Below are 55,762 nucleotides of genomic sequence, written 5' to 3'. Positions count from 1 at the left end.
CAACCATACAATGAGAAGCTTAAAACACTGAACTAACAAAGGTGGCACAAGCAACACAAGCATAAATCAGCTCAGGGTATTCCTCAATGAATAATGCAGAGTTTTAGAAATGATTCTCCCCTTTGTAAAGGTACCTCCCTCCTCAATTTCTCTTTACATGCTGCAAAGTCACATGATAAGTGAGAATAAAGCAATTGCCTGTTTTTTGATTAGTCACTGCTCATCAGCAACTGTGGAATTCAGACGGTAGTTAACACTTTCAACTCCACACCCGAGCAACTGCAGAACTGGAAGTGGTCTTCAAAACTCGGCAGGGTAGGGCTATACACAACCGGATTGCTTAGTCCAACTGAAAAAGTATTATAACTGTTACTGATCCATGAGGTACAGGGCTAACAGCTACTGATTCCCCCCCCCCCCCACCCTCACCAGAGCACAACACCCATATCACCAGGCATATAATCAGAATTGATCGTTTCATCTGTGACGGAGTTACACTTCTTTTTAGATGAGACTTTTGTTACCCTTTAAGGGTCAAATATACCACACCACCATCTCAAGCAAGCACAGAGAAGTTTTACTGGGTATTCTACAGCAAAATTTACCTCACAGATTTTCTAGTCATATACAATTTCCATTTTTTGTGGGGCCATGTACATAAAAAGATTGCTGCATTTCCTACACACTAAAAAATACCTTCATCGCTCCAATGCACTTTGGGGCATACAGGGGCTATAAAAGGGCATGAAAGAAATAACAGATACCTACCTCAAGGAAAAGGAAGTAGTTAGCAAATGCCATTTAAAGTTTGGATCCTGTTTTTAAAAAAAGAGTTGCAAAGCGTTGAAGAGACAAACCCTTTGAATTTCTTGACTGGTCCTTTTTACACACCTTAGGTAAACAGTTGCTCTGCAAATATTCCCTTCTAGCCACTCTTGTTTTGATCTAACCGAGCTCAACATTCTGAATACCACTGTTACAGCCGACACCACCGCCAATCCTCAAAGCACACAGTTATGACTTTCAGTATTTATTGTGCGGAACAGACACTTTAATGTGAGGGAGTGCCAAGAAGATATTGTGCTTATATCTTATAATAATTAACAAAAGGGAGTCTACAACTAGAGAACATTAGTTTAAGACTGGGTGGGTTTAGGGAACAATTTAAAGTTGACTGAAAGGGCAAGGAGGATGGTGGCTATATAGAACGAGCTGCCAGAGGAGATGAAAATCACGAAACTTAAAGAGATTTTTGGATAGGTTTAGACAGATATGGGCTAAATGCAATTAGTACCGACGTACCTTGTTCATCGTGAACCTGCTACACAGTTCTGTGAGTCTGCACAATGCTCTTCTTCACTTTGAATTTGGAATCTACAGATGATTAGTGGGCTGACCTGTATAACCGAGAAAGCACCCCAGCTTGAAAAGCAAAAATTTACTGAATTAAAAATAATCAATTCAAGCAGCATCCGTGGAGAGATAAACTGTTAAAGGCTTCAGGTTATTGACCTTTCATCAGAACTGTTTTTACGTATTCTGCGACTCACATAATATTTTAGGGTAAACCTGGCCAAATTAAAATCTGACCCTCCAATGCACATCTACAGAGCACCCCAAAGAATATTACAGCAAATAAAAGACTCTCTGATGCGCTGTCACTGACAGAATGGAAGGAACATGGAGCCAAAATGCACACAGCAAGCTGCCATACGATGATAAAGAGCACATAAAGAGTTCCAACTGGCAAATAATTAGCAGCCAGGGAACTCAGGGGAATTCTGTTGTCCCCGTGTCAACCTTTGCTCAGTGGATGGCACCTGTGTCAGAATGATGTGGGTTCAAATCCCTCTGCAGGTCATAGAAACATAGAAAATAGGTGCAGGAGTAGGCCATTCGGCCCTTCGAGCCTGCACCACCATTCAGTACGCTCATGGCTGATCATCCAACTCAGAACCCTGTACTCGCCTTCTCTCTATACCCCCTGATCCCTTTAGCCACAAGGGCCATATCTAACTCCCTCTTAAATACAGTCAATGAACTGGCCTCAACTGTTTCCTGTGGCAGAGAATTCCACAGATTCACCACTCAGTGTGAAGAAGTTTTTCCTCATCTCGGTCCTAAAAGGCTTCCCCTTTATCCTCAAACTGTGACCCCTCGTTCTGGACTTCCCTAACATCCAGAACAATCTTCCTGCATCTAGCCTGTCCAATCCCTTTAGAATTTTATACGTTTCAATCGGATCCCCCCCCAATCTTCTAAATTCCAGAGAGTATAAGCCTAGTCGATCCAGTCTTTCATCATATGAAAGTCCTGCCATCCCAGGAATCAATCTGGTGAACCTTCTTTGTACTCCCTCTATGGGAAGAGTGTCTTTCCTCAGATTAGGGGACCAAAACTGCACACAATACTCCAGGTGTGGTCTCACCAAGGCCTTGTACAACTGCAGGAACACAGAATGCTAGATCAGACACTTGAGCAGAGTGCTGCACTGTCACAGGTACCACTTTGGATGAGGTGTAAAAGTAAAGTTACCTGCTCTCTCAGGTTGACGTAAAAGATCCCAACACTGAACGATCAGGATAATATCCGTTCTGCAGCCAATGACCATGGGGTAAATTATCTGACAGTTAACGCTGTGTTGCTTGTGAATACTTGCGGTGTCCCCATTTCCTGCAACAGTGACTAAGCTTCAGAAAGTGCTACTTTGGCTCTGGGACTGAAGTTATGTAGATGGTGACTTAAACTGCAACAGGAGTCAGTAACTGCAGTGGCTGGTTCCTTTAATCAGAAAGCACAAAGCGCCTGGAGCAATTTCCAAGCTTCTAAAAATGCTTTGAATGGTTAAGTTTCAGTTTGACGTTAACAAGGAAGGAAGTAAAGTGTGTGTGCATTTCTACTGCATAACGCCAGGATGTCCCAAGATATTGCACCCAGAGAAGTCATACAGGAGTGCTATTTACCAACCAGTTATATAATAGCTAATCTTCACATACAGTGGATTAATTGGGTCATCGGTTAATGGAGGCAGCTGCGTATTTGGGACAACTCTTAAAGAACAAAATCTAATCGAGGAAATTGCCAGATTTCCCTTCATTTATTTGGGACACCAAACTACCTAATTGGGGCAGGAGACTGTTGCTGAACAAGTTCTAACTAGCATCAGTCATGTGCCCCTGTGTGGCCATTAGACTTTACACCGCGCTTAGAGTGAACAGCCTTAAATAGCATCAATTGTGTATGTTTGTGCTCAAAAAGCAGTGATTTTTGTCACTGATAATTAGTGAGAAACAAGACAATTCTGAACTGTTTTGCTCACCGCAGTTTCAAGCATTCAGGCATGGAGATGGAGAAATGGCCGGGAGTGAAAATAAAATGATTTCCCTACTTCAACAAGTTAGGAATTATGAAGAATTTGAAGGTATCGACAAACACCTTGAATGTTACAATGAAAATGAAGATGATGCAATCTTCAATAGCATTGTATGAAGGCACTTCATTATCTGCACTCGGTGTCTGCACTGATTTTGTTCATCGTGTACGCTGGTTGAATTCCTCCATTGATAACTATTAGGAACTGATACACAGTCTTGAGGTCTGAATTTAATTTAAAAGCATAATTTGTTATTCCATTTGTCTTGTCTATACCTTTGTAACTTTTTCCACAAAACTTTGGCTAATTAGTGCAGCCACTTCATTGGGTCAAAATGTTCTGATCCCAATGTGTCCCGATTAATTGGAATCCACTGTATTATGTAATCAATACAAACGGAGCTTTAGAATAATAACTTCTTTAAAATCTTGAGCTATGGAAGATGTCACAACATCACGGGCAAATCTAGGTCATACTATTGTCAGGCCGCAAGACTCACCCAATCATGTAGATAATTTGTAATGTGGCACTGTGTTAAACTTCAAGCAGAAGTGTGGGCTGTCTGGAAATGGTGTAATTATTGAACATTCTTGCAATCTGATGAAAATCTGGGTCAGCTGTGACATTCTTGCCTGAGTCAGAGCCACACTCCAGTGACATTAGACGCATTCCTGGTGAGACACAAGGGAGTGTGACTCAACCCAATACGGCCAATTTTCAGTTGCAATATTAAACTGAAGCCCCTCTGACTTATGGCTGAAACAGACCACATGAAACGGTATCAAAGAAAAGAATGGGACTTCTTTCCAGATGAAGCACTGATTCACTGGTATCCCTCTAGTCTGGTGCTTACTGTGTTGTCATGTCTACCGTGGAGATAAGACGATGGAATAAACTTTTTGTAAGATGCCTTAGTTCACTTCAGGAGAGCTATCCTGATCTTCCAGCTGGCTGCCCTATTAATCATCAGCCACACTCAAGTTCATTTTCTACTGCTATGAAAGTTCAGGGAACAGTAGTTAATCTTCCATCTGGACACATTACAGCCTCAGTATTAATTCAACAATTTCAATGATCAAGACACACTAAGGCCACATTTGGAGTACTGTGTGCAGTTCTCGCTACCCTGCTTTACGACGGATGTTGCTGAACAAGAGAGGGTGCAAAAACGTTACCGGGACGTGGGTTACAAAGTGAGGCTGGACAGGTTAGGACTATTTCCCCCCTGGAGTATAGGAGGCTGAGGGATGAGAGATTGCGGATAAAGTGAATAGCCAAAGTCTTTTTCCCAGATTAGGGGTCCAAAGCTGGAGGGCATAGATTGAAAACGAGCGGGGACAATTGAAAGGGGAGCAGAAGGGCAAATGTTCCCCCCTCCCACAGAATAATGGGTATAAGGAATGAGCTGTCAGGGGAAATGATGCGGGTGGGTAGAATCATGACATTTAAAAGGCATTTGGATATTACATGGATAGAAACACCTAGCGGGATATAGGACAAAGGCAGACAACTGGTATTAGTTCAGTTAGACTACTCAGTCAGCATGGATGAGTTGTGCTGAAGGGGTAATTTCTGTGCTCTAAGGGACTCTACACAGTTAGTCAAAACTGTCCACTATTAACTCACTTTCTATTCTCTCCAACAATACTGTCTGACAGCTGGAAGTTTTCTTTTATTGCAGATTTCCAGCAACAGTTCATTATCTCACTGCCCAGCACTTTGCATTTCCTTTCCCTCTGATTTCTTTTAGATTCTCCTCGCCACAGACTAGCTGGACATAATAAGCCTTTGGCATTCTAGTCAGGGTCTGAACTTGACCTCTGCCACCACAGCCTGTGCTCTCTCTGCACTAGGTCAATTGGTTTGTTATTGTCCAATGTACCAAGGTACAGAGAAAAGTTTTCTGTTTTGCATTCCATCCATACAGATCATTTCAATACAACAGTTCAAAGAGGTCATAGTCCTCTCTTTTGTCCAATTTAAAATATGCCCTTTCGCCATCTTCCCAGCGTTCTGCTGTCGGGCCATTGAGCCAAAGCTTCATTGCACTCTCTCTCCACAGACGCTGAAGGACCGTACGAGTATTTCCAGCATCTACAGTTTTTCATTTTTCCAGACCCCTCAACCAGTATGAACTGAAACAATTCTCTGGTCATTGTGATACTGTTTTTATTTTGGATCATCCTGTGCCCAATCTGGCGGTCGAGTTTTCCACTGTCTACTCTTCCTTAGCTGGTTTATCGGGAACGCTACAGATAGCAAATCTGACTACCTTACCTGGAATAACGAGAGCCCCGGGCGATCCCGGGATCGAATCCGACGTCCGTCCTTCAGTGTTTGATTCTGAGTGCTTGTCTTTTCGAGGCACTCCGACTGCGGGAAAAGTCACAGCTTCCGGTCCCCTCTCACACAGATTACAAACTGGAACTGACAGCGGTCCAAGAAGCAGCTCAATGTGTAGCAGCAAGCCACTGAACGTAACTCAGCACGGAGTGCTCGTCCTGGCCCGAACCGCGAAGTGTACTGGTGACCCAGCCCACTGCCCCTGACCCTACCTCCGACCCTGAGCGGCAACTGCGACTAATGTACAGCCACACCGGGCCGATTTGTCCGGGCGCCACAGGTCGAGGGTGTGGCTGGATTGGGTTCCGTCCAATGGGGAGTCCCAACAAACGACGGCCTTCGGCTGAATTAGTTGCATTTTTTTTCCAGTCATCAGCATGACTTTGCATTTTGGCGCCTGTGTGTGCGGTTGATAGGGACCGGGAAGGCAAACTAGCGATTCGGCAGGAAACGAAGTAGAGATTTGCATTCCTGTAGCGTCCATCAGCACCTTTGGGCTGCCAAAAAAGTTCTAAGCGCACTGTCTTTGGAAGGGTAGTCGGTGCAATTTGCACAACGGAGCATCCCACAAATTGTGAGAAGGTCCGGCTTTAGAGTTATAGAGGGTTACGGCTCGGAAACGGGCCCCTCGAGTCCTCCTGGACACTCCAGCCGGCTATTTACTTTAATGAACAAACTCTATCAAGTATTTTGCATCAGTCATCTTCACTTTGGAAGACACTTGCAGAATGCGAGAAATTTGAGAGAGTCAGGGGGCAGGAGTGTCGTTGCCATTACTAGGGAGCAGGTGCTAGGGATGCTGAAAGGTCTGAAGGTAAGTAAGTCACCTGGACCAGATGGACTGCAACACAGGGTTAGGAAAGAGGTGGCTGAAGATATTGTGGAGGCATTCGTACTAATCAGGAGATTCTGGAATGGTTCCGGTGGACTGGAAAATTGCAAATGTCACTCCACTCTTTAAGAAGGGAGGGAGGCAAAAGAAAGGAAATTATAGGCCAGTTACCCCAACTTAAGTGGTTGGGATGATGTTGGAGTCCATTACTAAGGATGAGGTTTCGGGATGGTTGCAGGTGTGTGATAAAAGTCAGCCAAAGTCATCATGATTACCTTAGGGGGAAATCTTGCCTGACAAGTCTGTTGGAATTCTTTGAGGAAATGACGAGCAGGATAGACAAAGGAGGTTATTATTTGCTTGAATATTTAGAAGGCCTTTGACAAGGTGCTGCACATGAAGCTGCTTGACAAGATAAGAGCTCATGGTTTTACAGGAAGGAAACTAGCATGGGTAGAAGAATGGCTGACTGGCAGGAGACAAAGAGTTGGAATAAAGGGGACCTTCTGTGGTCTGCTGTTGATACCAAGTAGAGTTCCTCAGGGGCCGTTATTGGGACGCTTCTTTTCATGTTATGCCAATAATTTTGATGACGAACTGATGGCTTTGTGGCCAAGTTTGCAGATGCTACAAAGGTAAGTGGCGGGGCAGGAACTCTACAAATGGACTTGGACAGATTGGGAGAATGGGCAGTAAAGTGGCAGGTGGAATATAGAGTAGGGAAGTGTATAGTCATGCACTTTAGTAGAAATGAATAAATTTAGTAGGATATTTCTTAACGGGGGAAAAAAATCCAAAAATCAGAGTAGTACAGTTCGGCATTCAACACCATAATTCCCTCCAGAAGCTCAGAGATCTTGCCCTTCACCCTGACTTCTGTAGATGGATCTTGGACTTCCTGTCAGATCGCTGACAGGTGGTAAGAGTGGGCTCCTTCACCTCTGACCCTCAACACAGGTGCCCCTCAGGGTTGTGTCCTAAGCCCCCTCCCTTCCTCTCTGTATACCCATGACTGTGTCGCCACCTGCAGCTCAATCTACTAATTAAATTTGCTGATGATACTACACTGATTGGCCTAATCTCAAATAATAATGAGACAGCCTACAGAGAAGTCATCACCCTGACACAGTGGTGTCAAGAAAACAATCTCTCCCTCAATGTTGCAAAAACAAAGCTGGTTGTGGACTACAGAAGGATCAGAGATAGGCTAACCATTATTGACATCAATGGATCTGGGGTTGAGAGAGTGAACAGCTTTAAGTTCCTCGACATATACATCACCGAGGATCTCATATGGTCTGTACATACCGGCTGTGTGGTGAAAAAAGCACAACAGCGCCTCTTTCACCTCAGACGGCTGAAGAATCCTCCAAATCCTAAGAACTTTCTACAGGTGCACAATTGAGAGCATCCTGACTGGCTGCATCACTGCCTGGTATGGGAACTGTACCTCCCTTAATCACAGGACTCTGCAGAGAGTGGTGCGGACAGCCCAGCATATCTGTAGATGTGAACTTCCCACTACTCAGGACATTTACAAAGACTGGTGTGTAAAAAGGGCCCAAAGAATCATTGGAGACTCGAGTCACCCCAACCACAAACTGTTCCAGCTGCTACCGTCTGGGAAACAGTACTGCCGCATAAAAGCCAGGACCAGCAGGCTCCAGGACAGTTTCTTCCACCAGGCCATCAGACTGATTAATTCATGCTGATACAATTGTATTTCTATGTTATATTGACTGTCCTGTTGTACATACTATTTATTATAAATTACTATAAATTGCACATTACACACTTAGATGGAGAAGTAACGTAAAGATTTTTACTCCTCATGTATATAAAGGATATAAGTAATAAAGACAATTCAATTCAAAGGGACTTGGGAGTCCTTGTTCAGGATCCCCTAGAGGTTAATTTGCAGGTTGAGTCAGTAGTAAGGAAGGCAAATGCAATATTAACATTCATTTTGCAAGGGGTAGAATATAAGAGCAAGGATGTGATGCTGAGGCTGTATAAGGCAGTGATCAGACCACACTCAGAATACTGTGAGCAGTTTGTGCCCCTTATCTAAGAAAAGATGTGCTAGTGTTGGAAAGGGTCCAGACGAGGTGCACAAGAACGATCCTGGGATTGAAAGGGTTAATGCACAAGGCGTGCTTAATGGCTCTGTGCCTATACTCACTGGAGTTTAGAAGAATTGGGGGACCTCACTGAAACCTATCGAATATTGAAAGGCTTACACAGAGTGGATGTGGAGTGGATGTTTCCTATGGTGGGAGAGTCTAGGACCAGAGGGCACAGCCTCAGAATAGAGGGACAGCCATTTAGAACAGCGATGAGGAGGAATTTCTCAAGGTGGTGAATCTGTGGAATTCATTGTTATGGACAGCTGTGGAGGTCAAGTGGTTGAGTATGTTTAAAAGGAGATTGATAGGTTCTTGGTTAGTCAGAGTGTAAAAGGTTACAGGGAGAAGGCAGGAGAATGGATAGAGAGGCATACTAAATCAGTCACAAAGGAATGCTGGAGCAGACTGCATTCACCGATTGGCCTAATTCTGCTCCTGTGTCTTATAGTCTTGTGGTTCTACTCTCCCTGCTCTCCCGCTCATCAACTCCACCAATATTCTACCATTTATCCACACACTAAGGGCAATTTGTATGTCTTGGGGGGGGGGTGTGAGATTATAACAGAGCATCTACTAGAATCATATGTGGTCACAGGAAGATGTGCAAACTTTAGCGATGTTCAGGAATAAATAAAGGACAAGAACACCGTGGGGAGCTCCCCAATCATGATAATAGTGCACACAGAAGAGGGACGTAATCAGTGTTGTGATTGTATGTGTCCTTTGAAAGCAACAGCTCCAACAGTGCATCCCCACCGTATTACACTGAAGCTTGGTCAGGTCCCTGGAGTCGAGACTCGTACCTTCGCTCTGAAGTGAGATTGCAATGCCCTGAGCCACAGCTAACACTCACTCAACTACTGCAAGATAGCAAGCAGAAAGAGGAGGCAGGAGCAACGGTTCAGAGTGATAGATGCCACTAAGCTACAAAAAACTGTTACTTCACCATTCATATGAGAGCATATGTCTTGTACTGCAGGAGCTCTGTCTCAAAAGACAGCCAACCGATCATCTCTTTATCCATTGGGATCTGTCTGGTATTTTGAAGGTTGGGGAGCTCTCCCAGTATCTGCCACAATATTCCTACCATAAACAACATCATTAAGACTGATTATTTGCCCCTTCTCACATATCAGAATTGGAATTGGTTGCTATTGTCAAATGTAGTGTGAAAAGTTTGTTTTGCAAATTGTTGGTACACAGTTCATTGAGGCAGTGCAAGGTAATAGTATAATGTACAATACTGTGCAAGGTACAATTGGAGAATACGGAATGAAGCTTAACAACTACAGAGAAAGTCTCTGCAAAGGCTAAACAGGCTGGCTTGTTTTCTCTTGAAAGAAGGGGTAGGGTTGATCTTACAGAGATTTTGATAGAGGAAACAGTGAATGAATTCATGGCACAAAGGTCAGAGAATTGTAATGTAATGCAATTACTAAACAATCCAAGCAGGATCTAATCTCGTCAGAGGATGTTGACCATTCCAATATGGAATGGCCAAGGTTGGTGGCGGAGATGAACTTAAGGGAAGGATGGATTAGGAGAAAAGGGTGACAAAGAGTCTTTGAACCGAAAAGTTTACTATTTCTGAAAGGTTAATCTTTTGAAAGAAAAACAGGAGTGAAGTTCTCCAGAGGGCTCTGCTTATTCTACTGTGAAAGATATCGGGCTATTACCCCACTTCCGTTTGTAGAGACATTGCATGTAAAACGATTGCAACATTTCCTTCATCAATAACTACACTTAAAAAAAAACTGCCAGAGGAACTAGACTGGTCCAGCAGTATCTATGGAGGCAAAATGATGGTTAGGACCTTGCATCAAAACAAAGGGTGCAGAAGGAAGATAATCAGAATAGAAATGAGAGGGGAGAGGGTGGAGACAGATCCTGGTAGGTAACAGGTAGAACCAATTAAGGGAGGGATGGTGGGGAATAGAACTGGGTTGGGGTGGGGGTGATGAGTATGTAATGAGGGGGCAAGGGATAGAAAAAGTGAACGAAGGGAGATAGATCCCAAGTGAACTAGTGGGAAGAGGAAAGGAACTCAGAGGAGTGGATTAAATGAAATTGGAAAACTCAATGTTCTTACCAGTAGGCTGTAGGCTACCTAAGCAGAATATAGTTCGCTGCTGTTGTTACTGCGAGGTCGGGAATTTTCCGGAGGGAAGGCCTCAAAATCCCCAGCTTTGCCTGCTGTTGGCAACCGAGATGGAGGTCAAATCGTTTGGACAGAGATGGCGCACAGTACTCGGTGTTGGAGAGCTGATCGGAGGCTTGAAGTTTTCCGATGACTTAGAGTCGGACTGTGGTCGGCATGGCAGGGAGAGTTTTTCTTCCTTCTCCCGTCTGCGTGAGATGTGGGACATTTGAGAGACTTTGAACTTTTTACTGCGCTCATGGACTTCTTCATCAAGTTATGGTATTGTTGCAATGTTGTAACTATATGTTATAATTATGTGGTTTTGTTAAAGTTTTTTCAGTCTTGGTCTGTCCTGTGTTTCTGTGATATCACACCGGAGGAAATATTGTATCATTTCTTAATGCATGCATTACTAAATGACAATAAAAGAGGACTGCGTGTCTTCATAATCTAAATTTGTGTCAACACACACAAAAGATGCTGGTGGACGCAGCAGGCCAGGCAGCATATATAGGAAGAGGTACAGTCGACGTCTCAGCCTGAAACGTCGACTGTACCTCTTCCTAGAGATGCTGCCTGGCCTGTTGCATTCACCAGCACTTTTTTGTGTGTGTTGCTTGAATTTCCAGCATCTGCAGATTTCCTCGTGTTTGCGTATATAAATTGTGTCTTCTGGTTTGCATTTGGCCTCACTGCGGCAGTAGAGAAAGCCGAGGACAGGTAAGTGTGCGAATGGGAAGGAGAATCACAACTAGAAGCTCAAAATGACCATTGCAAACAGATCACATGTGCCTGCAAAACAGTCACCCTAGTTTCCAGATGGCCTTTCCAGTGTGGAGGAAGTGCATTCTGAGCACCAAATGTAGAACAGCAGATTTGAGAAGGTGTAGGTGAATCTCTGTCTCACCAGAAATGGGCGTTTGGGCTAAAACTACTTTTCTTAGTTTTCCTTTTAGCTGAGACAAAATTAAAACAATACTGCAGAACAGGGTCCAACTCAAAGATTTGGTCAGTGCAACATTTGATCAGATTCAGTACAAGGTGTGAATTGTGGTGTGATTGTTCTTATCAAAACAAGATAAAGAACATACACAAAGGCCCATGTTACCTACAGCTTTTTGCACGATTTTTTTTTGACATGATGGAGCATGAAGGTGCTGGTATCTTGCTATTTAACCTTCCCAATATCCACAATATCAATTTAGAACTCTGTTGAGCAGATAGTGAAGTTAGGGGAGTTGCTAATTCAGCAATTTTTGAGTCAATCAATGTAACTCCAAGTAAAGTGTCCCGACCTTTTCAGGTAGGGCAAGGGAGCAGGAAACTGCATCAACATTAATACTTCACCTGCAAATCTTCTGGAGTCATCTATTGTGTATGGCACTCCTGATGGGGCCTCCTCTACCTTGGTGAGACCTGTTTTAAACTGGGGGAACTGCTTTGTCGAGCACGTCTACTCCACCCGCCTAAAGCAGAACTTCCTGGTGCCCAAACATTTTAATTCTGATTCCCGTTCCCAGTCCATCCATGGCTTCCTCTTATGCCATGATGAGGCCACCCTCAGGATGGAGGAGCAACATCTTATATTCTATCTGGGTAGCCTCCAACCTGATGACATGAATATTGATTTCTCCTTCCGGTAAAAAAAATTTCCCTCTGCTTCTGCTCTTCTTCTGATCCCCTCTCTGGCCTCTTACCTCTTCTCACCTGCCTATCACTTCCCCCTGGTGGACCTCCTCCTTCCCTTTCTCTATGGTCTATTTTCCTCTCCTATCAGATTCCTTCCTCTCCAGCCCTTTATCTTTCCCACCCACCTGGCTTCACCTATCACCTTCCAGCCATCCTTCTTCCTCTCTCCCCACCTTTTTATTCTGGCATCTTCCCCTTTCCTTTCCAGTCCTGATGAAGTGTCTTGGCCTGAAACTGCAAATGCTTATTCATTTCCATAGATGCTGCCTGACCTGCTGAGTTCCTCCAGGGTTTTGTGTGTGTTGTTTTGGATTACAGCATCTGCAAAATTTCTTGTGTTTTTGATCAACATTAATAACCTCTTTGAGATCAGGACAACCAAGAGTTCAGATCAAAGTAATGCCAAAATTGTATCCAAAAGGGGCTTCCATCCTCCTGCCCTCTTTCTTTCCAATCAAAGGAAATGGCAGCTACATTCTTTATACTTTATTGTCGCCAAACAATTGATACTAGAACGTACAATCATCACAGCGATATTTGATTCTGCACTTCCCGCTCCCTGGATTACAAATCAATAGTAAATATTAAAAATTTGAATTATAAATCATAAATAGAAAATATAAAAATGGAAAGTAAGGTAGTGCAAAAAGACTGAGAGGCAGGTCCAGATATTTGGAGGGTACGGCCCAGATCCGGGTCAGGATCCGTTCAGCAGTCTTATCACAGTTGGAAAGAAGCTGTTCCCAAACCTGGCCGTACGAGTCTTCAAGCTCCTGAACCTTCTCCCGGAGGGAAGAGGACGAAAAGTGTGTTGGCTGGGTGGGTCGTGTCCTTGCCGAACACAGGACAAGTGTACCAACAGCAAACCTAGGAAAACAGTGAACAAACAAGAAAATCTGAAGACGCTGGAAATACGAGCAACACACACAAAATGCTGGAGGAACTCAGCAGGCCAGGCAGCATCTATGGAAAAAAGTACAGTTGACGTTTCGAAATGTCGACTGTACATTTTTCCATAGATGCTGCCTGGCCTGCTGAGTTCTCCCAGCATTTTTGCGTCTAGGCAAATAGTGGCCCATTGCACTAAATCATCCTGCAAGGAAGAGGGCCACCAGGACACAGACAGCAAGGAAACCAGGTGCTGCGGCCAGTGAGGTGAGGCAACTCCAACATCAGTGGCAAGAAGTGGAAAATGTCCCAGACTGACAGCAGCAGCTGCTCCTCATTCAGTGACAAAGTCACACAAGCAAATCAGTACCATACAAGTTCAAGTTTAATTGTCATTCAACCAAACACGTGTGTATGTACGGCTAAACAAAACCGCATTCCTCCAGAGCCAAGGTACAAAGCACAGTACATACAGCTGCACACAGGACACAGCACATAGAGTACTGTGCAAAAGTCTTAGGTATATATACATGTATATATGTATAACTAGTGGGCACGTGGCCAAGTGGTTAAGGCATTCGACTAGTGACCTGAATGGTTGTGAGTTCGAGCCCCAGCCAAGGCAGCGTGTTGTGTCCTTGAGCGAGGAACTTAGTCACACAGTGATCTGCAACGACACCGGTGCCAAGCTGTATGGGTCCTAATGCCCTTCCCTTGGGCAACATCGGTGTCGTGGAGAGGGGAGACTTGCAGCATGGGCAACTGCCGGTCTTCCATACAACCTTGCCCAGGCCTGCGCCCTGGAGAGTGAAGACTTTCCAGGCGCAGATCCATGGTCTCGCAAGACTGACGGATGCCTTTATTTATGTATCTAAGAAATTTGCAGAGTACAGTAGTAATTTTATGCATTGCCACATTGCACTGTACTGCTACAAAAAAAAGATTTCATGACATACAGTGGCTATAAAAGTACTCAACCCCCCCCCGAAAGTTTTCATGTTTTATTGTTTTACAACATTGAATCACAGTGGATTTATTTTAGCTTTTTTGACACTGATCAACAGAAAAAGATTTTTGTGTCCAAGTGAAAACAGATCTCTACAAAGTGATCTAAATTAACTACAAGTATAAAACACAAAATAATTGATTGCATTAGTATTCACTCCCCTTTCAGGTCAGTATTTAGCAGATGCATTCTTTGGCAGCAATTATGCAAGACCTTAGTTAGACCCCACTTGGAGTACTGTGTTTAGTTCTGGTCACCTTGCTACAGGAAGGATGTGGATACTATAGAGAGAGTGCAGAGGAGATTTACAAGGATGTTGCCTGGATTGGATGGATACCTTATGAGAATAGGTTGAGTGAACTCGGGTTTTTCTCATTGGAGCGACGGAGGATGAGAGGTGACCTGATAAAGGTGTACAGTATAAGATGATTAGGGGCATTGATCGTGTGGATAGCCAGTGGCCTTTTCCCAGGTTGAAATGGCTAACATGAAGGGGCATAGTTTTAAGGTGCTTGGAAGTATGTATAAGGGGGGATCTCAGGGGTAAGTTTTTCACACAGAGAGTGGTGGGTGCATAGAATGCACAGCCAGCAAAGGTGGCAGAGGTGGTTACAATAGGGTCTTTTAAGAGACTCTTAGATAGGTAAATGGAGCTTAGAAAAATAGAGGGCTATGTGGTAGGGAAATTCTAGGCAGCTGCTAGAGTAGGTTACATGGTCGGCACAACATTGTGGGCCGAAGGGCCTGTAATATGCTGTAGATTTCTATATCCTATGTTCTAATTACAGCCTTGAGTCTGTGTAGACAGGTCTCTGACAGCTTTGCACATCTGGACACTGCAATTTTCCCCCAATCTTTTTTAGAAAACTGCTCAAGCTCTGTCAGATTGCATGGGGGTCATGAGTGAATGGCCCTTTTAAAATCCAGCCACAAATTCTCAATTGAATTAAGGTCTGGACTCCGACTTGGCCACTCCAGAAAATTAACTTTGTTGTTTTAAGCTATTCCCGTGTAGCTTTGGCTTTATGCCTAGGGTCATTGTCTTGCTGGATAACAAGTCTCCTCCCAAGTCACAGATCTCTCATGCAGACTGCATCAGGTTTTGCTCCAGGATTTCCCTGTATTTTGCTGCATTCATTTTACCCTCTACCTTCACAACCTTTCCAGGGCCTGCTGCAGTGACGCATCCCCACAGCATGATGCAGCCACCACCATGCTTCATGGTAGGGGTGGTGTGTTTTGATGATGGGCAGTGTTTGGCTTATGCCAAACATAGCATTTAGTCTGATGGCCAAAAAGCTCAATTTTGGTTTCTTCAGACTATTCCAGCTGACTTCAGAGCCTCCCACATACCCTCTGGCAAACTCTAGTTGAGATTTCAACAGTGGCTTTCTCTTTGTCACTCTCCCATGAAGCTGCGACTGGTGAAGCACCCGGGAAACAGTTGTGTGTTTAGTCTCTCCCACCACAGCCCCTGAAGCTTGTAACTCCCCAGAGTTGTCACGGGTCTCTTGGTGGCCTCCCTCACTAGTCCCTTTCTTCCACAGTCACTCAGCTTTTGAGGACAGCCTGCTCTAGGCAGACCTACAGCTATGCCATATTCTTTTCCATTTCTTGATGTTTGACTTAACTGCACTCCAAGGGATGTTCAGTGACTTGGAAATGTTCTTGTATCCATCTCCTAACTTGTGCTTTTCAATAATCTTTTCGCAGAGTTGCTTGGAGTGTTCTTTTGTCTTCATGGAGTAGTTTTTGCCAGGATACTGACTCACCAGCAGTTGGACCTTCCAGATACAGGTGTATTTTTACTACAATCATTTGAAACACCTTGACTGCACCCAGGTGATCTCCACTTAACTAATTATGTGAATTTTGAAACCAATTGGCTGCACCAATGATAAATCAAATATCGCTGTGATGATTGTATGCTCTAGTATCAATTGTTTGGTGACAATAAAGTATGAAGTATTTGGTGTGTTATATTAAAAGGAGCAAATCAATTATTTTGTGTTTTATATTTTTAATTAATTTAGATCAATTTCTAAAAATCTGTTTTCACTTTGACATGAAAAAGTCTTTTTCTGTTGATCAGCGTCAAAAAAAGCCAAAATAAATCCACTGTGATTCAATGTTGTAGAACAATAAAACATGAAAACTTTCAGGGACGGGAAATACATTTTATAGGCACTGTATGTGACATATGTAAACCTGATTCTGATATAGATCTTCATTGTGGACTGAGGGTGGGAAGGAGGCAGGGAGAGGAGAATCATGGTTGGGAAAAGGAGAAGGGAGAGGGGAAGGACCAGGAAGCACCAGAGAGACATTCTGCAATAATCAATAAACCAATTGCTTGGAATCAAATGACCTAGTCTGGTGTCTCAATGCTGGATATGTCTATATGTATACAAGACTTCTGCACAGTACTGTATAGTTATGATAGCACATGCGGACACAAAAATAATAGTCCCTAAGAGGCATGGCCTGAAGATTGATGGTGCATGTCATGATGTCCTGGAGCCATGTTTCTCCAAGAACAAGGATGCAACAGATCCTCATTTCATGCTGGATCCGCTGCAGATAAAAGTAATCCAACTCTCATCTTACATAGGAACAGAAAACAAAAAGGATGCAAAGAAGAGTTAAAGGTTCCGTCAAGGGCCCGTGATGGAAGGAGAGAACCCCAGCACCCCAGTCCAGGGGACTGAGAGTAATGCAGTGTCTGATGCACCTCAGCTCTGGGAAAATAGGAATCCCAGCTCAGAAGACCAGTGGAGAAGATAACCTGTGATTGAGAACCACAAACTGACCACCTCTCAGAAGCACCACCAGCTTCACCACAATGGAACTCATCTCTTAAGAGTTCCAGTTAAGACAGGTTAATGTGTGAGGAGTGGAGAAAGAGAGAGGAGGATTGGGTACGTGGAGTCGGGAAGTAAGGGAACAAGCAATAAGGTGCGAGATAACACAAGGGATTGCATAGAGATAGAAAGGGGATCTGAGGGAAGCTTGAAGGAAGTTAGAGGATGAGGGGGATGTTGAAGGAGATGAGATTCAGAGATGGGGGAAAGGGGTCAAGGTTTGTGGGAGAGCAAGAAAGAGGGTAAAGTCACCTATGCCTGAGATGTGTTGGCATTTTGGGTGTTGGTATGTGGATGTGTATATGTAGTTGGTTGGGGCTGAGGGTGGGGGTTGCATTTGTGTGATGATTAGGGTTAGAAAAGGCCACCTCAGCTCAAGAGAAAAAAAGCAGATCTAAGGGCAGTTGAAGGCCCATGTTCATTAGAAAATTTGTATTCTAAAGAAGAGCTGACGAGTGGAGAGAGCGCAGAAGGTAGAGGAACTTACTGATGATAATGACACTGTGGATTCTTGAGCACTGAGGTAGCGGGATGGGGGGTGGGGAGGGTGGTGGAGACAGAGGCTGAAAGGTGATAAATGGAAACAAGCGGCTGCAGATGTTGGAATCTGATGTGGAAGGGAGTGATGATGGGCAGATGTAACCAGGTGGGGAAGGGAGTGATGATGGGCAGGTGGAACCAGGTGGGAAAGTGGGTGATGACGGGCAGGTGGAACCAGGTGTGGAAGGGAGTGATGATGGGCAGGTGGAACCAGGTGTGAAAGGGGGTGGTGATGGGCAGGTGGAACCAGGTGGGGAAGGGGGTGATGATGGACAGGTGGAACCAGGTGGGAAAGGGGGTGATGATGGGCAGGTGGAACCAGGTGTGGAAAGGAGTGATAATGGGCAGGTGGAACCAGGTGGGGAAGGGGGTGATGATGGGCAGGTGGAACCAGGTGGGGAAGGGGGTGATGATGGGCAGGTGGAACCAGGTGTGGAAGGGAGTGATGATGGGCAGGTGGAACCAGGTGGGGAAGGGGGTGATGATGGGCAGGTGGAACCAGGTGTGGAAGGGAATGATATGGGTGACGAATGGTGGAGTGAGGGGGGATGCAGAGGTGGAGAAACAGGAGAGAAAACGTAGCACAGGGAATGTGATTTTCCTGAAGTGGAATGATGTGTGCTTCAGTCATCCATATGAAGAATAGAGACAGCACTTGCTTGCACACATTCGGAGGCTGAACTCTAACCATTGATCTGTTGGGTGAAGTATAATGAAACATGGGCTTTTCTTATAAATCACCAAAAACTTCACCAACTTGGCCCTCCTGTACAACACCTTCCTTAAGCAATAAAGATCCATTCAAAGTTCAAAGTTAAATTTATTCTCAGAGTACATACATGTCACCACATACAACCCTGAGATTCTTTTTCCGCGAGCATACTTAGCAAATCTATAGAACAGTAACTGCAAACTGTAAACATCAGGATCTATAAACTGTAAACAAACTGTGCAAATGCAGATATAAATAAATAGCAAGCAAGAAATAACAATATAACAGAGTTCTTAAATGAGCGTAGCTTTCCTCTATTCTGCAAGAGCTGGATGGTTGAGGGGGTAGTAACTGTGCTTGAACCTGGTGGTGTGAGTCCTGAGCCACCTGTACCTTCTACCTGATGGCAGCGGCAGGAAAAGAGTATGGTCTGGGTGGTGAGTATCTTTGGTGATAGATGCAACACACACAAAGTTCTGGAGGAACTCAGCAGGCCAGGCAGCATCAATGGAAAAAAAGTACAGTCGATGTTTCGGGCCGAGACCCTTTGGCAGGACTAGTGATAGATGCTGCTTTTCTACGGCAATGTTTCATGTTGAAGTATTAAATGGTTGGGAAGGTTTTATCCATGATGTACTGGGCAGAATCCACTACCTTTTGTAGCATTTTCCACTCAAAGGCATTGGTGTTCTCATACCAGGCTATAATGCAGCCAGTCAGCAAACTTTTCACCACACATCTATAGAAGTTTGCCAAGGTTTTCGAGGTCATGCTAAACCTCCGCAGGCTTCTGAGGACTCATGCTTTCTTCGCAATAATATTTAGTGGCTCCAGGACAAGTCCTCTGAGATAGTGACACCCAAGAATTTGAAGTTACTGACTCTCTCCACCTCTCTTCCTCCGATGATTACTGGCTCATGGACCTCTGGTTTCCCTCTTCTGAAGTCTACAATCAGTTCCTTGGTCTTATTGACCTTGAGTGAGAGGCTGTTGTTATTGCACCACTCAGCCAAGTTTTCAATCTCCCTCCTGTTAGTTGAAAGCCTGGAATATTTAACTCACTTCCCATACCCCGAGAGCAACCATTCATTGAGGACACCCATCATTGATGAATCTCATCATCACTTCCAATGTGTCAGTGCAAACTTTGTCTGAGGAAAAGGGCTTTGAAGATCAAGATATCAAACCTGGAAACAACTCACAGTCATTTTAGTAGCACTGGCCTCTCCTCTCTTGTATGCTTGTGAAATATGAACCACTGATAGTAGGCACCCCAAGCCATGGGAGAGATAACATCAAAACTGTCTCTGCAACATCCTATAAATTCCCTGGTAGGATAAGCTTGGCCAATATCTTGAGCACTGTGGCCTGAACTATACTTAATGGTCCAAGCTGGGCAGACCATGGTGTCTGCATGGCCAAGCACAAACTTCAAAAATACCCTATTCTGAGCTCTGTTATGGGAAGAGATTACAGGATGGAAAAAGCAAAAGATTCTCGGATGCTCTCAGAGTGTGACATCCCTACTGATTTGTTGTATTTCCTGGCATTGCCAACCTCAGAAACATTCATCAGGAACAATCAGGCCAGTCTAAGTAGTGGAAGGGGTGCTCCACCTGCCAAACTATTCAATTGCCCAGCAAACACTTCCTGCCCCATCTGCTGAAGAATCTGCCTGTCCCAATTTGGCCACGACAGAACCCACAGATTAGAGTGAAAGCAAGTCATCCTAACACTGAAAGAATGCATAACTGGGAAAGTACTGACTCACTGTATAATCAGGGTGAAGATTTCTCAGTGTGTATCTGTACTGATTCACTATTTGTTCAGGGGAAGTTTCACCCATTGTATCCCTATAAAATGGGTGGAGCATTTGGCCAAGGTGGAACAGAAACCGAGATTTTGGCAACAGTATACTATCTTCCAGTTACAGGAAAGAACGTGATCATCAGGAGTGAAGTAATCTCCGTGTTGGTGTATGTTGCGCAGGTATGACCCAAACCAATTCCAGCCTTGTTACAGTTTAGTGGAGACTAAAAATGGACATTATCTGTAGAGACATGGTGTAAAAATCTCCAGAAAAAGGAGAAAATTGTACCCCATCTAGCTCACACCCCGATGATGACCCACTGGTCAAGCTGGCGCCTGCATACCATGATCCTTCAGTCGATATCTTCTGGATGGATCATGAAACCATGTATTTCACTTCTTTTATGTCTTTTACATTTGTTTTTTTTTTGTCTTGGATGTGATTCTGGAACTGTTGCAGCCTGTGATTTGCTGTATGGAGATCATTCGGGTGTTCCAGCGTTCTCCCGTCTCCGAGAGGATTCTGGGAGGCAGAGGCAGCATGCCCGAGCCTCATGGCGAGAGGGCCGCGGGACAGCTGTGGAGCACGGGCCAATGTTTGACTCCATTTTGCTGATTAAAGCGACGAGGGAGATTGAAACATTGAGGCGAATATGGAAGTTTGGAGATCGTTTGGGTGCTTGAGCACTCTGCAGTCTCTGGGATACAGGCAGCATATCTGAACCTTGTGGTGGGTAGGCTGCAGGGCACAAGCTAATGTTTGACTCCATTTTGTGACGAGGGAGATTGAAACATCGAGGTGAACATGGAAGGTGAGCACCGGCTGCCTGCCTTTTGATCACTGAGGATCGCTCTGCTGCTGGAGAGGGGAGAGGCCGCCGCTGTGCCCAAAGAATGTCACCCAGGTTTTCTGTGATTTGGATGTGGACTTGCACTGTAGACTTCTTTTTCGGTCCTATAGTTTTTTGTATTCTGTGTTTTTCACCTGATCTTTCTCATTTTTTTGAGCAGGAGGGGAGTGAGGAATTTGGGGGTCAATGTGCCTGCTCTGTTTTGTCCATTTTTTTTGTGCGGGGAGGTGGGATTTGGTGGTCGATAATCATGCTGACTTTCTTTTCTTCTTGGTTTCTTGGCTACCCAGGGAAGAATTTCAGAGTTGTATACTTTGAAAATAAATAAACCTTTGAATCTTTATATGTGCATGCGGCTGTTCCGAACGAATATCGATTATGTGCAACTAGGGGCCGTTCACAATCCGGATTTGATGGAGACAGCCGTGAGAGGCGCAGAGGAACATCTGGAGTAACTTCTGAAATGCCTGCTTCACTGCCGCTGCTACTGTGCAATCAAGAATCTCCAGAGATGAAGGCCCCAAATCCTCGGCTTTGCGTATCGCCTGTTGCCGGGGCTGGGGTTGAAGCGCTCGGCAGAGATGGTGCTCGGTGTCGAATAGGTGGTCAGAAGCTCGGAGTTTTTTGGACGGACTCAGAGTCGGACTGTGGCCGGATGCTGCATCGGCGAGTTGGCAGCACTGGAGGTTTACCGTCTGCGTAAGATGATGGGACTTTGAGAGACTTTGAGACTTTTACTGCGTCATGGTCTGTTCTTATCAAATTACAGTATTGCTTTGCACTGTTGTAACTATATGTTAAAATTATGTGGTTTTTGTTAGTTTTTAAGTTGGTTTGTCATGTGCTTTTCGTGATATTGTTCTGGAAAAAACATTTTATCATTTCTTAATGCATGCATTACTAAATGACAATAAAAGGGGACTGCGTGTCCTCATAACCATAATCATAATGTGGCTGCACAAAGCTGTCTGTAGGCAATGGGTATGCAAACATTAAGTGTTATTATGTGTTAAAGTTCCACCTATCCTACACTGCAAAAGCTGGGTCTGGCCACTTTGAAGATGATGCTCTTTTCAAATGGATCGACTGCCCCTCACGGAGAAGTCTTTGCAAAGGAATACTTTTGACCATAAGTCAATCAGTCAGTGATCTGCACAGAATATCTTCGAGGCCCTGCAGGTAACAGCAATGGGGCATTGTCAAATAGATTGTCAAAGTCATTTGTTAGAATGTTTCACCATCAGATTTCTCTAACTCTCCGGCTTCAGGTAGACTGTTTCCTCTCTGTCCCTTTCTCTCCCCTGAAGATCTATTCCAGTTCTCCCTTTCTTTTCAAAACAACTCCCTCAACCCCTTATCACTCAGTTTCTTTCCCCCTCTCCCACATACTCCATTAGCCCCTCACCCACACATTCCTCCCACTAGGCACTCCAACCCTTCTTCCCACAGTTCCAGTTTGCCCACTATCCCTCCCTTACTTGGTTCCACTCTTTATCTTCCTTTCTTCTCCATAATCTCCACATCACCTTCCAGACTCTGTCACTACCTCCAACCTTTCCCCCGACACCCAACTCTATCTGCCAATCACCTATCGCTAACCATCTCTTACCGCTTGACTTGCCTTGCTTCCCTCTACTCTTTCAGTCCAGATGAAAGGCCTCAATCTGATATGTCCATTTTCCTCCACAGATGCTGAAGACCTACTGAGTTCCTCCAGTCGATTCCGTCTTTCTCCATTCTTCAGCAGCTGAAGTCTCTTGTGTCTCCAAGGACCATGTTCTTGTTTGGCTGACAGTACGACGGTGCCCCCTGTCAGATCTTTCTTGCACACTCAGAATCTCAGTACCACCACAAGCTGCTCTTGTGGTAGCTTCACTGGAGATGACCTTTGCCCAGAAAGGTCTGGAAAGAGGTGTAGTGGTCTTGTGGTACAAGGTTACAGACTAGTTTGCTCTAAAGCTCAGGACTACATGTTGAGGGTCAGACTGAAGCTTAATGCAGCCACCGCAAAGGCTCTATGGGAACAGATGTAGTTTAAGTGCCTATTGTTACTGCACACTGAGGGGCTGGAACCGGTTTAGAAATATATTGAACGTTGTCATGAAACATACCACAGCAGAAAATCAATTATATTCTAATATAACAAGTGTTGTGTACATAAATAGAGTACTCTGCATTGTACAACGAATGATCACATATTATGCATTGCTCATATGTTGAATAAAGTAATTTATCAGAGAATCTGTCAAGAAAGATTGAAAATGCTGGTATTCTTTTCTTGGGAAAAGAGAAGGTTGAGGGATGATCTTAATGAAAGTCCCCTTAGCTTCCCTTAAGGTATAAAATATCCCTTCATTCAAAGTTCAAAGTAAATTTATTTCCAAAGTGTAGTACTGTGCAAAAGTCTTAAGGAGATATATAACAGCTAGGATGCCAAAGAGTTTTGTACAGCACTGTACTTGTCAATGTGGAGTGGACAGCAAATTTGTAAATCTGGCGGGAGCAGAGGATATTAGGAATGGTGAGGGTGGAGTGCCATGGGAGGGGTGTGGGACAGGTGGCAGAGGAGGAGTGCCAGGGGTGGGGCGCAGGTGAAGACACACCTAGCTCTGAGACACCAGGCAAGGTAATTTGATTCCAAACAGTTGATTTATTGATCATTACAGAATGTCTCTCTGGTGCTTCCCACTCCCTCCCTTCTCATTTCCCTTTTCCCAACCATGATTCCCCTCTCCCTGTCCCCTTCCCACTCTCACTCCACAATAGAGACCCATATCAGAATCAGGTTTATCATCACTCACATATGTTATGAAATTTTTTTTTAATGGAGCAGTAAAATGCAATACATAAAATTACTACAGTACTGTGCAAATATCTTCGGCACCCTAGCTATGTATATTTGTCTAAGTACTGTACACACGTCACCATATACTACCCCGAGATTCATTTTCATCGGGCATTCACAGTAACTACAAAGAAATACAATAGAATCATTGAACAACTGCACACAAAAAAGACAATCAATCAGTGTAGAAGACAACAAACTGTGCAAATGCAAAAAAAAAAGTAATAAATATTGAAAATGTGACTTAAGTGTCCTTGCAAGTGAGTCGACAGGTTGTGGAATCAGTTCAGTGTTGGGGTCAGTGAAGTTATCCTCTCTGGTTCCAGGGTCTGATGGTGGAGCGGTAATGAGTGTTCCTGAACCTGAACACACTGATGAGGGAGAGGGAGAGGAGGAGAGTCCATCATCATGCCCGACGCCGGCCCCCTAGGCCTGAGTCGACGTAGTAGTAGTAGTAACTGAGTGAGATGAGAGCATGTTCTGGACGGTGAGGATCCTTATTGATGGATGCTGCTTTCCTGCAACCGTGCTCTTCAGTGGCTTTATCCGTGATGGACTGGGCAGTATCCACTACTTTTTGTGGGCCTTTCCGTTCAAGGGCATTGGTATTTCCGTACCAGGCCACGATGCAACCGGTCAGGTTACTCTCTACAGTACATCTACACACTTTGGATGACATGCCAAATCTTCGCAAACCTCTAAGTGGAGCCGCAGCCGTGCCTTCTTTGTAATGGCACATGTGCTGGACCCAGGGCAGGTCCTCTGAAATGATAACATCGAGGAACTTAAAGTTGCTGACCTGATCCACCTCTGATCCTCTGATGAGGATTGGCTCACAGACCTCCGGTTTTCTCCTCCTGTATCAATGGGCAACTCTTTGGTCCCTTATCAGTTTAATTGTTAATTCAAGAGTTATTTCTTAATCGAATGATTTGATAATGATAAGTTCTTTCCACTTGTGGGATGTGAGCATTGCTGGCCAGGCTGACAATAATTGTCCATGAGCAATCACGTTGCAATTTCTGCATGAGGAGGACTTTCTTTCGCTAGAGGGTGGTGAATCTGTGGAATTCATTGCCACAGATGGCTGTGGAGGCCAAGTCATTGGGTAGATTTAAAGCAGACGTTGTTAGGTTCTTGATTAGTAAGGGCGGTCAAAAGTTACAGAGAGAAGGCAGGGGAGTGGGGTTGAGAGGGATAATAAACCAGCCATGATGGAAAGGTGGAGCAGACCTGATGGGCCGAAAGCCCTAATTCTGCTCCTATGTCATATGGCCTTATAGAATGTTGCTTGTCTGCAAACTTCTGCTCCAGCTACTGAGTCCAGCCACAGCCTGTTGGACTGTGCCGGGTAACACACTGCAGTAAGCAAAGTTGCATTGCACTGTGGTGAGGACCCTGTACTGGGAGTGCGGGATTAACAGGGAAAATAAACCAGCCATGATCAAATGGCAGGCCAAGCTTGATGGGCCAAATGGCCTATTTATACCCTTATTCCTGATGGTCTTGTTCCATGTGATGGACATGCTCCTACAGTGTGATAGTGATAGGAGTTCAAAGCAGCTATAAAAGGAGATCAGAGGCTGACTATCCTGTGGTGTGAGACTCATCTGAGAAGGTATTTCATCCATTTGAAAGTCAAAAGGATGATCATTGCCTAGATGACTGTGGTGCCAAAAACTGTCAGGAGGTTTGATATCATTCTAGACAAAGCAGCCTATTTGACTGGCACCTCATCTGTCAGCCTAACAATTTTATTCACTCCACTACAAGCGTGCAGTGCACACAATTTGAAAATTAACTTTCACTTACTTGTCTAGGCTTCTCTGACAACACTTCCCAAACTTTCCATGACTAAACCAACTAGAAGGTCAAGGGCAGAAAGCTTGTGAGAACACAACCACCTGCGGATTCCCCTCCAAGTCGTATATCATCCTGAGTTAGATAGACTCTTGGTATTTCATCAACACTGTGTCTGAATCCTTGAGTTTCCTACCAAACAGCACTGCAAGAGCAATTTCACTGGGGAACTGCAGTGGTCAAGGTCAGTGGATCACCACCATCTTTTCAAAGGCAATTGGGGATGGACAATAAAATGCTAACTTTGCCAATGATGCCCAGATGCCAAAATTGAATAAAAATAGACACACACACATTGATGATGAAGGGACCAATGATAAACCTTCAAGTTAAATGATGCATGACTTGGAGGAGAGCATATAGAGAGTGCTGCTTCCTTGCTGTCTGCTGCCTATATCTTTAGAGGTGGTAGAGGTTGAGGATTTGGGAGACGTTTTCGAAGAGTCTTAATGAATTGTACGGATGGTATACATTGCACCTATGTTGGTGGAAGGAGTGAATATTTTCAGAAGACAGCAGGACAGTCATGTGGGCTCCACTGTCCTGCATGGTGGCAAGTCCCTTGAGTGTTGCTGGATCCATACTTACATGGGCAGGAGGAGAATATTCTGTCACATTACTTAACCGTGTATTGCTTTGTGAATCACTCTCCGCTCGATATCTATCCTCCAAACTGCTCTTCCACCCACATAATTTATGTACCATGTCCATTTAAATGTATGATCAATAGGATATTGATAATCTAGGATTTAAGTGATGCTAAAGTAACTTGGAGGAGCTTAGATTCTCTCACCTGTTAGCAATAGTCATTGTCCAGCAATTGTCTGGGCAAATATTATATGCCAACATTACCCAAACCAGAACATGTCGGCATTTTCTGAGGAGATGGAATTGCAATGGTATACTGCTGATGCATTTAATGTGGACCTGGATAAGTTCTCGAAGGAATTGCAGGTTAGGTGAAGGGGGTACCACAATAATCCTGGGAGATTAATCCTTATCACAACTAACGGTGGGACCGCAGTCTACTCAGGATGGAACATAGTAGCACTGCAGGACAGAGTAGTTTCTGGAGTTCAGGTGATTATGGGTACTACAACCAGCATAATTGACCAATTATCACAATGGGTGGTGCTTTGGATGTTCAATGGCTAGTGCCCAAGGGTATGAACAAGTTATGTGACAAAAACTGTCAGGAATAAAGTCCAACCTGAGCTGGCAAGCCCTGTAGCTTGGTCAGCAATTCCATCCGATGACACCGACACAAACTGCGGTTTTCTCAATTCCTGAATCAGACTCCCCTGATTATAAACACTCCACCATACACGTCTTCCCTGATCATCTTTCTCAATAATTTCTGGAGCCAACGGATCAGGATCAAGTAACAAGATGCCATTAGTTGGGAAGTTTGGTGTCATCCTGTGGAGTGAAGTGTTTGTCTGTCCATAAGCCGAGGATGCTCATCAAAAACGGGGTTCAGATAGAAAGTACTGTGATACAATGAAGGACCAGAGTACAAGGTTAAATTTTGACAACATTTTATTTCACATGCCCCTCCCTTACAAACCAGAAGGTTGGGAGAAAAAGTCAGGAATGCTAGAGGACTGAAGGAAGGAAATCCCAATTAGAAGAGGGAAAGGTTACATAATCAGACATAAGGTATGGCTTCAAAAATACACAAACCGTAAGGATCCCAGGCTCCACTAACCAGTAGTGGATCTCAGACAGGACTGTGATGTACTGTAGAATCATTTGATTAGCTTCTCCCCTTTGTGATTAGGACAGTGAAGAGTTAGCTTGGGTCTCCACTCCCAATCACTCTTTAGAGGCCCTAACCAAACTGCTTAAAGGGTCTGAAAATCACACAAGGAGCAGAGTGAAATCCCTCGAGTTAAAATGGCAGGCAGCAGCTTCCCCGTGTGGGTTCACCTTAAGGATGGGGCTGAGCGTGAGGTGGCAGTGAGCAATGCTGTCACCTCTGGTCACCCATTCCATCCTTCCCTCTGCTTCTACTGAGAGATTTAAATCAGTAAGAAACTAATCAGCAAACAAAGCTTGCTCTTCGATGCCAGGGATGGAGGAAGCTGGGAGGAACAGGGATGTCGGTACTCACAGCAAAGACTCCTCTTTCAGTCCCTCAGAGACTGCAGCACCCCTCAGTCCCAGCACAGCGTCCTGCCCGCAGAGCACTGCAGCTTTGCTTACTGCAGTGTGTTACCCGGCACAGTCCAACAGGCTGTGGCTGGATGCAGTAGCTGGAGCAGAAGTTTGCAGATAACCCAACAATCCACACATAGCCCATTGAGAAACAGTAAAAACAACTCAAACAACTGAGAGAAGAAATCCTTGCTATCTTTGTCCAAAATGGGAGGCTCGTCATTTGAGACCATACATACCTTTTATTTCTAGATGTTTAATAATGGTAAATTCTTACAAAACAGCTATACCACTGAGCTCCTTTACATACCTATCTGTCTCATTTCACCTCATTCGTGTAAATAATGAACAGAACATGTCCATCCTGCTTTCTCGTCCTAAATAAGATTACCACAAATTAATCTAATTGCCTTCAAGACACATATAGTAAAATTCTGCGACCACACTATTTGGAAATCCTGATGATTGATTCTCTAGCTCACCAGGTGATGTTTCTGGGCCCAGCGTCCCTGCTCCCTTTCTGCTTACCAGAACCCCACTTCTCATTCTCCCTTTCAATTTACCTGGACCTACTCCTTTTCAACTCACAAAGACCCGATTCCAAGGTTACCTATTAACTTCCCATCCTCCACCATGAGCAATCCTCTAAGCAAAAGTTGAGAGCCATTATAGCATAAATCTGTAGAAGAGAATGGTGCCAAGTCCTGGCCTGTGGCTCTTCTAATTTATGCCAAAATCTGTACAAATGCATTTGCTTAATTACTAGGCACACTCCTAACCTCCTAGCCCAGATTAGCCACAATGTCGTTCAATATCCTCTAACCCAGGAAACCTTTCAGTGGTCCTGATAGGAGAGAGAGAAAGAGAGAGAGAGAGAAAGAGAGAGAGAGAGAAAGAGAGAGAGAGAAAGAGAGAGAGAGGAAGAGAGAGAGGAAGAGAGAGAGGAAGAGAGAGAGGAAGAGAGAGAGGAAGAGAGAGAGGAAGAGAGAGGAAGAAAGAAAGAGTGAAAGAGTGAAAAAGTGAGAGAATGTGAAAAAGTGTGTGAGAAGGATTATGTAAGAGAGTGTGTGTGGGAGAGAGGGAGAGGGACTTTATTCAAACCCCTCTCACCTAGACATAATTACTCACAATCTTAAAGACTGACTGAGAGGTTTAGCAATGAGCTCCGAGATCATATCACTACAAATACATAGTCAGGTCAGAATACGATCTAGTAAGATCCAAAGAGATCGGAAGACAACCCAGAATTCTACAAACTCTTTGTTTAGGTATTTGAAGGAAAGAATGAGGAATTTTGGTTCTTGGGCTGTCTAACCTTAATGTGTAGAGTGGAAGGAAATGGGTGTCCAGAGATTTTTAAAGTTAGTTAGATTCCAAAAAACATAATCCTCTCCCTGGCCAGCAGTCCGGGATATAGTTAACATGGGGGAAGAGGGTGTACTCATGTCAATACTGAAACTGCACCTTGAGCAAGCAAGACAGGAATGTCCCATTTAACTAGGAAATTAAGTTCTAGATGAGGGTTTTACTCAGATCCACTTTCACAGGCAAAGGCCCCACATCCTCCTCCTCGTGATCCCGGATTGTTACTGCAATAACAGGGGACAGTCCATACAGAGGGGCCTTCAGTGCACTCTCCTGATCACCATTGATGCTCAGAGGCTGCAGGTAAATGAGAGAAAGAGAGGGGGGGGTAGAAAGGTAGAGGGAGAGGAGAGGGGGAGAGAGGGAGAGAGGGGAGAGGGGAGAGGGGGAGGGGGGAGAGGGGGTGGAGAGAGAGGAGAGAGAGGAGAGAGAGGAGAGAGAGGGGAGAGAGGGGAGAGAGGGGAGAGAGGGAGAGAGGGGGAGAGGGGGAGAGGGGGAGAGGGGGAGAGAGGGGGAGAGATGGGGAGAGATGGGGAGAGATGAGGAGAGATGGGGAGAGATGGGGAGAGATGGGGAGAGAGGGGGAGAGAGGGGGAGAGAGGGGGAGAGAGGGGGAGAGAGGGGGAGAGAGGGGGAGAGAGGGGAGATAGGAGAGAAGGAGAGAAGGAGAGGAGGAGAGAGAGGAGAGGGAGATAGAGAAAGGGAGGAGAGAGAGACAGAGAGAGGGGGAGGGAGACGGAGAGAAGGAGAAGGAGATAGTAAAAGGGAGCAAGAGGGAGCCAGACAGGGAGATAGAGAAAAGCAGGAAGGGGGAGAGGGAGGGAGAGGGAGATAGAGAAAGGCAGGGAGAGAGAGAGAGATGAAGAAACAGAAATAGAATAGTGATGAATAAATGACAAATTTCCATCAAACATTCCCAGTGCAAGTTAGATATAGAACAATACTTTCTCTGTACTGTTCCAGGATAGGGACAGCATTGATTAGATAGAGTAAAGTTCTCTCAAATATTCCCATGACAATTAGAGCATAGATTACACATGGAGGAAAGTTCCCTCTGCACATTCAAATCAAATATTACTGGGAAAATGAAGTGTGAATAATATTGAATACACAGTGAAACTCCCTCCATACAATCCCACCAAACACTCCCAAGACAGAGAGAGCATAGATTACCTATGGAGTAAGCTTCCTCTTATATATTCCAATCAAATACTTTTAGGCTAATACTGCATGGATTAACTATAGAATAAAGCTCACATTGGTCATGAAATACTCCCAGGTAGATGTTGGAGTGATTATCTCCTCACCTTTGAGATAAATTGATCCCTTAGAGCAGAAACATCTTGACGTCCATTTCAGAGACTTTCTGTTGGCACTGTGTTTGATTCATAAAGATGGAAATAAGAGTTGCAGGATTTGGAAAAAGATTTACCCAGAAGAGGAAAAATTAAACCAATTCAGGTAATGGCTTCAGTTCACAAATGTCTTACCCAGAATGGCATGTTCTTTTTCACTCTGCACAAATCTGTACTCCACATTATAAAAAGGACAGTGACACTAGAGAAGATGTTAAAACTCTTGCTACTGGAACTGAGACACCATTACTATTAGCATAGGCTGGGCAATCTGAGGCCCTTGTCTCTAGAAAGATTACTGAGGAATAAGTCAAAAGTGTTTGAGAGCATTTTTGGGCTACTTCAGAGTCATGTTCTATCAATGGAAAAGAGAAATGTCTTCCTTCTTTTTTCCTGAACTGTCGCATCCCCTCTACCAGAGAAAAAAGTTCCTTGAGCAGGGTCAAATTTCTTTGACTAGTTCCTCATCATCCATCGGCACATTCACTCTAAAGTTGAACAACTTCTTCAATTCCACTCATTTCCTCCAGATTAAAGGTGTAGCCATTAGAACTTGCACGGGATCAAACTAAGTTCCTTTTTGTGGGATACCATGAACAGTGTTTGTTTTAGTTCCACTCAAGACAATTCCCTCATCTCCTTTTCTACTACCTCCATGTGTGCATTTGTGCTGCTTCCTCTTCTCATACAGAACTTGAAAAGTTCATCACTTTCCAAAGCAAGGCCACAGAGATCCATAGTTCCTCCCACCTTGCCTTGTTCCCTGAAGGGTTACATTCCACCCTCTCAGTTCTTCCCTCTCTGTCACACTTGCTCTGGTGGTGTGACATTCTGCAGAAATGTCTCCCTTCTTCTGGAACCATGGCTTTCCCTCTACTACATGGCTGAAAAGCCCAACGAACAGAGCCAGACCTGAAAAGTTAACTTTTCCTCTGTCCATAAAAACGGTTGAGTATTTCCAGCATTCTCAAATGTTTCTGCCATCAATGGAAGACATCTTTAATAAATCCAATTGGAAATTCAGGGCAGATGACTTCACTCCAAGATAGGGGTGAACAGGGAACTTATTTCCACAGAGAGTGGGAGAGACTGGAATGGCAGTGATGGCTTTCACTAGGAGCTAAGTAAATATGTGAAGAAGAAAGGAATAGAAGGAGATGACTATGGAGAGTTGAAGAAAGCTGAGAGGAACCTAGTGTGGAGCAGGAACAGTAGCACATTAAGTGGACAGATTCGATTGCCTTTATGATGTAAAACTATGCATTAAGTCACCTGCGACTTCACATGCTGATCTGGGGCAGTCACTAAACTCGCACAACTCAGCCACAGCATGACCACGATCGACAACACCAAGCAGCCAGCCAGGATCCAGCGGGGTAACCCTGAGCGCCTAAGGTAGCAAAGAGAAAGCAGATCAAATAGACCCTTTTCAATGTCATTCTACTCTCCCAACCCACCCACATTTGAGTAGAAAGCAGTTCAGTTATGGCTCAGGAGGCAGCATCAGAGTGCAAGTTCCACCTTAAAAGCCTGGGCACAATAAAAAATTCCAGACTGACTTTTTAAAGTCTGCACTAAAGGAATCTGACATTTCCAGAGGAAGATAAAGTTCAGGTAGATCACTAAAGTAAAGCCTGGTCAGCTCTGTGAAAGCTTCCATAGTCATTGTTCTGAAGAATAGCAGCAGGTGTCTGCCTAATGATCAGTCATTATTCCAAAGAACAGCATCACTAAAATAATGGATTATCTCTCTGTTTTTTTGTTTATGTGGAATGCTTTTGAGAAAAAATCTTAAGTGCTAAAGGGCAAAGTTTACAAAAGAGACTTGGGAATCTTGTCCCCATCTACATGGCAGAACTCAGTATTGTCCGTGCATGGATACCAGACGCCTGCTCCTGGGAAGCCGGTGTGCACCGGCTGTGAAGGAGCGGTTGATTTAAAACCTGATCGAGACCAGCCTGCAACACAAACGTTCAAGGTCGGCCAAGGTGCGACAAGTGAAACGAATTAGTCAAAATATCAGCCAATATAATCAAGGTTTGCTCTAGGAGAGTGGCCTTGTCGAGGGAAGTGCCTTGTGTGAAAAGTGCGAGTCTTTGTCTCGAGAGTCTTCCGCGAGGAGGCTGAGGGAGGAGACTACACCACAGTTGGAGAGGGTGAGAAGTGGAGAAGAAATGACAGGTCAACTGATTCAGTGTGCTGCTTGCATGATGTGGGAGGTCAGGGACGTTGATGGTGCCTCTGGCTGCTACAAATGTGGAAAGTGTGTCCAGGTTCAGCTCCTGAAGGACTGTGTTGAGGCACTGGAGAGGCAACTGGGTGACCTCAGGTTCATCCGGGAAACAGAGATTTTTCTGGACAAGACCTGCAGCGAGATCATTACACCAAAGATACCGGGGGGGGGGGGGCGGTGGGCAACGATGAGGACGGGATGGATGCTTGGAGTACAGGAGACCCAGGGGGATATGCCTCTTGAAAACAGGTTCACCCTCTTGGAAGCTGTCAGGACAGAAAGCAGTACCAGTCTGAGAGGCGGACGGGTCTGCGAATCAAAATTTGGCGCTGAAACAAAGCCGAGGAGACAGAAGTGAGGCAGAGCCATGGTAGCAGGGGAGTCCACAGTGAGAGATACAGATAGGGGTTCCTGCGGTAACAGGTGGGATTCAAGGATGGTGTGTTGCCTCCCTGGTGCCAGGATCCAGGACGTTACAGACTGATTACAGGGCATCCTCAAGGGAGAAGGTGATCAGCCGGAGGTGGTGGTGCATGTCGGCACAAACGACGTTGGGAAGAAGAGCAGAGACATTTTGTAGTGTGACTTCAGAAAACTCGGAAGACGGCTGAAAAGCAGGACCTCCAGGGTGGTTATCTCTGGTTTGCTTCCAGTTTCTTGTGCTGGTGAGGGCAGGAACAGGGAAATAGGGGATCTGAATGTGTGGCTGAGGAGCTGCTGCAGGAAGCAGGGATTTAGATTCTTGGACCACTGGGATCTGTTTTGGGGTAAGGATGAATTGTACAGAAGGGACGGGTTGCACCTTAACAGACGGGGGACCAGCATTCTGGCAGGCAGGTTTGTCACTGCTACCCGGGTGTGTTTAAACTAAGTAGTGGGGGGCAAGGGGATGAACAGGAAATATAAGAATGGAGTTAAAGGGAAAGAGAGGTTAAGAAAGAAAACAGAATTAAAGGAGTAAAAAGCTCAGGAAGGGATCGGAGAGTATGGCCAAGTGCAATAGGAATTGATATGAAAGGTGAGGGGAGTAAAAGTATTACTTTAAAAGGATTAAAAGTATTATATATGAATGCATGGAGTATAAGAAATAAAGTGGATGAGCTTGAGGCTCAGTTGGAAATTGGTAAGTATGATGTTGTGGGAATAACAGAGACATGGCTGCAAGAGGACCAGGGCTGGGAAATGAATATTCAAGGTATACATCCTATCGAAAGGACAGACAGGTTGGCAGAGGGGGTGGGGTGGCTCTGTTGTTGAGGAATGAAATTCAGTCACTTGTGAGGGGAACATAGAATCAGGAGATGTAGAGTCAGTATGGATAGAACTGAGAAATTGTAAGGGCAAAAAGACTCTGATGGGAGTTACCTACAGGCCCCCAAACAGTAGCCTGGATATAGGGTGCAAGTTAAATCAAGAGTTAAAATTGGCATGTCGCAAAGGTAATTCTATGGTTGTTATGGGGGATTTCAACATGCAGGTAGACTGGGAAAATCAGGTTGGTACTGGACCCCAAAAAAGGGAATTTGTGGAATGCCTCAGAGATGGATTCTTAGAGCAGCTTATATTAGAGCCTACCAGGGAGAAGGCAATTCTGGATTTAGTGTTGTGTAATGAGCCAGATTTGATAAGGGAACTCGAGGTAAAGGAGCCATTAGGCGGTAATGACCATAATATGTTAAGTTTTAATCTACAATTTGAGAGGGAGAAGGGAAGATCGGAAGTGTCAGTATTACAGTTGAACAAAGGGGACTATGGACCCATGAGGGAGGAGCTGGCCAAAGTTGACTGGAAAGATACCCTAGCGGGGATGACAGTGGAACAACAATGGCAGGTATTTCTGGGAATAATACAGAAGGTGCAGGATCAGCTTATTCCAAAGAGGAAGAAAGATTCTAAGGGGAGTAAGGGGCGACCGTGGATGACAAGGGAAGTCAAAGATAGTATAAAAATAAAAGAGAGGAAGTATAACATAGCAAGGATGAGCGGGAAGCCAGAGGATTGGGAGACTTTTAAGGAGCAACAGAAGATAACTAAAAAGGCAATACGGGGGAAAAAGATGAGGCACGAAGGTAAGCTAGCCAAGAATATAAAGGAGGATAGTAAAAGCTTCTTTAGGTATGTGAAGAGGAAAAAATTAGTTAAGACCAAAGTTGGGCCCTTGAAGACAGAAACGGGTGAAATTATTATGGGGAACAAGTAAATGGCAGATGAGGTGAACAGGTACTTTGGATCTGTCTTCACTAGGGAAGACACAAACAATCTTCCAGATGTAATAGTGGCCAGAGGACTTAGGGTAACAGAGGAACTGAAGGAAATTCGCATCAGGCAGAAAATGGTGTTGGGTAAACTGATGGGACTGAAGGTTGATAAATCCCCAGGGCCTGATGGTCTGCATCCCAGGGTACTAAGAAGGTGGCTCTAGAAATCATGGACGCATTGGTAATCATTTTCCAATGTTCTATAGATTCAGGATCAGTTCCTGCGGATTGGAGAGTAGCTAATGTTATCCCACTTTTTAAGAAAGGTGGGAGAGAGAAAACAGGCAATTATAGACCAGTTAGTCTGACATCAGTGGTGGGGAAGATGCTGGAGTCAATTATAAAAGATGAAATAGCAGCATATTTGGATAGCAGTAGCAGGATAGGTCCGAGTCAGCATGGATTTACGAAGGGGAAATCATGCTTGACTAATCTTCTGGAAATTTTTGAGGATGTAACTATGAAAATGGACAAGGGAGAGCCAGTGGATGTAGTGTACCTGGACTTTCAGAAAGCTTTTGATAAGGTCCCACATAGGAGGTTAGTGGGCAAAATTAAAGCAAATGGTATTGGGGGTAGGGTACTGACATGAATAGAAAATTGGCTGGCAGACAGAAAACAAAGAGTAGGGATTAATGGGTCCTTTTCAGAATGGCAGGCAGTGATGAGTGGGGTACCGCAAGGCTTGGTGCTGGGACCACAGCTATTTACAATATACATTAATGATTTAGATGAAGGGATTAAAAGTAACATTAGCAAATTTGCCGATGACACAAAGCTGGGTGACAGTGTGAAATGTGAGGGGGATGTTATGAGAATGCAGGGTGACTTGGACAGGTTGGGTGAGTGGGCAGATACTTGGCAGATGCAGTTTAATGTGGATAAATGTGAGGTTATCCACTTTGGTGGCAAGAACAGGAAGGTAGATTACTATCTGAATGGTGTCAAGTTAGGAAAAAGGGAAGTACAACGAGATCTAGGTGTCCTTATTCATCAGTCACTGAAAGTAAGCATGCAGGTACAGCAGGCAGTGAAGAAAGCTAATGGAATGTTGGCCTTCATAACAAGGGGAGTTGATTATAGGAGCAAAGAGGTCCTTCTGCAGCTGTACAGGGCCCTGGTGAGACCACACCTGGAGTATTGTGTACAGTTTTGGTCTCCAAATTTGAGGAAGGACATTCTAGCTATTGAGGGAGTGCAGCGTAGGTTCACGAGGTTAATTCCCGGGATGGTGGGACTGTCATATGTTGAAAGATTGGAGCAACTGGGCTTGTATACACTGGAATTTAGAAGGATGAGAGGGGATCTGATTGAAACATATAAGATTATTAAGGGATTGGACACGCTAGAGGCAGGAAACATGTTCCCAATGTTGGGGGGAGTCCAGAACCAGAGGCCACAGTTTAAGAATAAGGGGTAGGCCATTTAGAACGGAGTTGAGGAAAAACTTTTTCACACAGAGGGTTGTGGTTCTGTGGAATGCTCTGCCTCAGAAGGCAGTGGAGGCCAATTCTCTGGATTCTTTCAAGAAAGAGTTAGATAGAGCTCTTAAAGATAGCGGAGTGAAGGGATATGGGGAGAAGGCAGGAAAAGGGTACTGATTGTGGATGATCAGCCATGATCACAGTGAATGGCAGTGCTGGCTCAAAGGGCTGAATGGCCTACTCCTGCACCTATTGTCTATTGTATACCTCCACTGCTTATAACCATATAACAATTACAGCACAGAAACAGGCCATCTCGGCCCTTCTAGTCCATGCCGAACTCTTACCCTATCCTAGTCCCACCGACCTGCACTCAGCCCATAACCCTCCATTTCTTTCCTGTCCATATATCTATCCAATTTAACTTTAAATGACAACATAGAACCTGCCTCAACCACTTCTGCTGGAAGCTCATTCCACACAGCTACCACTCTCTGAGTAAAGAAGTTCCCCCTCATGTTACCCTAAACTTTTGTCCTCTAACTCTCAACCCATTTCCTCTTGTTTGAATCTTCCCCACTCTCAATGGAAAAAGTCTAACCACGTCAACTCTATCAATCCCCCTCATAATTTTAAACACCTCTATCAAGTCCCCCCTCAACCTTCTACGCTCCAAAGAATAAAGACCTAACTTGTTCAACCCTTCTCTGTAACTTAGGAGATGAAACCCAGGCAACATTTTAGTAAACCTCCTCTGTACTCTCTCAATTTTATTGACATCTTTCCTATAATTTGGTGACCAGAACTGTACACAATACTCCAGATTTGGCCTTACCAATGCCTTATACAAATTCAACATTACATCCCAACTCCTACACAGTACTCAATGCTCTGATCAATAAAGGCCAGCAAACCAAAAGCTTTCTTCACCACCCTATCCACATGAGATTCCATCTTCAGGGAACTATGCACCATTATTCCCAGATCCCTCTGTTCTACAGCATTCTTTAATGCCCTACCATTTACCATGTATGTCCTATTTTGATTAGTTCTACCAAAATGTAGCACCTCACATTTTTCTGCATTAAACTCCATCTGCCATCTTTCAGCCACTCTTCTAACTGTCCTAAATCTCTCTGCAAATTTTGAAAACCTACCTCAGCATCCACAACACCACCTATCTTGGTATCATCTGCATACTAACTAATCCAATTTACCACCCATCATCCAGATCATTAATATATTACAAACAACATTGGACCCAGTACAGATCCCTGAGGCACACCACTACACACCATCCTCCAATCTGACACACAGTTATCCACCATTACTCTCTGGCGTCTCCCATCTAGCCACTGCCAAATCCATTTTACTACTTCCATATTAATGCCTAACGATTGAATCTTCCTAACTAACCTTCCGTGTGGAATCTTGTCAAAGGCCTTACTGAAGTCCATATAGACAACATCCACCATTTTACCCTCGTCAACTTTCTTAGTAACCTCATCAAAAAATTCAATAAGATTTGTCAAACATGACCTTCCACGCACAAATCCATGTTGACTGTTCCTAATCAGACCCTGTCTATCCGGATAATTATATATACCATCTCTAAGAATACTTTCCATAAATTTACCCACCACTGACGTCAAACTCACAGGCCGATAATTGCCAGGTTTACTCTTAGAACCCTTTTTAAACAATGAAACCACATGAGCAATACGCCAATCCCCCGGCACCATTCCCGTTTCTAATGACATTTGAAATACTTCTGTCAGAGCCCCTGCTATTTCTATACTAACTTCCCTCAAGGTCCTAGGGAATATCTTGTCCAGACCCAGAGACTTATCCACTTTTATATTCCCTAAAAGCGCCAGTACTTCCTCTTCTATAATTGTCGTACTTTCCATAACTACCCTACTTGTTTCAAAATCTCCCCCATCTCTTTTGGCTCTGCACATAGCTGTCCACTTTGATTCTCCAAGGAACCAATTTAATCCCTCACTATCCTTTTGCCACTAACATAACTGTAGAAACCCTTTGGATTTATTTTCACCTTACTTGCCAAAGCAGCCTTGTATCTTCTTTTAGCTTTTCTAATTTCTTTCTTAAGATTCTTTTTACATTCTTTATATTCCTCGAGTACCTCATTAATTTCAAGCTGCCTATATTTATTGAAGATCCCTCTCTTTTTCTGAACCAACTTTCTAATATCTCTTGAAAACCATGGCTCTCTCAAACTTTTAACCTTTCCTTTCAACCTAAGAGGAACATAAAGATTCTGAACCCTCAAAATTTCACCTTTAAATGACCTCCATTTCTCTGTTACATCCTTCCCTTAAAACAAATTTTTCCCAATCCACTCCTTTTAAATCCTTTTGCATCTCCTCAAAGTTAGCCTTTCTCCAATCAAAAATCTCAATCCTAGGTCCAGTCCTATCCTTCTCCATAATTACACTGAAACTAATTGTATTGTGATCACTGGACCCGAAGTGCTCCCCAACAAACACCTCCGTCACCTGCCCTGTCTCATTCCCTAACAGGAGATCCAACACTGCCCCTTCTCTAGTTGGCACCTCTATGTATTGCTGCAAAAAACTATCCTGCACACATTTTACAAACTCCAAACCATCCAGCCCTTTTACAGAATGGGCTTCCCTGTCTATGTGTGGAAAAATAAAATCTCCCACAATCACAACTTTGTGCTTACTACATATATCTGATATCTCCTTACAAATTTGCTCCTCCAGTTCTCGCTCCCCATTAGGTGGTCTATAATACACCCCTATAAGTGTCACAACACCTTTCCTATTCCTCAATTCCACCCAAATAACCTCCCTAGACGAGTCCTCTAATCTATCCCGCCAGAGCACTGCTGTTATATTTTCTCTGACAAGCAATGCAACACCTCCCCCTCTTGCCCCTCCTATTCTATCACACCTGAAGCAACGAAATCCTGGAATATTTAGTTACCAATCACACTCCTCCTGCAACCACGTTTCACTAATAGCTACAACATCATATTTCCAGGTATCAATCTATGCTCTAAGCTCATCCATCTTTCTTACAATGCTCCTAGCATTAAAATAGATGCATTTAAGAAACTCTCCACCTCCCACTCTCTGTTTATCCTTAATTGAGCAAACAACTTCATTATCTTTTTCTTCCTTTTCCCCTACATCAACCTCCCCTCTCCTAGCCTCCTTAATTTGATTCCCTCCCCCCAACCATTCTAGTTTAAAGTCACCTCAGTAGCCCTCGTAAATCTCCCCGCCAGGATATTGGTCCCCCTAGGATTCAAGTGCAACCCGTCCCCTTTGTACAGGTCACGCCTGCGCCAATAGTGGTCCCAATGATCCAAAAACATGAATCCCTGCCTCTTGCTCCAATCTCTCAGCCACGCATTTATCCTACATCTCATTGCATTCCTACTCTCACTGTCACGTAGCACAGGCAGAAATCCCGAGATTACTACCTTTGCTGTCCTTTTTCTCAACTCCCTTCCTAACTCCCTATATTCTTCTTTCGGGACCTCTCCCCTTTTCCAACCTATGTCATTGGTACCTATATGTACCACGACTTCTGGCTCCTCTCCCTCCCACTTCAGGGTATCTTGGACGTGATCAGAAACATCCCGGACCCTGGCACCAGGGAGGCAAACTACCATCTGGGTCTCCTGACTTCGTCCACAGAATCGTCTGTCTGACCCCCTAACTATTGAGTCCCCTATTACTATTGCCCTCCTCTTCCGTTCCCTATCCTTCTTAGCTACAGGGCCGGACTCTGTGCTGGAGGCACGGCCAGTGTTGCTTCCCCCAGGTATGCTGCTTCTCCAGGCCTCTGGGCTAATACAGCAAGCAGACTTGGTTGGTGGAGGTCAGGGGGTTGGTGGCTCACTGCTGGACTGAGTCCAGTTTGCCATCACCGTACAAAACCAAAGGCTGGTGTTACTCCCTGTGCCACTTCAGAGCACCTTGTCCCAGGACTCCTAACAAAGGAGCTGGGCAAACAGTATCTCTAGCACAACCCCTGCTTCCCTTCAAACCCTGGGATCAATATACTTCACACTGCCCAATCAGGTTCTACCTTGATTCCCAGACCATTTACCTGCATTATTTAACTGCACAACACGTCCTTGGTAGTTTTTACACTTTATTCTGCATTGTTTTTGTTTTACCTTATTCCAGCTCAATGCACTGTGTAACAATTTGATCTGTATAAACTGTGTGCAAGACAAGCTTCTCCCTGTATCTTGGTGCATGCAACAATAATAAATATATTTTTGGGTAAATGACAATGAGCAATTAATGGTCTTCATTCATGGAAAGCAATAATTGAATTACTTACAACTATTTTGGGATATTTTGGTCCAACCAGATTAATTCTAATCTATCCTAAACACGATGGCAAAGTGTCAGGATAACTTGCAGCAGATGAGCTGGAAGTACAATAATCCAGATCAGGTGAGTTAGAGGAAGTGTGTACTCCCACATTACAGAGACACTCGGGCAGTGTGCATTTGTCTGCATTGTGGTTACAATGCTGTCAGACCGGGGTCAGACTCGCAACAACATCAGGGTCAGTGAGATGTTCTCCTACCGTGACATGCAGCCCAGGAAGTCATGCTGTGATTGTGAGCCCTCTCGATCGGTGAACTTCTCTTTCAGTACTGGCTCTGGGACCACACTCCCATCGGCACCCTTCTTTACACTGTCAACAGCAGCTGCAAGCAACAAGGGAGATTCTGAATAGAGCAAAAAAAAAAATGCCAGAAAGGAAAATCCAGAAGGTAACCACACTGCCAGATACGAGCTTCCTCCCAGTTGCAGGTTGTAATGACAGCTGGGGACAAGATTATATGCACAACATAATAAGCTACAAGAATTTGATTTTTTTTCCCACACAAACCCGGATCAGGAAGGCTCAGTGCGGATCAGAAGCAGGGTAATGTAAGCTCTCAATCCTACCTTGGAAAAGTGTCCTTCGCAGGCCCACTTCTCAATCCCAGTTCACGTAACAAACACCTTGAATTTTAGCTCATTATCTACCCAGAGGCTAGAGAGGGAGAGAGCTGAATCAACTGGGCAGGAATTCTCAGGTGGCATGTTAAATTGAGGTCTGTTGATTTTAATGAATGTCAGATAAACTTTGGTAAAATTCTACAAAGCCATAGGGTCTTCTGTCCAACATTGCTCTCAACCAGAACACGTATCTGGCTAAATATCACAAGCCAGAGCATAGGATTTTGATGTGCCCAAAGTGCTGATTCTTCCATAATCCATGAGAATTTAAGACATTGGAGCAGAATTAAGCTCACCAAATCTTTTCCACCATTTGAACATGGCCATATTATTTCCCTCTCAACTCTATTCCCCATATCCAATTAATGCCATTACTAATTAAGAACCTATTACCTCCACTTTAAATACACTCAACAACTTGGCCTCCACAGCTGCCTGTGGCAATGAATTCCACAGATTCCCCACCCTCTAACTAGAGAAATACCTCCTCATCTCCTTCACCTCTGTTCTAAAAGGATGTCCATGCAATCTGAGGCTTGTGCCCTCAGGTCCTGGACTCTCTCAATATTGGAAACATCCTCTCCACGTCCACTCTATTTAGGCATCTCAATATTTGGTAGGTCTCAATGAAATACCTCCTCATTCTCCTAAACTCCAGGGAGTACAGGCCCAGAGACATCAAATGGCTCCCAAACAGTAACTGTTTCATTCCCGGAATCATTCTCGGAAACCTCCTCTAGACTCTCTCCAATGCAGCACATCCCTTCTCAGATAAGGGGATCGAAACTGCTCAGAATACTCCAAATGTGATCTGACCAATGTTTTATACAGCCTCAGCATTACATCTTTGCTTTTATATTCTAGTCTTCTTGAAATGAATGGTGACATTGCATTGCTTTCCTTTATTACCTACTCAAACTACAAGTTAACCTTTAAGGAATCCTGCATGAGGAAATCCCTTTGTACCTCCAATTTCTGAATTTTCTCCCATTTAGAAAATATTCTACACCTTCATTCCTTCTACTAAACTTAATGACCATACATCCTCTAAGCCACGTGTTTGATCAACCTTTAACCCCAAATGGCAGCCCTGACCCTCTGATTGACAAAGGGAGAGAACTCCCTTTGCTTCACCTGCTGACCTGCTTGTGGTTCTGGTGTTCCAGGAACAGTCTTTGGCCCCAGCTCATCATGGCGTCCAGGGATCCAGTCCTGAGGATTCTCAGCCTCATTGGGTCGTGAGGGCACCAACTCTAGGGACGAGAACTCGACTTCGGGGTTAGCCTAGTGGAACAGGAGAACAGACACTAAACTCAGGTCCAGGAAGGGAGGGATATGGTGAGGGGCAGAGCCCGACGAAGGTGAAGGAAATGGGGTCTGACAGAGGGAGGATGTTGGTAGGAGGGTGAGATATTGGATAGGGCCAATGTATTGTGTGACAGTGTCATGTCAAGGTGGGAGGGGGAATGGAAGGTCAGAAAGGGGAGTGTTTAGTGGGAGTGAATTGAATTGACTTTATTTCTTACATCATTCACATACATGAGGAGTAAAAATCTTTACGTTACATCTCCATCTAAATGTACAATGCACAATTTATAGTAATTTATAATAGATAGTATGTATAACAGGATGGTCAATATAATATAGAAATACAGTTGAGTCAGCATGAATTAAACAGTCTGATGGCCTGGTGGAAGAAGTTCACACCTACAGATGTGCTGGGCTGTCCGCACTACTCTCTGCAGAGACCTGCGACTGAGGGAAATACAGTTCCCATACTAGGTAGTGACACAGCCAGTCAGGATGTTCTCAGTCGTGTCCCTATAGAAAGTTCTTACGATTTGGGGGCCCATACCAAACTTCTTCAACCATCTGAGGTGATAGAGGCGCTGTTGTGAGATCCTCGGTGATGTTTATGCCGAGGAACTTTCAGCTCCTCACCCTCTCAACCGCAAATCCATTGATGTCAACAGGGGTTAGCCCGTCTCTGTTCCTCTTGTAGTCCACAACCAGCTCCTTTGTTTTTGTGACATTGAGGGAGAGGTTGTTTTCTTGACACCACTGTGTCAGGGTGATGACTTCTTCTCTGTAGGCTGCCTCATTATTATTTGAGATTAGGCCAATCAGTGTAGTGTCGTCGTAAATATAATTAGCAGATTAGAGCTGTGGGTGGTGACACAGTCATGGGCATACAGAGTGTAAAGGAGGGGGCTTAGTACACAGCCCTGAGGGGCACCTGTGTTGAGAGTCAGAGGGGCAGAGGTGAGGGTGCCCACTCTTACCACCTGCCAGCGATCTGACAGGAAGTCCAGGATCCAATTACACAAGGCAGGGTGAAGGGTGAGGTCTCTGAGCTTCTTGTCGAGCCTGGAGGGAATTATGGTGTTGAACACTGAACTGTAGTCCAAGAACAGTATTCTCACATAAGCATCCTTTTTCTACAGATGTATAAGGATGGTCTGTAGAGCAGTGTCTGTTGATCGGTTGTGTCGGTAGATGAATTGTGGGGAGTCCAGTGTGGGTGATAGCATGCTGCAGATGTAGTCCTTGACCAGCCTCTCAAAGTATTTGCTTATTATTGAAGAGAGTGCGATAGGACGCCAGTCGTTCAGAAATGTTACCTGGTTCTCTTTTTAGGTACCGGAACAATGGTAGATTTTTGAAGCAGGAGTGTGGGTTATCTGAGAGAGGGTAGAATGACAGAGACAGGCAGAGGGTATGGTGTTGGAGAGGAGCAGTGTGTTGGTCGGAAGGATTCAGTATAGGTATTGGGGGCATAGTTGGTGGTTAGACTAGATACAAGAAAGGGCACAAAGGGGAAGCTAGGTGGATGAAGAGTGGAGAGCAAAGCATCAAAGGCACCAATATCCCAACTGCAGGGTTTGGGATTTATGGGTTGATTAGCTGTGCGGTTTGTGGTCAGTGGGTTGGTTAGCTGTGGGGTTTGCTGGATGGTAGGTTGGTTAGCAGGGGTTTGTGGATACAGGGTTGGTTAGCTGTGGGGTTTGGGATTTATGGGTTGGTGAGTTGTGTGGTTTGTGGTCAGTGAGTTAGTTCGCTGTGGGGTTTGGTGGATGGTGGATTGGTTGGGTGGGGTTTGTGGATACTGAGTTGGTTAGATGTGGGATTTGGGGGATGGTGGGTTGGTTTGCTGGGGTTCAGGGACAGTGGCTTGGTCAGTTTTGGGGTTTGGTGTTAGCTTGCTGTGGCGATTTATGGTTTCTACGGCAGGGTTTACATTACCTGGAACACCACAACTTTTCCATCATCAGCCTGCAGATAGAAGGTCCAGGTGGAGGAAATGAAACTCTGGGCTGAGTTGACAAAATCACTGCAAAGGTTGGACACGTAGTCAAAGAATGAGAATGAGGGGGCTTCAGGGGTGATTGTCAGGAGCTGCAAGAGATACAGAGTTTTACTCCAAACAAACATAACCAAAAGAGGCATTGATATATCCCCTAGATGCACACTGAGCTACTACTTACTGTTGAACTTCAACCTTGAAGAATGACACACAGGTGACAGAATAGAGACATAGGTCACTAAACCTATCAAGGCTATTCTGATCATCAGAGCTACCATTAGATCTTATGATACAACAGAAGGTTATTTGACCCATGCCATCACCAACTAAGTACTCATTCAATCTCTGTGCACATACTCATTGAGAAAAATCACTTAATAAAGCTTGCAGGAGGAACATTGCTTAGTTTCCCACTTGTTCAGGGAATCCTTTCCACTGAGCTACCTTACACCTTATTAATACCGGCCTCTGCTCTGTGCCAAGGATGAGAAGAGGCAATTGGTGCAGGGGGTTGGTTGAGGAGAAAAAGGCCCTGAGGAAGTAGAGAGGTTCCCCAGTTTACAACTTCTGGAAGTCCTGGGTCACATGGAGCAGAGAACCACTCGTGAGCTCTATGGGGTAAATTCAATGATTGGATCTGCATGTTCAATGCATGCAACTGATCCTTCTATTTAGCAGGCATCCTCATTACTGATGCTGTCTCCCAGTTCCACAACTGTAGAAGGAAGGCCATATCTCAGAGCTTTGGCAAGCTAACAAGCTCCACAGCCATTCTCCTCACTGATAAAGGCAAATGGAAGTAAGAATGAAATGGCTTCCAATGTCCTTTGAAAAGGCAAGAACCCAGAACATAAATTTCAAGTCTCATACCAGCCAGTAAATAAGACCAGATTCCCGCTGCAGCACTGAGGAACAACACACATCTGTAGAAGATGAGGTCAAAATGGACAGTGAAGGTTCCCATAGTTGTAACACATTGCCACTGCTTGCTGTCAAACCTCAGGCATAAAGAATGACCAAGAGCATGACAGAGCGGAGGTGCAGATGTGGATCTGAGGTATTCCACACACTTTACACATTGCTGTTCATGGGATTTTGTTTAGCGCAAACTGGCTGTCAAATTATTCATACTGCTTCTCGTAGCAATTAGCGTGATGCTATTACAACTCGGGGCATCGGGACTCGGAGTTCAATTTCAACATTGTCCGTAAGGATTTTGTATGTCCTCACCGTGAATGCGTAGGCTTCTTCTGGGTGCTTCAGTTTCCTCCAAATGTTCTGCCTGTGGTTTGAGTCAAGACAATAAGCTGCCTGTCTACCCATGATTGCCTCTGTATTTGCACAGTGATTGAGGCCTCACCTGCTTCACGTCTTACGCTTGCCTGTGTGGAAATTTCTACCATACTGAGGTAAGGGTCATAGGGAAAGGGCAGGTAGATGGGGCTGAGTCCATGGCCAGAGAGATCAGCCATGATCTTATTGAATGGCAGACCAGGCTCAATGGGCCAAATGGCCTACTCCTGTTCCTATTTCTTAGGTTCTTACGTAAAATTGGCAAGTCATTTTATTATTCTCACATGTACCGAGGTACACTGAAAAATATTGTTTTGCATGCCATCTATACAGATCATTTAATCATATCAGTGCATTGAGAAAGTACAAGGTAGAATGCAACATACAGTGTTAAGAGTTACAGAGAAACAGCTAATACGATATTGCAGCTGGCATGTTACCTGTTTCTGTCTCCTCTCTGCTTCTAGGGACTGTTCCCTGCACCCAGTGATGCAGCCATACTGTTCCTCTGTCTGACTGTATGCCTCCAGGCATGCTGCAATCACAAGTACACAAACCACTCTCACTTCAAGAAGATGAAGATCCTTCTTCCCTCCATTTTCTCCCTTTCCCCCATCCAGACTCTCAAAACCAGAGGAGCAGGGTGTGAAAGTTAGGCAAATTAGATTAAACAAGATGAAGAAGACTAGACACATTCAACATGTCTGATCCATGACCTCACCTCATCCTGTCTTTCCTCCATTTTCCTAATCCCTGAAAAAAAATCAATCTCAGATTCAAAATTAACCACTGACCCAGTATCAATGATCATACTTGGAAAAAAAAAATCAAAATTTTCAGGTAGAGATGTTCCTGAATTTCACATTTGGGAAGTTTCATTACAGTTCTTAGATCTCAACTCACTTCCAGTCTTCAACCAGTTGATAAAGTGAGCAGAAAGAAACTACTCGTTTTTGATCATTTTGAAAACTTCAATCAAATCACCTCCTAACCTCCTAACTGTAAAGAAATGCTCTCCTTTGAAGGGTGGCACAGTAGAGTAATTGTTAGTACAACGCTTTGTAGTATCAGCGACCTGGGTTCAATTCCTACTACTGCCTGTAAGGAGTTTATATGTTCTCCTCCCAACTGCATAGGTTTCATAGAAACATAGAAATCTACAGCACAATACAGGCCCTTTGGCCCACAATGTTGTGCTGACCATGTAACCTACTCTAGATACTGCCTAGAACTTCCCTACCGCATACCCCTCTATTTTTCTAAGCTCCATGTACCCATCTAAGAGTCTCTTAAAAGAACTTGGTTTCCTCCAAATCCTCTGGTTTCCTCCCACAGTCCAAAGATGTACCAGTTGGTAGGTTAATTGGTCATTGTAAATTGTCCTGTGATTAGGCTAGGATTAAATCGGGGCAATGCTGGGCAGTGCCATTTGAAGGGCCAGAAGGGCCTACCCCACACTATATCTCAATAAATAAGTAAATAAATGAATAAATACATCAATAGATGAATAAATAGATTCTAATTTGAAATACTGCTTCCAATTCTACTTCCAATTTTAGAAGGATGATGAGGGCTTGGTTATAGTGCAGGGGAGAATGGCTGAAATTCTCCAGTAGACATATGAAAATTTCCACTAGAAGTGGGCTATGTTGGTGGAAAGGGTTAAATTGATCTAAGAATAGGTTGAAAAGTTGGCACAGTTTGGAACAAGGGGCCCGTACTGAGCTGTAGTGTTCCATGTGTTGTGTTCTAGATGGGGGCATTCAAATCTCTTGCATGACAAGAGGAAAAAAAGTTTGTTCCCCTAGGTGTAGCAAACAATAGGAGGATACTTAACAGTATATAAAATGGTGAGGATTTTTGATAGTGTTTTTATTTGTTCACAGGACACAGACATCATTGGCAATGCCTGTATCCCCAATTAACCTTGAACCAGTAAAACTGTTCCTCTGTTAACCACACTGATGGGTGTAGAGCAGAGGATCCCAAACTGTGGTCCCATGGCAAGAAAAGATTGGGAACCCCTGGTCTAGAGTCACACATAGGCCAGACCTAGTGAGGATGGCATATTTCATTTCCTGAAGGAAGACGAGATGGTTTTGACAACAAAACAGTAGCTTCATGATTATTGGTATTCAAACTGGCTTTTGTTCCACATTTATTTAATGACGGATTTAAATTCCCTAGCTGTTGAGGTAGGATTTGAACTCATATTAATGGCTCAAGACACTGACTACTAGTCCTGAATTTAACCAGTCTATATCCAGTAGTAGGAGGGTCAGTCACTAGAGAGCACAAACTTAAAGTGGTTAAAATCAGAGCCAGAAAAATGTTGAGCTTTTGTTTTCATGCAGCAAATGGCAGAGAGATGGAGAGCATTGCCTTCAAGCTGGTTCAATAGATACTTATAATGGGAATTAGATAAAATTACTAAATGGGATAAGTGTGCAGGATTTTAGGGGAAAATGGATAATTTAACAGACTTTTAAAGAACCCACAACAGCATGATGGGCTGAATGGCTTTCAGTGCTGTATCGTTATGATTCTATAGCGAGTGGCACTGACAATGCAGATAGTAGAGCTGGAATGTCACTCATCTGAAAACCAGATGTATACCTTTGACTCCTAAGGAAGAGTTAAGAGTCAGGTGAGTTCAGTGCAGGTCAGATCAGGTTAGCAACTTTCCTGCCCCAAGAGCAGCTGCAAACAATGGCTTCTTTGACAGTCTGACAATATCACCTTTAATGAGGCCTCCTCTTCATCTCCAGGTTCCCAAACCACCAATTCCCCTGAAAAGTGAAGTTTTAAAGATGACCTGACTGAGCTGGTAAGGATCAAAAAGGAGCAAATGGAAAAAAACTATTTTTTTTAGTGGGGAGGGAGGAAATGGAGGGTGGTGGATACTAGAACAGGAGGAGCTATCTAGGGGCAACATCAGTAGGCACTGATTTTCATGGATTGTAGTGGGAAGCTGGAATTCTCTTGAACTCTGGACAAAGAGACCCCAGTCCTCACCTGCCTCACACTCAGCTCTAGTGCTGTTCAAACCACTGATTCCATCCACAAACTGGCAGATAGAGAGAAGGCGGCACCCGCGTTGACAGGCACCCAGTGTTGCCTCCTGCAGGAGAAATAAAGAAAAGGCAATACTCAGCAAATGGCATGCGGTGTGAGCATTTCAAATATGATTTTTCTCAGCTTTGTCAGCAGGCGGTAGCTTTACATTGTAAGCTCACGAACAAACTCTACGACTCGATCTTCGATAGCAGGGCTATGGTCCCAGCACAGGTCAATGGGAGTAGGCAGTTAAAAAAGTTTTGACATGGACTAGATGGGCTGAAGGGCCTGTTTCTGTGTTGTACTCTTCTAAGGCTCTATGTCTCTAAACCCAAAAGTGATATACAGCACTGGCTGGCACAAGGTAAAAATTTCAACGTGAAAAACTCATTTGTACGTGACCAAAGATCTTTATACTGTCATATATTTGTATGACATAGAAGACTATTGGGCCCATCAGAACAATACCATTAGTTCCACTCCCCCATTTACTTCTCTGTAATCTATTAGCTCTCACATGTCCATCAACTTCACCAGGATTCGCCTGCTATTCACATACAAAAGGGGTAGTTTACAGTGGCCAGTCTACCAACTAGCATTTCTTTCTCATCTGACAAACACCAGTGGCCACTGCATGTGTTCAGCAACAATTGGACAAAAATATTTTTATAAGATTAGAGTTTTGTTCATCCTCTCTTGAAGGGGTTGGAACACAGGTTCCCATGGATAATGACGCTTACTGGATGAGAGTCACAGTAGAAACTTACCGGTGCATGGATCCATAAGCAAATACTCTCAATGGAATTCAGGTTCCTCTGGTAACCACTCTTCCAAGTATAGGTCACTGACATAAGGGTCCCATACAAACTACTATTCACTGGTGTATGGGTCCCACAGAAACTGATTCCCACTGGGATATGGGGCACCAATTCTCATTGGAGTATGGTTCCAAAGCTCAGCCAATGCTCATTAACTGCTTTATCAATGTGGATATTATGTACATCAAGCATCAATTGGTGACAATCAAGTGATGCACGGTTTAAACATCGAAGTCCACAGTAATTATCAGAGTACATGTATGTCACCACATACAGCCCCGAGATTTATTTGTCTGCAGGCATACTGATATATATATATATATATATATATATATATATATATACACACACACACACACACATACAAATATACATATATGATAGTAACTAAACAGGATCATGAAGGATCAGGTAGAGCACAAAAAACCATGCAAATGCAAATATAAATAAATAGCAATAAATATCAAGAGCATGAAATAACAAAATAAAGAGTCCTTAAAGTGAGTTAATTGGTTGTGGGAACATCTTAATTGATGAGTGTAGTTATCCCCTTTTGTTCAAGAGCCTGATGGTTGAGGGGTAGTAACTGTTCTTGAACCTGCTAGGGCAAGTTTGTGGCTCTTGTACTTCATGCTTGATGGCAGCAGCAAGAAAGACCATGGCCTGGGTGGGTCGAACTTTGATGACGGACCCTCTCAATCGAAGCCATTGTTCACACTATTGACTCATGACCCAGCTGGCATCTGCTTTCTCCGTAGAATCTGGGCTTGAACCAGAGGCATGCACGGGCCAATATCGCATCGCTGCCAAAGCACTCACTACTCCAGCGAAGAAAGTGTGAACAATTCACAGATAAAACACAAATTACACATGTCACATGAATTGCTAGCTTTACTTAAACAGATTTCATCAAATTCAGCTTCCCAATCTTGTCGACGCAGCAATAGTTGTATTAAATCTGGACATTAATGTCTTTCTGCAAGTCAGATAAACGGCACAGAGAGAATCAATGTCAGCTCCTTCCTCATCTGTCAGTGCAAGGGAGCAGATGGGATACTGGTACATTACACCCACCTCAATCTGTCATGCACACAACAGGGATGTGTGCTGCAGCAATCAGCTTCTCAGTACAAATATACCAGAGCCCTGTGTGCACAGACCGATCAGAAAGCAGTTTTCCCTCTGCTTAGCAATTGCTGGAAATCACACTGAAGTTGCTCCAGGATCAAATGTTTTGACAACTCCGTCACCTTCCCTGCTGACTGGAACACAGTCACCAGGATTCACTGGGAAATGTGCAGCAGACTGCAGGATCTGCAATAAATCTGTTCCATTTTCATTCCTGTCTAGTAATAGTTTGCAAAACAAGGACAATAAACTAGCAAAGGCATTTCTCCTGTGCTTCCCCCTCACCCATCGTCTCTCTTGTGCAAAACCCTTCTGCCAGTTCCACTTTCTCTTACCCATGTTTCTTAGCCCAGCTTTCAACTCATCCTATTCTTCCCCATGTTTATCCTTCTCTTCCCTTCATTCTCCTTCCCTTGCCCCTTTCTCAATCTCCCTTTCTATCCCATTCTTTCACTTCTCTCCTCCATAATTCTTTTTCTTTCTTCCTCTACCCATCCCACTCTTTAGCATTTCAAACACTTTTCTCTCCATCCGTTCTCTCCATTCCCCTGTTTCCTCTCTCTCCATCTTCTCTCTCCATCACCTTCTGCCTGTCCTCCCCTCTCTCTCTCCATCCCCTTCCCCCTCTCTCTCCATCACCTTCCCACTCTGTCCCTCTCTCTCTCCATCCCCTTCCCCATCTGCCCCCCTCTCTCTACCCCTGTCCCCATTCTCTATCCCCTTCCCCTATGTCCCCTCAATCTCCTTCCTCCTCCACCCCTCTCTCTCTCCATTTCCTTCCTCCTCTGTCCCCCCCTCTCTCTCTCCCATCTCCTTCCCCCTCTGCCCCCTCTCTCTATCCCCTTCCCCTGTCCCCACTCTCTATCCCCTCTGAATTTCCTTTCCCCGTCCCCCTCTCTCTCTCCATCTCCTTCCCGCTGTCCCCTCTGCCTCAATCTCCTTTTTCCTCCGTCGCCTCTCTCTCCATCCCCTTCCCCCTCGTCACCTTGCTCTGCAACCCCTTCCTCTCTGCTGCCTCTTCTGTTCCGCCCCTACCCCCTCCCTCTCCGTCCTCTTCCCTCCATGACCCCTCTTTCTCTCCACCCTTCCATTTCTGTTCCCTCTCTCTCCCCCTTCCCTTCTTCCCCGTCCCCTTTCTCAGAACGCTCTTCATCCATCTCCATCTTCACTAACTTCCCCATGCTCATCTCCTCCTTCCATCTCCCGTTTTCTCCATCCCCCCTTCATCTTTTTTTCTATTTTTCACCATCTCGCCGTCCTTTTCTCTGCTTCTCTCCCCCTCCCCCTGCTCATGCACCGAGCAAGGGAGTCTCGGCTGCAGTGCAAGTCAAAGCTGCCTTACCCTGGACCGCCCGGCCAGCGGGAAGGTGCTGCGGCAAAGGCTCTGGCACCGAGTCGTGTCACCGACCAGGCCGTCTAAGGGATCGGGTACGGCGGGGCTGCAGGAGGCGGCGGCCGAGAGGATGAGGAGAGCGGCGCGGACGCCGACAGTCGCTGCCATTGTTCGGCTCAGAGTGACGGCGAGTCCGCAGCAGAGCCCGGCGCGGCGGCTGCGGAGTGCGGCAGGAGGCTGACGTCAGGGAGAGCCGGGGAGTGACAGAGCGAGCATTAATACTTGTGCCGCCAGCATTAATACTGGGGCAGGTTGGTAGTTAGGGGGTTATGTAATGGAGCAACAATACAGAAATGTTAGAGTCAACAATACGGCTCTTTTATTATTGTGACCTGGATACCGGAACATTACCATCTCGCACTTTGGGCATCAATACTGGGTTTAATACCACATATTTAATACTGGAGCACTAATGGGTTTTATAATCAATATTGTGCTGTTGCAACTTTAATACTGGGCCATTGGTATTGAGGAGATTCTTAGTACAGTTCTACTGAGTCATTATTACTGTGGCATTAATGCTGGGGGATTTACAGGTGCACCTGTAACTGGTATATTAATGCAGAGGAATTAGTACTGGAAGATTAATGCTGCGGTATTAATAATGAGGCTTCACAATACTGTAGATAGACTGCCTCTTTTAGCATTAATATAGGAGCTTTAGTAGCAGGATTGTGTCCCAGCAACATTTATACTGAAGTACGAGTAAATGATACTGAATAATAGGACATTAATTTTTGATTTATTGATTTTTCAGGATCTAGGTGTCACTGGCAGGGCCAGCATTTACTGTCCTTCAATAGGTGATGGTGATGCTTAACCTGGTTGAGCCACTGAAGCCCTTCTTGTGAAGGTATGGCCAGTGTGGAGTTCCAGGATTTAGACCCCATCATGATGAGCAATTTAAAATGTACAGTATCTACAAATTCCCATGCACTGCCTAAATTCGTAAACTGGTTTATTCTTGCCACATGTACCAATGCGCAGTGAAAAATCTTGTTTTGCATGCCATCCATAGAGATCATTTCATTTTTACAGTGCGTTGAGGGGAAACAATAACCGAAAGCAAAATAAAGTGTTACAGAGCTGGCGGACAATATGCTGCAAGGTAGATTGTAAAGCTAGAAGTGCATCTTATTGTACTTGGGGACCATTCTATAGTCTTATAACACCGGTTAGAAGCTGTCTTTGAGCTTCCAGGCTTTTTTATCTTCTGCCCAGTGGGAGGGGGGAGAAGAGAGAACATCCAGGGTACTAGCCTGGTCCAGTGGTGGCAGTGTTCTGGGATTTAGGAGATGCTGGCAGTGTTCTGGGATTTAGGAGAACATCCAGAGTACTAGCCTGGTCCAGTGGTGGCAGTGTTCTGGGATTTAGGAGAACGTCCAGAGTACTCGCCTGATCCAGTGGTGGCAGTGTTCTGGGATTCAGGAGATGCTGGCAGTGTTTGCACGGGTGAGTAACTAAGGCATTTTAGACATTACACACTACATCCATCTACATTAATACTGATGGATGGGGTATCAATCACATGGGGCTGTTTTGTCTTAGTTGACAGATGGAGTTCTACTCACCTAGAAATACAGAGGGTATTCAATCCTGTTTTCGTTGATAGTTGAACAGTTTTAAGGTATCGGGAGATGAGACACTTGATGCACTCTACCCAGCATCAGACTGCTCTTGTTGCCACTGTGTGTATGCAGCTGGTTCAGCTGACTTTCTTACTTACTTGCTGCCTGTTACCTCACTGGGCTTTAAGGCAGCAAAGACGACCCTCCATCTCTGGTGGTGTTCAGGCCTTCCTTCATAATGTCAGTAGCTTCCTCTTGGTTTTCACTCCTGTCAGTCACACAAGTCCCGGGAATACCATTGCACTCAGACGTAGAAGGATTCTTCATTGCTGTTTCCGTAACAATTTTGTTTTTTATCAGTCAGTCCAGTTAGCCCTGAGCTGAACCCCTGAACCTGGAGGACCAGTGACCTCTACCCTTTGACCTGTTTGGCATGGGTGACCCTACCAAGAGCCAAAGCATAAAGTCCTGACTCCAGCCAACATAGATCTCCAGGTCATTGAGGCACACAAACTTCCAAACCATGATAAGGTTGTGGTCTTCTTGGAAGAGTTGACTTATCATGCCAGAATCTTTGCTGTAATACAACAAGCTCAAAGCTTGTTAAGCAGCCTCATGTGTGGCACCTTGTCAAAGGCCTTCTGAAAATACAAGTCTCAACATCAGCCAATTCTCCTTTGTCTATCCTGCTTGTTATTTCTTCAAAGAATTCCAACAGATTTGTCAGGCAAGGTTTTCCCTTGAGGAAACCATGCTGACTATGGCCTATTTTATCATGTGCCTCCAAGTATCCTGACACCTCAGCCTTGGAGTTGACTTTCTGGTCAATGGCAAACTTTAAGAGGTATTGCAGGACTTGACGATAGCAATGCCATTGAATAAATTCTTGATTGGTCAGGGTATGAAGGGATACGGGGAGAAGGGAGGAGATTGGGACTGTGAGGAATATTCGATCAGCCATGATGAAATGGAGGAGCAGACTCGATGGCCCAAATAGCCTAATTCTGTTTCTATATCTTATGGTCTTAGGTCCAAAGCTGTGTTACCCTGGCAAAATCAAAACTAGAGATCGGCAAGCAGCTCAGAGTAACTTGGGAGCACTGCTGATACTTTCAACACTTTGGTAACGATGGAAAGACTGATGCCACTATTGTGACTGAACTGCAACAACTTGGCTAGAAAGACAACTTTGTTCGGGAAAACAGATCATTGTTGTTACAGATGAGATGTTGTCTGGCCACATAGGCTGAGCTATGGCTATGTTATCAGCTGCTTTCTTTACATCAGTGGGACTGTGCCTCTACAGGTTACCACTTGGGTATTAACATGATCTCATTGATACAACAGTCTTCATTTAGGACATTAATACTAATGTTTTAATACTGGGAAATTTAAAATGGATCACCATTTGAAATAGAACATGTCACTCAGGTGCTGATACAGGACACGAAAGATGGGATGGTCATCGGATTTTTAACATTATGACTGTATCACTGCAGAACTAATTTTGGGA

The 55,762-nt window shown here is 44.5% G+C and overlaps 2 protein-coding genes across 8 annotated transcripts in view; both read right to left on the bottom strand.

The window, feature by feature from the left end:
- LOC134337464 (kelch-like ECH-associated protein 1A) overlaps positions 1 to 6,124 on the bottom strand; it is a 24,497-nt gene extending 18,373 nt beyond the window's left edge. Inside the window, exons 1-4 of one of the 7 annotated variants that reach the window (XM_063032500.1) lie at positions 5,651 to 6,124; positions 3,873 to 4,044; positions 2,536 to 2,673; positions 1,303 to 1,397 (exon numbers count right to left, since the gene is read on the bottom strand). The gene's annotated coding sequence lies outside the window, so the exon portion shown is untranslated. Of the gene's footprint in view, positions 1 to 768; positions 1,235 to 1,302; positions 1,423 to 2,535; positions 2,674 to 3,872; positions 4,045 to 5,650 lie in introns of those variants that run through there. The other 6 variants (XM_063032497.1, XM_063032501.1, XM_063032502.1 and 3 more) reach the window with 6 other exon arrangements.
- A 17,838-nt stretch (positions 6,125 to 23,962) lies between these two features.
- On the bottom strand, positions 23,963 to 52,862 carry tmem59l (transmembrane protein 59-like). The gene is made up of 8 exons (XM_063032506.1): positions 52,631 to 52,862; positions 49,301 to 49,406; positions 46,726 to 46,820; positions 44,932 to 45,084; positions 42,831 to 42,972; positions 41,267 to 41,390; positions 32,025 to 32,142; positions 23,963 to 29,694 (listed from the first exon to the last, which is right to left on the bottom strand). Exons 1-8 carry the CDS (start codon positions 52,787 to 52,789, stop codon positions 29,545 to 29,547), a joined length of 1,047 nt encoding a protein of 348 aa, XP_062888576.1. The 5' UTR covers positions 52,790 to 52,862; the 3' UTR covers positions 23,963 to 29,544.
- Between the last annotated feature and the right edge of the window lie 2,900 nt (positions 52,863 to 55,762).

The sequence above is a fragment of the Mobula hypostoma genome, chromosome 24, assembly GCF_963921235.1.
Source record: "Mobula hypostoma chromosome 24, sMobHyp1.1, whole genome shotgun sequence".
NCBI lineage: Eukaryota > Metazoa > Chordata > Chondrichthyes > Myliobatiformes > Myliobatidae > Mobula > Mobula hypostoma.
Note: the sequence above shows the minus strand (reverse complement) of the source record. Positions and strands in the feature narration are given on the sequence as shown.

What these genes read in the sequence shown, in the direction of transcription:
- tmem59l (XM_063032506.1), bottom strand. Translation starts at nt 52,789, where the DNA reads ATGGCAGCGACTGTCGGCGTCCGCGCCGCTCTCCTCATCCTCTCGGCC. An exon ending in CGCTGGCCGGGCGGTCCAGG is followed by an intron (nt 49,407 to 52,630) that starts GTAAGGCAGCTT and finishes TTTCTCCTGCAG; the next exon opens with GAGGCAACACTGGGTGCCTG. An exon ending in AACACCAGAACCACAAGCAG is followed by an intron (nt 41,391 to 42,830) that starts GTCAGCAGGTGA and finishes TGTTGCTTGCAG; the next exon opens with CTGCTGTTGACAGTGTAAAG.